The sequence below is a fragment of the Taudactylus pleione genome, unplaced genomic scaffold, assembly GCF_031769625.1.
Source record: "Taudactylus pleione unplaced genomic scaffold, aTauple2 ptg000110l, whole genome shotgun sequence".
Taxonomy (NCBI): Eukaryota; Metazoa; Chordata; class Amphibia; order Anura; family Myobatrachidae; genus Taudactylus; species Taudactylus pleione.
In genome coordinates, this window is record NW_028284512.1 from 6,589,421 (window position 1) to 6,643,784 (window position 54,364).

Below are 54,364 nucleotides of genomic sequence, written 5' to 3' on the forward strand. Positions count from 1 at the left end.
TATTTTGTGCATAGGAGACAGGGGGGGGGGGAGAAAAGGGGGAGAGGGCTGAGAGAGAGAATAGGAGGAGAGGTGAAAGAGAATATGGGAAGATGGGGGTGGAACAGAGAGAGAGAATATGAGGAGACGGGGAGAGAGAGAATAGGGAGAGAGGCCTAAGAGAGAGAGAGAATAGATGAAAGAGACTATGGGAAGATGGGGGGGTGGAACAGAGAGAGAGAATAGGAGGAGACAGCCGGGGGAGAGAGAATAGGGGGAGAGGCCTAAGAGAGAGAATAGGAGGAGAGATGAAAGAATATGGGAAGATGGGGGTGGAACAGAGGGTCTGATTCAGAGCCGGACGCTATTAGCGCTCGCTCGTTCAGAAAAAGGGGGTGGCTATTTAAATGAACCGTTCGCTCTTTGCGGTCTGTTCACACCTTTATGTCTGAACGAGCGAACAAAACATGCGGTCGTATTTTGGAAAAAGACGCCCCCTGGCCGCTCGCATCATACGTCATGTCCACTATTTAATAGATTAATCGAGTACATCGAACAGCCTATGAACTGCTCGCTATTCTTGTGGTTGGTTTTTCCTACCGCAATCATGCGAGCAGTTCTGACTATAAAACAACCAAGTGACGTGGTCAATGACGCTGCTGTATTAATTATGCACACCCATAAAACGCCCGCTTTGACCTTTAAGCACGCCTGCGTTCTAATCTCCACTCCCCGTTTTCAAGCATCTTCCCCTGTTACCACCCACATACGCCTCATTCTGTCACTCAAAATAGCAGGCATTCGCTATTTAGCGAGCACACGATTTTCGGCCGCACTGACTGGTTCGCGCATGCGTATTACAATCCGTACGCATGCGAAGATGTGCGAACATCGCTCGGAACGAACGAGCGGCCGCTTACGAGCGGCTCTGAATGGAGCCCAGAGAGAGCATAATGGGAGATAAAGCATAGGAGGAGACAGAGGAGTATATTTACTAAAGTGAGAGTTTTTAGAAATGGAGAGGTTGCCCATAGCAGCCAATCAGATTCTAGCTATTATCTTCTAGAAGGTGCTAGTTTAATTTTAAGTAAAATCTGATTGGTTGCTATAGGCAACCTCTCCACTTCTAAAAACACTCACTTTAGTAAATATACCCCAGAGAGAGAGAGAATAGGGCTGGAGTGGAGCATGCTGGGAGGAATAAGGGGAGGCATATGGTTAGGTGGGGGAAGAAAGAGGAAATAAAAACCCTGCGACACTGGACATATTGTTAGCGACCCAACGAATGACGGGTCCAAAATACTAGTTTATATGATCATAATATAAGTGTAATTTACAGAAGATCATTCATTTATAACAGATTAGGGATGGACATTGAGGGCCTGATTCAGATACGGATACTATTGCAGATGCGACTTTTTGCAGTAATATGCAAATACTAGTTTCGTCCTTCCCCTTGTGTTCTAGCATACGCTGGACAGTGCAAGCCCTGAGACACTAACTTTCAATTACCCTGCTGGTGATACTGAACACTCCACCATTGGCGCTCACCGCGTTCACTGACACGTCCGTGACACTCCCATGAGATAGCCTTTTTTGTGTTCACTTCAGGTCACCTCCTACGAATGCGCATGGTCTTGCGCCGCCAGTTCTAATGCCAGCGATACCATTTGCAACAGAGCATCTCTGCGTACTCGGGAACTCAGGCGCTATTGGAGTTTTCAGGACTTTTTACGCATACAGGGTAGCAAATAATCAATCAACTGCGCAAACATCGGCATTGCACACACCTCTGAATCAGGCCCTAAATTGGTAACCATCGATATCACTATCGATAATAGGAAACTATCGACAGAAAACCAACGATACTTGGGTATTGCAAGTGGGCTCGAATTATAGTGGCGGGCTAATCAGAGGAAGAGGGTGGAGAAAAACAAAACAGTTGTGTCACCATCAATTGTAGCAAACCATTGATGTTTGGTATTCATTGATGTTCATTGTCCATCCCTATAACAGACTGAGGGCCTGATTCTGACCTGCTCGCGAGCGCTGTACGCTCGCAAGCGGGTCGATGGTGCCCAAGTGCGCATGCGCACGAAGGAGGGAGCTTACATTTTATTTACAAACTACAACAATATCACTGATATAATTAAATGAATTTTTATTTTCTATGAATTTTTTTTTTCCATTTTCATTAAATGACCTTCAATTGTTCCGTTATTAGCCAGTTTTTTTTTCTACAATTTTAGTAGCTCTTCAGGTTTCATTTTTCTAAAGTAGCTCACACCTCAGTTACCGTAGGACACCACTGCATTAGACGATGTACAGCATGTACAGTATTGTATGATTGCCAATTTCACCAAATCGTCCAGTGTGTACCCACCATAGCTCTCCCGCGAGCCGTTCGTTGCATCTTCAGGTGCGAATCTCAGGAATCAAGGAATGACAGCTCGCTTCTGGATGCGGCTGGGAAACGATATAATGGGCGGTCATACACCAGATCGTGCACTGTTTACAGACCACCCGATATATCGTCCCGATATATCGTTGCATCTGCCGTCGCTGGGTACACACATGGTCTAGTCACTGTGTACCCAGCTTATGTTCAGTCCAGTCTTGGCTTGTTTACTGCTTTCCAAGTACAGTACAGAACTGACTGAAGCAATGGCAGCAGGATATATACACAAATTGATCACATATATGCATCACTTACAGTAAATGCATAGGTAGAGGAGTGATAGGGAATGACAATCTGAGGCTATGTATGTAGGTATATATGTACAGTATGTATGAATGTATATATGTACAGTATGGATGTATGTATGTACATACACCCATGTGGTCTGTGTAAAGGCCATGACCCCGGCTCAGCAGCTCTCACACATCACACAGGTTCCTCCTCCTCCCATCTCAGTCAGTGACGCTCTGGCTGCTCCCCTCCTCCGCTGCTGCTGCTGCTGCTGTGACACAGACAGTCTCTCTCTCTCTCCCCTCCCTGACACTCTCTGTGCCTGTCTCTCACAATCAGCAGCTGTCATCTCCCTCCTCCTGACATTCATGCGTCTCGTCCTGCGCTGAGCGTGATCGCGTCCCTCTCTGCTGTCTCTCCCTGTGTACACTCACTGTGTGTGATCTCTCCTCCTTCCTTCTGCAGCTGTCTCTTCCCCCTCAGCGACCCTGCTCGCAGCTGTCTCTCTCCCTCCCTTCTGTCCCTCTGCCCCCCTGTCTCTCCTCTCTCATTATGTCTCCTCTCCTCCCCATTGCCTCTCCAACTCTGTCATGAGCTCCAAGAAAGGTGAGCACCCCAAAACATCACCTGTCCCCTGGAAGGGGTGGGAGGGGGAAACAAACAGTTGATCCCCTAAAAACACCTGGGACTTTTTTTTTGTAGGGGTATTTACAGTCTATAAACCTATCTCTGCCTGGAAGCTAATAATGAGTTATATAATATAGAGCTACATCCTGTATACTGTCTACACTGTATATAGTCTATGTGGCTGAGGACTTACATGTCATCCTGCAGTAACTGGGCTGATCGCTATATGACTGTACGCAGAGGATATATTCATTATACAAACATTTGGAACATGTATGTAATGTATAGTTATTTTCACCCCTGATATGTATATTTTTAGAGCTAACCATTTGTTGCAGTATGTGCCAGCCTACAGAATGGTACATTCACTTTGCATAGTTTAGACTAAATTCTGAAAACAGTTTTAATTCTGTCCTAGAAATACATCTGAAGGAAATTTGTGTGTAATTTGATCAATATCTTGCATTTGGGTTTTCTATTTAATGTACACCAGGATATTTAGGTCTATTTTAAGTACCGAGATTGTTGACAGTGTCTGATTACAAGTGATAGAATTATAAATATATATGTAAAATATGTGTATATATATATATATATATATATATAAATGACACATTGATCGGTGGCACTCCAAGGATTTCAGAAACATATTCACTCCAACACGTGTGTTGTGAATATGTTTCTGAAATCCTCTCAGTGCCACCGATCAATGTGTCTACTATAAGGAAGTTGTGTCCCCAGGAGGGCACCCAGGTACATATATATATTATATATATATATATATATATATATGCAGAGTGCCAGTCACAAGGAGTGTATATATATATATATATATATATATATATATGCAGAGTGCCAGTCACAAGGAGTGTATATATATGTATATGTGACCGAAATGTTGGACAAGTATTGACACAGTCTGTCGGAGTGATTCTTCGCTAAAAACACCTGTGAGTGCCGCCATTATATTTGGACTTAAATTTGTTTGAGGTTATTGACTAACCTGCAGGAGGGAACCTGGGCACTTTGTATTTTTACTAGTGGAGTGTCGGTATCTTGACTATATATATATATATATATATATATATATATATATATATATATATAACATTTTTATTCAGTGTTTTATGCTGCCAAACTTTTACAATAACCTACATAGAGTTCATGACTGCACAGTGCTGCTACTTGTGCCCTGTGTCTCTGAGGGCCTGATCCAGCAAGGCGCGGTATTCTGCTTGTACGCACGCATCTGCGTTGCTAATTCAGCAGTGCTATTTAAATGTTTGCTTTCGCATTGCGGACGCAAACTAACATAAGAACGCCCACTTCCCCTTACTCACATCCGTACACTTGCCCAACATAGCGAAACAATCGGTAACATCGGACCCAGACGCAGAGTTAAGGAAGCCCAGACCTCACCCAGGTACTGCTAACTTCTGCGCCCGCGAGGAGTACTCAGGAGGCGTCTGGTAGCGTAGTGGATAATTTCTGCACGCCCATGCACCGGCGTTGAAAAGCGCACAGTATATAGGCCAAATGGCTGGTTTCATTTGGGCTCGTTCCCACCAATTATTTTAGGGTTGTAGGGTGAAGCATGGCCAGTTTCTCAGGGGGTAATTAGAACTACAAAGTAAAATAGATTGTATCGGTAGTACATAAAGATGCACGTGGAAAATGAATGAAATAAAAGCGTGGCTAAAAGGCGTGTACATAACTTTTCTGGCTTTTTTGCCTATTTTCCCAGCGCATATGTGTGTTCTGGTCATTTCTCCTATATGCTCGTTTACCTATGCCTCTCCTAGTTTCAGGTAACAGCCAAGGGAAGAAGAGTAAAAAGAAGCAAAGAAGGCAGAAAAAGGCTGCTGACCGAGAGATAGCTGGGGTCCCTGAGCCTCGCAGCCCCAGTTTAGATAGCCAGCCTGGGTAAGTCCCTGGGACCAGTTACTTGGCACATTCCTTATCTGTTGTTGTGTGAGAGCTGATACTCCCAGCAGCTTGCTGATCTCATCCCAATTGAATTCACATGGACATGTATGACGGAAATGTAAAGGGATTATTTTTTCAATATGTTAATCATAGTACAATAGGATATGGGAGCTTACCGGCTATGTCACAAAGTATTTAGTAAATATATAGAATTATACTGGAGCTATGTACTGCACAATTGTGTGGTATACGCTATGTGGCAATATATATTTAGGTATACATGTATTTTGTACTTGGGTAATGCAATAAAGGTAATTATTAACAGTTATTCATATAGCGCACATATTACGCAGCGCTTTACAGAGAGTATTTAGCCATAAACATCAGTCCCTGCCCCAGTGGAGTTTACAATCTATATTCCCTATTACACGGACACACATACACACTAGGGTTAATTTTTTTGTCAGTGACCAGTTATCCTACCAGTATGTTTTGATGTATGGATTGTGGCGGGAAACCGGAATACTGGTGGAAACCCACGCAAATACGGGGAGAACATACAAACCAAACCCAGATAAAGTTTGGGATTGAATCCACCGCGCTGCCCATAATCTCATTATCACTCAGAAAATCTGAGCCAAATATTTATGGATAGGGACAATTATTTTACACTTAAGCGATTTAAAATTCTAACCCCTTATGTCCTAATTATTGTTTTGCAGAAGCCAAAAGTAAATTATGGCTAATTACATTCCCCACTTCTTATACTACTGGTTACACAGTTGCCTTGATATGGTCTAATTGCAGCCAAGAATGGGAATCTGCCCAGATAGTGCTGTTATCCCATTACGGATTATGCCCATGACTGCACGTGCTTGATTGAAGTGTTCACCCTACTTGGTGCCCAAAAAGTGGTTGCCGGTGATCGAGGGACTGCTCACTGGAGCTCTGCGCTGTTTCCCAACCCCCCACAGGCCGGCAGCTGCTGTGTATTTATAACCCTGGTGCTGCTGCCAGTCTATCTGTGAGTTGTGAATCACAGACCCATTCAAAGCCAGAGGACCAGGAAACATATTGCGGTTCCAGTAGTGTATATATGTATATGTCGTACCACTGTATGCTACAGGATCATGTGCAAGTAATGGGAGCACTGTGGTTATTTAAAGCATGCAGCTGGGGGATTGTTCATGTTCTGTAGAGGAGGCTGGTGGTATTGTGTTTGTCATTTATGAACGTCTGTTACCTGCTGTTGCTAATCGCTGAGTTTAGAATCAGGAGTGGGCAATAGGCGGTCCCCCAGGTGTTGTAGAACTACACATCCCAGGATGCCCTGCCACAGTTTTTGCTATATGACCATGTTAAAACTGTTGCAAGGCATGCTGGGATGTGTAGTTCAACAACACCTGGAGGCCCGTTTATTTCCCACCCTTAGCTGATCACACAGTAGGGTTTGTTTATGCAGGATTTGCTTAAACTACATCATTAGTGTATAAGCAGACACTGGTAATGGTGTATGGATTTGTACTGCTGAGGAAAGTGGCACAAGAGGGTAGGGTGGTGATGTAGAGCATTGAGGAGAGTGACACAAGAGGGTAGGTTGGTAATATATAGCATTGAGGAGAGTGACACAAGAGGGTAGGTTGGTAATATATAGCATTGGACAGTGACACAAGATGGTAGGTTGGTAATATATAGCATTGGACAGTGACACAAGAGGGTAGGTTGGTATTATAAAGCATTGAGGAGAGTGACACAAGATGGTAGGTTGGTAATATATAGCATTGGACAGTCACACAAGATGGTAGGTTGGTAATATAAAGCATTGAGGAGAGTGACACAAGATGGTAGGTTGGTAATATAAAGCATTGAGGAGAGTGACACAAGATGGTAGGTTGGTAATATATAGCATTGGACAGTGACACAAGAGGGTAGGTTGGTAATATAAAGCATTGAGGAGAGTGACACAAGATGGTAGGTTGGTAATATATAGCATTGGACAGTCACACAAGATGGTAGGTTGGTAATATAAAGCATTGAGGAGAGTGACACAAGATGGTAGGTTGGTAATATATAGCATTGGACAAGAGGGTAGGTTGGTAATATAAAGCATTGAGGAGAGTGACACAAGATGGTAGGTTGGTAATATAAAGCATTGAGGAGAGTGACACAAGATGGTAGGTTGGTAATATATAGCATTGGACAGTGACACAAGAGGATAGGTTGGTAATATAAAGCATTGAGGAGAGTGACACAAGATGGTAGGTTGGTAATATATAGCATTGGACAAGAGGGTAGGTTGGTAATATAAAGCATTGAGGAGAGTGACACAAGATGGTAGGTTGGTAATATAAAGCATTGAGGAGAGTAACACAAGATGGTAGGTTGGTAATATATAGCATTGGACAGTGACACAAGAGGGTAGGTTGGTAATATAAACCATTGAGGAGAGTGACACAAGATATTAGGTTGGTAATATAAAGCATTGAGGAGAGTGACACAAGATGGTAGGTTGGTAATATAGAGCATTGAGGAAAGTGACACAAGATGGTAGGTTGGTAATATATAGCATTGGACAAGAGGGTAGGTTGGTAATAGAAAGCATTGAGGAGAGTGACACAAGATGGTAGGTTGGTAATATATAGCATTGGACAGTGACACAAGATGGTAGGTTGGTAATATAAAGCATTGAGGAGAGTGACACAAGATGGTAGGTTGGTAATATAAAGCATTGAGGAGAGTGACACAAGATGGTAGGTTGGTAATATAAAGCATCGAGGAGAGTGGCACAAGTGGTAGGCTGGTAATATAAAGCATTGAGGAGAGTGGCACAAGTGGTAGGCTGGTAATGTAAAGCATTGGAGAGTGGCATTGGTAGGTTGGTGATGTCAAGTACTGAGGAAAGTTGCACAAGAGGATAGATTGGTAATGTAAAGCATTGAGGAAAGTGGCACAATGGGATAAGTTAGTGATGAAAAGCATTGCGGAAAGTTGCAGAAGATGATAGGCTGGTAATCTAAAGCATTGAGGAGAGTGGCACAAGGGTGTAGGTTGGTAATGTAAAGCATTGAGGAGAGTGGCACATGTGGGTAGATTGTTAATATAAAGCAGTCACGAAATTGGCACAAGAGGGGTAGGTTGATTATAAAAAGCTTTGAGGAGAGTGGCATGGCAGGGTTGCTTGGTGATGTAAAGCAGTTTTTCTACTTCAGGGTCCATAGGGGGTCCACAGGGTTGACCTTGGGGTATAGCTGGATCTGGATCCACGGGCACCACGCAGTTAAAGCTTTGCTGCTCCCAGGATGCACTTGGGTTCGTCCTCCTCTATACCCCGGCCACAGGCACCTCAGTTTTAGTTGGTGCCCGGCCGGAGTCGGGTCACCCTGCGCAGTGGGGCTGCATAAGCAGCCCCTAAGCTTTATTTATTTAAAAAAATAAAAAAAAGAAAATAGAAGATTTATTATTTTATTTTTTACTCTTCAGAGCGGCAGCAAGGGACTGTCCATCTGGACGTCCACGCTGCCGCTCCACCAAGCCCCGCTGGCGCTGCGACGCCGGTACTAATCCGGGGATCGCAGCGGGACCCCGGAGTCAGTACTAGCGTGGCTCCGGGACCTCCCAAGGACTGCTGCCGGACTGAAGGGGCCAGGTAAGCCGCGTGCAGTGCTTTGCGCTGTGCGAGGGGATTATGCAGTCTTGTAGCCGCCGGTCTCTGGGGACAGACCGGCGGCGCTAGTAGTGGCGGCGGGCTCCCCCCTCTGTGGAATACCCCGCGTGTCTGCTGACCTCCAGGGTGTAAGACCGGCGGGGAACCGGCTTCCCTGGGGGTTTCATACTAGCAAGGGGAGGCAGCCTTCCCTGCTTCAGCGCCCCTCCCCTCAGCCCAGCGCGCCTTCTCTCAAGCGTGCTGGCGTCGCTGGGCTGTCCTGGCCACTCCTCCTCAGAGCTCTCCGGCGGCCATCTTCAGGCAGCATCGCAGAGCTCCCAGGCAGGCTTACAGTGGACCAGTCCCCCTGCGTACCTCTCCCCTGAACAGGACAGTGTTCGCAGCGCTATAGCCCTCCCAGACACTGAATCTGGGAGGTTGATTGTAGCGGAAGGTGCAGTGAGTATATCTTCCTGCATGGTATGTGACTATTGCTAGTGCTGCTGTCTGTGCTTATTTCTACTTACTGTCAGCTTTTTACCTATCCCTTTCCTTCTCCTACGGCCCGCAGGTGCGTGGGGGAGGGGTGTTCTTTCTGTGTAACCTCACTTATATAAATCTACGTATTTGTGAGGTCCGTCACATACTGCGGTGTGCTCCTCAGTACCATATTGTGGGCTGTTTGGGTTGCATACTTGGGAGTGCGTGAGTGTTATACGCCTTACCTCGTTTCGGTGATACGCTTTTATTGCAAAAAGTTTGTGTTATGTCTGATGAGGAGAATGTGCGCTCCGAGGCTCCTGTTCTTTTTTCCTGCCGACGCTGTTCGGCAGGGGTTGACGGGGCAGATTTGTCTCAAGACGGTCTGTGCGGGCGGTGCCAGCTGGTACCTGGTCCCTCTAAACCCCCGGTGGCGCAGGATCCTCCGTGGGCGATGTTTACGCAAGTCCTGGCGTCGATCGCGGACCGACTTGCGGTCCCGGCTGCAGCCCCTTCTAGGGCGTTGCCCCAGCCTACCATCCCCCGTTCCCCGGGTGTGACGCATCTGGTGCAGTCTCCTCCCGGGTCTCAGACTGTGGGTCCTTATGCGGGTTTGCCTGTATACGTGCAATCCCCTACGGTGCCGCAGCAGTCGATGGTACCTTTTCAGGGGTATCCTCAGGCGGCACCCCCTCCTTGGGTGGATGTTCTCTCCAGCTCCGTTCAGAGCCTGGCGGCTTCGTCATCGGCCTTTCAATCTATGTTGCACAGTGATTTGCCACCACGGGCGTCCAAGCGACCCGTTCCGGCTTCACTGGCGACTCAGTTCACGGACATGGACGTGTCTTCGGATGACGGGGAGATCCATGAAGACTCTGACTCGGATGCCGGGGCCCAGGAGGTGGAGGCTAAGTCCTCCATCAATGTGCCGGCGTTGGTTCGGGCAGTGCGGGCCATCCTTCATATTGAGGAGGATGTGCCGGCTCCCAGGTCGAAATACCCTAACTTTAAAAAGGCCAAGGTGACTTTGACGGTTTTTCCCCTGTCTGACCAGTTAACGGATCATATGGCAGGGGCCTGGCAGTTGCCCAGCAAGAGGTTCCAACCGCAGAAGCGGTTGGCTTCGAACTATCCGTTTCCGGAGGCTTATTGCAGGAAGTGGGAAACTCCGCCTGCGGCGGATTCCCACGTTACCCGCTTGATTAAAAGCGCTACTCTGCCTTTGCCGTCGATCTCCTCCCTGAAAGATCCCACGGACAGGAAAGTGGAGACTTGTTTAAAGTCTATCTACTCTCTCTCGGGGGCAGTGGCCCGTCCATCCATGGCCATCTCTTGGGTGGCTAAGGCCATCGAGAGCTGGGCCAATGCTTTGGAGGATACCTTTCCGGAGGATTCTCCGGAGATCCAGAGAGCGTTGATAGGCCAAATGAGGGATACGGCTTCCTACATTGGAGAAGCATCGTTAGATGCAAGCCTGCTGACCTCTCGGGTGTCGGCTGCAGCGGTGTCGGCACGTCGGTCCTTGTGGCTGAGATCTTGGAGAGCTGACGCTGATTCCAAGAAGGGACTGGAGGCCTTACCTTTTAATGGGGAGTTGCTTTTTGGTCCAGATTTGGACAAAATTGTAGACACTCTGGCTAAGTCTAAGTCAGCCTTTCTCCCTTCGGCTTCTGCATCTACCAAGGTACGGAGCTCTGCCTTTCGGTCCTTTCGGGTTCAGGGCAAGGCCAAAGGTCAGTCCTTCCCGAGGCAGTCGACGTCCAAGGCCGCTTCTAAGCCCAAGAAGCAGGCCTGGAGTGCCAGGCGTCCTTCTTCCAAACAGGAGGATAAACCTTCTGCCTGATGGGACGGGCCTCCCTCTGGGGGACCCCAGAGTGGGAGGCCGACTTCTATTTGCCCAGTGCTGGCACAATACCACCACGGATGCCTGGGTTCGAGAAGTGGTCTCCCAGGGGTACGCCCTGTCTTTTCGGCACAGACCGCCCCACCAGTTTTTCTGCACGAGTCCTTCTCAGGATAAGACCAAGTCTTTACAGATTCAGGAAGCTATGCAGTCCTTGCTGACAGCAGGGGTCATTGTTCCCGTTCCTCAATTACAACGAGGGACGGGGTACTATTCTTCTCTGTTTCTGGTGCGGAAACCCAATGGTTCTCATCGCCCTATCCTCAACTTGAAGTCTCTGAACAAATTCCTCAGGGTTCCCAAGTTCAGGATGGAAACGTTACGTTCCATCATTCTGGCGATGGAACCGGGGGATTACATGGTGTCCCTGGATATCCAGGACGCCTACCTCCATGTCCCGATAGCACCTTCGCACCAGCGGTATCTGAGGTTCGCTATCCTTCAACACCATTACCAGTTCCGGGCGCTACCCTTTGGTCTCTCCACGGCACCGAGGGTGTTCACGAAGATTATGGCGGTCATGGCCGCACATCTTCGGAACCAGAATGTACGGCTACTACCGTATCTGGACGACCTCCTGTTGCTGGCGAGTTCCCCGGAGGTACTGCTTCAACATCTCCACTTGACGGTCGCTTGCCTGCAAGCGCACGGGTGGCTGATAAATTGGAAAAAGTCCTCCCTGATTCCATCTCAGCGGATGATTCATTTGGGAGCCCTGCTGGATTCTCGTCAGCAAAGGATCTTCCTGACCCCGGAGAAGGTCTCCTCCCTGCAGCTGAGGATACACAGTTGCCTGAGCAGTTGCCGCTTGTCGGTCCATTCGGCTATGAGGGTTTTGGGCTCCATGGTGTCATCATTCGACATGGTGGAATTTGCCCAGTTCCATTCCCGGCCCCTGCAGGGGCTGATTCTATCGGAATGGAACGGGTTAACTCACCGGATCCGCTCTCAGTTGCTGGTGTTGTCCCCGGAGGTTCGGCAGTCTTTGGCTTGGTGGCTTCAGACAGCTCATCTGGTCGAGGGGCGCCCCTTTTGGATCCCGGACTGGGTCCTGCTCATGACGGATGCCAGTCTTTGGGGTTGGGGGGCAGTGACCGGCTCATTGTCACTTCAGGGTCGTTGGTCTGCGGAAGAAGCTCTTCTTCCCATCAACATTCTGGAACTGCGGTCGGTTTATCGGGCCCTGCAGTCGTCCGGTCCCGCTCTTCACGGAAGGGCGGTTCAGGTGCAGTCCGACAACGCCACCACGGTGGCGTATATCAACCACCAAGGAGGAACTCGAAGTTGGGCAGCGATGTCGGAGGTGTCTCGCATCCTTGCTTGGGCGGAGTGTCACATTCCAGCGATCTCGGCAGTCTTCATTCCCGGAGTCCTCAATTGGGAGGCGGACTTCCTCAGCCGTCACGACGTGCATCCCGGGGAATGGTCGCTTCACCCAGAGGTGTTTCAGCTACTCGTGGACAGGTGGGGGCTGCCGGAGCTGGACTTGATGGCCTCCCGTCACAATCATAAGTTGCCCGTTTACGGGTCAAGGACAAGAGACGCAGGCGCCAGTCTGGTAGACGCGTTGTCGGTGAAATGGACGTTTCACCTGGCGTATCTGTTTCCTCCGATATCCTTATTTCTGCGGAAATTCAAGCAGGACGGCGGCACGCTCGTGCTGGTAGCTCCGGCGTGGCCCAGACGTCCTTGGTACTCCAATCTGAGGTGTCTCTCCATCGACGCTCCGTACCTTCTTCCTCAGCGTCGGGACCTGTTGTCTCAAGGGCCCTGCCTTTACCCGGATCTGGGTCGGCTGTCTTTGACGGCGTGGCTCTTGAGACAGCCGTCTTGAGGTCTAGGGGTTTCTCCGGTTCGGTCATTGGTACCATGCTCAGGGCACGCAAGCCTGCCTCCGCACGGATTTACCACAGGGTGTGGCGCACTTACTTTCAGTGGTGTGAATCCAGAAACTATGATCCTCAGGTGTTCCAGGTTTCCAGAATCTTGGAGTTCCTTCAATCAGGTTTGGACCTCGGCTTACGCCTGGCCTCTCTGAAGGTTCATGTGTCTGCTTTGTCCGTGTGGTTTCAGCGACGGATTGCTAGACTACCGGATGTTCACACCTTTTTCCAGGGTGTTCTCAGGATCCAGCCTCCCTTCGTGCCTCCTGTGGCTCCTTGGGACTTGGCGGTGGTGCTACGGGTCTTGCAGGGTCCTCCTCTTTTAGCCTCTTGAGGTGGTGGACCTCAAGTGGCTGACGTTCAAGACCGTTTTTCTCCTAGCAATTGCTTCTGCCAGGAGGGTGTCAGAGTTGGGGACGCTTTCCTGTCGCCCCCCTTTTCTGATTTTTTATCAGGACAGAGCGGTGCTCCGCACTCGTCCTGAGTTTTTGCCCAAAGTGGTCTCAAAGTTCCACATTAATCAGGAACTTGTTGTGCCAGCTTTTCAGTCGCCTGATCTTTCAGCTGGTGAGGCTTCCTTAGATGTAGTCCGGGCACTTAGAATCTATGTGGATCGGACTGCTTCGGTTAGGAAGTCGGATTCTTTGTTTGTCCTCTTCGGTTTTCACAAGAGGGGTTGGCCTGCCAACAAGCAAACGTTAGCCCGTTGGCTTCTTTCCGTTATTTGTGAGGCTTATGCACAGGAGGGTTTACCTGTGCCAGCCTCTGTTAAGGCTCATTCCACTCGTTCTGTGGGTCCCTCTTGGGCTGCTAGATGTGGCGCCTCCGCTGTTCAGCTGTGTAAGGCGGCCACTTGGTCTTCAATTCAAACGTTTTTGAGGTTCTATGCGTTTGACACCTTCGCCTCTCAGGATGCATCCTTTGGGCGCTGGGTACTCCTTTCAGCACAGGAGCGTCCCCGCCCTTAGTTGAACTGCTTTGGGACATCCCCAAGGTCAACCCTGTGGACCCCCTATGGACCCTGAAGTAGAAAACAAGAGATATGGTAAGAACTTACCTTTGTTATCTCTGTTTCTACGAAGTCCATAGGGTCCACAGGGCGCCCGCCCTGACGCACCTGGCTTCAAATGGGCTGTGTGGCTGGTCACCGGTTTTCCGTCTCCCATTTCTGTGAGTATGGTTTCTTGTGTGTTCCAGTCTTCCTTCTCTCTGTTTAGTCTCCTCCTCCGGCCTTAGCTGCTTACCAACTGAGGTGCCTGTGGCCGGGGGCGGGGTATAGAGGAGGACGGACCCAAGTGCATCCTGGGAGCAGCAAAGCTTTAACTGCGTGGAGCCCGTGGATCCAGATCCAGCTATACCCCAAGGTCAACCCTGTGGACCCTATGGACTTCGTAGAAACAGAGATAACAAAGGTAAGTTCTTACCATATCTCTTGTTATTGCTCTACCGTTCCATCCTGCCTATAAAGACAGAAGGGAAATGTAACACCCTGTAAGATGGAGTATCGGGGGAGATTCCGGTGAGTCTGACCGATGTTTTAAAGCGGAAATTATTTAATAAGCAAAATCTGATTGGTTTTGCCTTGTAAACTATTCCCGCTTTAAAAAATCTGTCGGACTCTCTGGAATTGAGCCGATGCCTGCACCTCGCAGGGTGTTACATTTCCCCCAGAGAGCTGGTTGGTGATGCTCACTTTTGGAGCCTCCTGTTATTACCAATACAGTTGGTTGTAAAGGAAGCGCACAAGCCATTCGTTCTGCTGTAAATGTAAATATGGGTGGCGCCAAGAAGGAATCTTCTCTCTGCAGCCTAAAGCTCGGCATACACTAGACGATGACGGCAGATGCAACGGCACAATATATCGGGCGGTTCGTACACACTGCACAACTTGGTGTACGTCCTCCCGATATATTGTTTCCCTGCTGCATCCAGAACCATGGCGTCTGCTGCCGGGTCATCAGATCTGCCTGCACTGCAGGCCGACCTGAAGATGCGACAAACGACGCACGGGAGCACACAATAATGCGTACACACTGGATGATGTGGACAATTTCTCTTTCTGATTCGCGTCAAAACGACAAATCGCCCAGTATATCATCTAGTGTGTACCCAGCTTGAGGAGAGATGGGGGTTTCCCATATGAACCCCAGGCTATAAAGCTAACAGAAGGTATAACCGGTGATGAAAGGAGAATGGTATAAGAGTGTCAATGGCACCATAGGATGTGACCAAACAATCCCTTAAGGCCCCCATACACTGTGCAATTTTTTTTTTTACACGATTTGGCCATTTTCGATCAATTGGAACGACCAATCGTGTAAAAAGTGCCATGTGTGGGGATGATCACGATGCCGATGCGCGTCCCCGCCGTCGTACATTGTCGTCGCTGATCAGTTGAACCTGCAGAAAGATTTTGACCTATCGTTCACGATTTGACACACATCGTTCCGTGTGTGTGCAGGATGGACGATGCGTTGGACTATGGACGATTTGTCGTCACTGATCCTGGCCACTCTCCTCTCTATTTTTAAATATTCCAGCAGATGCATCGTGAGGTTGCTGCAAACGATATATCGTTAACGATCTGCAGTCGTTAACGACCCATCTGTATCATTTGGTCGTTTGTACAATCGTTCCGTGTGTGGGCACAATATCATTTGACCGTGAGAGATTGGATCGTTTGCAAATCGTACCGTGTATGGGGGGCCTTTACTCCTCATGTAAAAGAGAAAGTTTCCCTCTAACTATCACAACCTCATACACAATAGGCCGGATTCAGAGGTGGGCGCCCACATGCAGAGGTGCAAATCCGTCTCGGTGCACCTTGGGACGCACCATCAAACCTTGCACCAGCCCTATGGCAGGCGCAGTTTTCCCGTCTGAACATGGCCTCCTGTGTGAGCGGTTCTAGGTGTTTAGATACAGCCGCCGTCAGCATCACGCCGGCGTTTGACTAGCCTCCCCCATGTTACCTTCCAGGAATGCCCCCCCCTGAAATCCACAGCTTTTGCGTCCATATTCAGGATGCATGTGCCATTCGCTGACCTCAGACATCGGCCTGAAGGTGGCGTTACCCATTGGGACGAAGCGTGCTTTGTACATATGGGGAATGCAGTAAAACCCCCGAAAACTGCATTTTCAGAGGGTTTACCGCATTTTCCTATTTAGCACATCTCGACCTATGTGGAAAGGAAATGACGATAAAAGTAATAATATATGTTTTTGCCCCAGGGTTTGTAAATTTACTAATTAAATAATTCAGTTGGTTTTGGGGTCAGATTTGTCAAGGGACAAAAAAGCTGGGGGGGTGTCACTCTCTGTTCTGGTGCTTCTAGCACACTCTGGTCTGTATCTCAGCAGCTTGTTACATCAGCTGAGTGTGCTAGAAGGACCAGAGCAGAGAGTGACACCCCAGGCAGGAAAGAGGAACTGCACAGGTTGTGACGTGCAGGGTTCTGGATTGAACATGAATATATAAATATATAAAATAAATTATATATATATATATCCAGTCAAAACAGGATGCGCCACAAGTCCCAAGAAGCAGGTTTATCACAAAATATTCACCGTTTTCCGATATCCAAAACTTGATGCTTATGCAGTCACCTCCACAGAGCACCAACCACGGGCCGATAAATCGGATAAATGAAAGAGAAAACGGAAGGCGCACCTTGTGAATGTATTTTCAAAAAACATCTTTTACTGCACATCAAGGTAACATGATTGGCCTCACGATCCCTCTTCGATGTCTCTGGACAGCACCGGGCTAAGATCATGCTGGTTCCAATGTAGCTCAATGCGGCACAGACACATCGTGGTCTCCGGCTAGCTGGAACCCGACATGTGACGATGGCACGTCTGCGTCCTCCAAACAACCTACCAACGCATTTCGTCACCACAGACTTTGTCAGAGGAACTGAAGAAGAAAAATTTGGCTGCGCTTATCAATAACCGCTAGAAAATGTAATATAAATTACAGTATATGTAAAAACATATGAACAATAAAATAATTTTCAAAGGTATAAGGAAATAAACACACAAATAATGTACACTTGCATGTGATACAATCAGATGGAAAAATAAATGTTCATTGTGATAAATGTAGGTAAAAATGTCAATTGGTTTTGGTATGCGAATATCAACAGAACAAGTTGGATAGGTATTGTATATTCAGAAAGGATGGCTCAGAGCAACTGTGCTTATTGGCATTGTAAAAGGAACCAAACAGCTGACGGAGGATTCTTACTTTATGCCAGCTTGAATTGAAAAATTGTATCAGGCCCCCACTGATGGTCCCCCACTGCGTATGCGGACGCCGGAGCCGGCTCCGGCGTACGCATGTGCGAGACTCGGCCAGCGACGGGCGCTCCGTCGCTACGGGTCTTGCACCAAAGCGGGGCAGGTGTCGATTGTGATTGACAGCTTGCCCCGTTTTGGAGGTGGGCAGGGGGGGTGGCTGGCCAAACGGAGGCGTTCCCGAAGGAACGCCTGCCATTTGCGGGCGGCCACACTGACATCACGAATGATGTCAGTGGGTGAGCTTCCGCCTCTATTAGAGCCGAAAGCTCACTGGGGCTTGCGGGAACGAGACCCTACCACAAGGGTCTCGACGCAAGCCCCGATGGTTGCGATGGTCGTGACCATCGCGACCATCACCTGGCCGCTCGCTAAAGCTGTGGGTGGTCACCCACAGCTTAGCGAGCGGCCAGGAGGCCATCTTTAAAAAAAAAAAACAGGGACGCCCTGATTCAGAACGAACGCTCTCAAAGAGCGTCCGGCTCTGAATCAGGCCCTCTATTTTCACTTTGACATCACACCTTTGCTCTATCACATGAGATGTTAAGAGTCTGCAAGCATGTGCCTTTGATAAGAAACTGATTGTTTCTGGTAGCCATACTAGTTTTCCCTCCGGAGAGACTTTGAAAAGGAGATCAGGATTTGTAGCAGGATGGTTAAAAAAATGTATGTCTGATGCATGTTTAGAAGATACTTAGGTTTCTTTCTGTACATAAAACAGCAAAGGGTATCCTCCAGCACTCTGAATGATATCTGCAATAAGATTTGAAAAACTACATGGTGGTAGATAAATCGGAGATCTCAGTTGCATATATTTGCAAAAATATGGCTAAGCCTCCAGGCCACGTCATGGCTTCTCTGATTACTGGAGGTCCCTAATACTTAGTCAAAGTTGGGGCGCGGAACCCCAAAAAGCCGGCAAAGGCCAGAGACCCCAGGGCAGCACACATATGAGAGGCTAAGGTGTTAGCTTTTGATTTATTATTATTAACACTTACTATGTGTTGAAAGGTGCAATTAAAATGCTAAATAAAGTAGTATTAGTAGAAAAATTATTTTAAAGTGTTAAAAAAGTGCTAAATAAAGTGTTATAGTGTGCCACCCCAAAGCATTCCAGCCACACCAACCCAGGGGGCACTGCACCACCAACTCATCCCTAAAACTATTAACATCCAATCTGGGTCATATAATTGCCCAGTATAAGGCCACACGTTAATGGCACATACACAAACATATCTAAAATGAGAGCCAGCTCACCTTGGAGTTACCCCTAGGTCCTCCTAATGGCACTACAGGAACCAGTATGCCCTCCAAATGCTTTTAGGGATGAGTTGGTGGCGCGGTGCCTCCTGGGTTGGTATGGCTGGAATGCTTTGGGGTGGCACACTATAACACTTTATTTAGCACTTTCTTAACACTGTCAAATAATTTTTCTACTAATACTACTTTATTTAGCATTTTAGTTACACCTTTCACCTGTGCATCACCTTTTAATACATAGCTTTCGATTTATCATTATTAAACACCAGTATATTGTACACATTGTGTAGTGTGTACGGCCGATCCGTCGTTCCCGGCCGTCGTAATGATACTAATGTTCACTCTAGCTCCGGCGGCAGGCAAGGCGCCGGAGCTAGAGAGAGCACTTCCGGCCGCGCGCCCAAAAAGGGGCGTGGCCATTGAAAAGGGGCGTGTCTATAAGACGCGTCCCCTTTTCATCACTCTTGCGGGCGTGCCCGGCACTTATGGTCACGCCAGGCAGCCCCCAAGCGCTGCCGACAGGGAGAATAGATGCCGGGCGCATGCGTGCGGCGTCTATTCTCTGGCGGTGACCGGGTCACCGCACATTTCCCCACCCGCGGGACTCTGCGACCCGCGGGTGAAGACGGCACCCGCAGGCTGTGAGGGCAGGGTGCTTTTTGCCCTCCAGAAGGAGGGCAGGGCACCACGCCCCGCTAAAACAGCCTAGCAGGAACGCTAGATACATTGCGGATCATGCAGAGTGTACAGCGCGAGCTATCTATCATTACATTGCTCTCCGCATGGCTGGATCGCACTGTCGAATGGAATGTTCCCAGTTTTAACTCTCAGTCTGGCTTCCCACTTACCTACATTCCCCTCCTCACACCACAGCACTACATGTGCAATATGCAGTCACTAATTACATGAGTGGTCAGGTCGCTGTCTTCCAGAAGATCAGCACAGTGATCTCCAAAGATACTATATGCTGCTGGGAACATTATTATTATTATTAGATTGATTCCGAGTTATTCTATCCCTGTCTACTTTAATGCTTTTAACATGCAAACTAGCAAGTGATGAAGAATATTTACAAGCAGGTGCTGTTACTCTCAAAAGCTTGTTAAAAATGAAAATTAACAACTGATTGCTATAGGTTATATTACAGCGCATTCGTGTATGTTGTGCATGTTAGTGAATCCGCCCCACAATGTTTTTTTTTTTATAGGCAATTACTCAGAATTAGGTGTTAAGAAAAAAAAAATGTACCTGACGGTTTATCCGTTGAAGTGGGCCTAGTGTTAAAGAACGTACAATGACATTCGCTGCCTGTTATCTCTCTGTGTTGTTATGAAAGCTATTTTAGACTTCGGTATATCTAAATATGCACCACAGACAACAAAGAACCATTTAAAGCAAAACCAAATCCAGGGGCCTATGTTAAAGTGCAAGAGGCACCTGATTCATACATGCTGGGGACATTTATAGCGCAAGCCTGCAAACTGATTTGTATGCAGAGACGGTGATTGTACGTGTGGAACATTCCTAATACGTGGGATAATGACGCTCGGTCTGGGCTGTTCACTGCTATATATTGACATCAAAGAAAATTATTTGATTACCTAAACACCTTTCTTATAAGCTTTTTAATTTATGTGTAAAATGGTAAAGGAGATAAAATATAAACAGAAAGATACTTAGAATTACTGCAGAATAGATGAGTTCATTTGTAAATCCAAGATGAATAGTGGCAAAGGATGGAGACTTACAGATATATGGTAATGTTTGGTGGGCAACTGTACAAAGAAGAATAGTTACAGTACTCAGTAAGACAGTAACATTTACCCTCCAGTACAACATCGTTACATGCATCATCTTGCTCTATGAAAACTGTTGTAACTATTATGATATACATATATTATTATTATTATTATTATGTTACTTATATAGCACCAGCATATTCCGTTGCGTTTTACAGTTGAGAACAAATGGTAATAAAACAAGATGGGAAATAGCCATAGAGGTAAAAGGGCCCTGCTCGCATGCTTACAATCTATGGATATAACTGACAGTTTAATATTTGATTACATAAGTATTTACCCCCTTTGTTTGAATACTTGCTGGAAGTACTTGTAACTTTGGTTACGTGTGGCTGTGCGCATTTCTGGGTATTAAGGTAAAACCTTGCTTACTTTTTGCTCACATCTCTGTATGACACAAGCAAGGATTAGCAAGGCTTCCTACCCTAATATTCAGACTAGTGTTAAGCGAGCAAGGTTCCAAAGTAACCCACAAATAAATTGAATCTCCCCCTATATTAGGTAATTCTCTACCAGCAGGGCCTATATATACATGGCAAGTTTTGGAGCATCAGGCTGGTTGAAGGCTGGAGATAAACAGAAAATATGTGTGTGTGTCCGGAGCTGGGCAGGCTGCCGGGCCGTAGAAAGGGCGCTGTCATGCGCACCTGAAAAGGGGGCGTGGCCATGAGAAAGACGTATCCTTAAGACACACCCTTTTTTGTCACTCTTGGGGGCGTGCCCATCACTTACGGATTTGCTGGGCTGCCCCCAAGATCTGCCCTTACTGTGAGCGCTGCACCGCAAATTCCTCCCCCCCCTTTCCCCGTGGGACACTGCGGCCTGCAGGTGGTAACGGCACCTGGCAGGCTGTTTCAGCAGGATGCCGGCCGGTAGGGCAGGGCGCATGTTACCGGTTTAAAATCTGGCAGGGCGCAGCACCCTGCTAAATCAGCCTAGCGGTAAGAGGATGGCAAGGGGAAAGGTTAGGCAGCAGGGAGTGAGGTTTAGGGGTAGGGAGAGTGGGAGGGTTGGAATACTGACCAACAGGTGTCTGTATCCTAAAACTGCTGAGATGCCAAACACTGTATTTACAAAAGGAAGTACAATGCTTAGTAGCGGAATTGATATAAATAAAAAGGGTTACAGATTACATAGACCAGGGGTCTTCAAACTTGGCCCTCCAGATGCTGTGGAACTACACATCCCAGCATGCACTGCACATAGTTTTAGCATGCTGTTATATCAAAAAGGTGGCAGTGCATGCTGGGATGTGTAGTTCCACAGCAGCTGGAGGGCCAAGTTTGAAGACCCCTGACATAGACAAACACGTGTGGCAATTTCAAAATGCAATGAAAAACTTACACAGAATTACACTTGGCTTATTCTGGGCTGGGGGCACAGCAGGAAAATATGCTCCCCTTCCTTTCATCAATTGTTCCTCCCCCCATAATGATATCATAACCAAGTCCCTGATGACTGCCTGGCTTGTTAATTAATGAAGGGAACATACCAGGATTGCCCATGCAACATTTAACCGAAGTACAATTAACTGTACATAATTTCCCCTCTGTAGTAGCCACAAAAAAATACATTTTCCATATTGATCTCTTAAGCTATAAAATGATGAGTGTAATCAGGACTGCTCTTGGATGTGTGTTTGTTAAATACCTAATTTTTCCTGATCCATATGCCCTAGGTGTCCTCAAATCGTATCAGCCTAGTGTACAGATTTCAGCTATATTTCTATGATTTTGGGAACTCCTAGCTGTAGTAGAAATATAATTTTTTACTTAAGAACAGATAACATATGGTGAGGCCTTTGATCTCTGCCTATGTTCAGTCGCACCTGGTGAGCAGACTACTGTTTGAATACCCCTGTGATTCTTGGTGCCAGCTACACATCCTCAAGTAATCTATATGCAGACATAGACAAAAGGCCTTGATTACCAATCTCTTCTCCAGGTAATTGCCATTTCTGCTCACAGGACACAACAACATAATGTACATACATACTAATGAAACTACACCAGTCCCTATCTCAGGCTTAATCTCAGTGATGTACATACTGAAAAACCTTCCATGTGCTCTACATTCAGTAAACTTTGAAATTCCTAAGACTCGCTTATGTGCCGCAGGACGCCCTGCCCTCAATGACCTTACATCATCGCCACCCCACGTCCCTTGCTTCTGACTAGCAGGGTGCCTGGAACAGCACCCTGCAGCCAGGATCACTTGTGCAGTGATGTCCAGAGCGTTTTCTGGAGGCTCCACATGGGAACTCCGCAGTTTGTGCAGCCGACCAGGCGTCCTCAGGAGGCATTGGACCTTACAACTGTAACTTTCATTTTGGAAAATAAAAATCCTTTGTTTATTCACATTGGTGGGTATTTTCTTTTAAGGATATAATGCAGGTAGTTTGTGGCCTCATTTAGGCGTCTATTTACTAAGCAGTGTTAGGTGAAGTGAAGAGTGAAAAGTGATAAGGTGCCAGCCAATCAGCTCCCAACTGTCATTTTTCAAACACAGCCTGTGAGATGGCAGTTAGGAGCTGATTGGCTGGCACCTTATCACTTTTCACTTCTACTAACACTGCTTAGTAAATAGACCCCTTAAAGTTTTTGGCAATATACAAATTACAGATTGCTAGGAATATTGCTTGCATGCATAGTTTATTTTAATTTTAGATTTTAATTCTGGTATTTGCTGTTACTGGAGTAGCCATTCTGTCCTCTTCTACAAAGCAGGGTGATTATGTGCTGTTCTCCTTCTGCAGCCTTCCAGACCCTAATCTACAGGATGTGCCTGTATCTCCAGGGCCTCCACCTACGCCCCCCACACCAGTGTTACCTCCACCTGGGCCATTGGGTTCTGACAACGAGGAGCAGGAAGATCCCGGGGATTATTGCAGAGGTAGGAATATTCACTTAAGGGTATATTTACTATAGTGCAGGTTTTTTTTAGAAGTGGAGATGTTGCCCATAGCAACCAATCAGATTCTAGCTATTATCTTCTAGAATGTGCTAGTTAAATGTTAAGTAGAACCTGATTGGTTGTTAGGGGCAAAATCTCCACTTCTAAAAACCTGCACTTTAGTAAATCTACCCCTTAGGATACACTTTTTTTGTTGTTGTGTTTTTTAATCTTTTTTTTTATTATATCGTTGATTCATTCATTAATCATCTGAATACTCCATGTTCCATTCTATATACATCCTCCCGAGTAAGTTTATTGAAGCTGTAGCAATAACTTTCATTACTGTAAGGTACTGGATGCTAACATAGCATTAAATTGAGGCAGCGTGAAAAGCATCTTGTGGCATTTGCAAATGTTACTATATCCTCTCCCATGCAGGAGTTAGGGTATGTGACTGTGGACAGTAGATCGGCCGGTGGTGCTTTGCCCTAAGCTTGAATGCAGCACTACCAGATCTTGCAGTATTTATCAGCAGATCGCTATGAGACCCAAATTGTCTGTCCTTATGAACAAAGTGCAGGTTGAGTCTCCCATATCCAAATATTCCGAAATACGGAATATTTTTTAGCATGGCTGAGACAGTGAGACCTTTTGCTTTCTGATGCTTCAATGTACACAAACTTTGTTTAAAGCACAAAATTATTAAAATACAGTATAAAATAACCTTCAGGCTGTGTGTATAAGGTGTATATGAAACATAAATGAATTTCATGTATGTACACAAACTTTTTTTGATGCACAAAATTATAAAAAATATTGTATATAATGACCTGCAGGCTGTGTGTATAAGGTGTATATAACACATAAATGCATTCTGTGTTTAGATTTGGGTCCCATTCCCAAGACATTTCATTATGGTATGCAAATATTCCAAACCACGGGAAATTCCGATATCCAAAATACCCCTGGTCCCAAGCATTTTGGATATGGGAGACTCCACCTGTACTGATGATATTGACTGTTGTTCCTTGATAGGGATCTGTCAATCCCTATTTAGAGGTTTGCAGACATTCCAGTGAGTGCGGCACAGGGCAACACACCCCTGGCAGCTGTGAGTATGTACTGTAGTGCTAATTACAATGAAATCAGCATATTAGCCTGATATTGATTAGTGCGTTGCCTCTGAACGATCGCCATGCCTGAGAATATGATTGGCTGATGACTGCTGTCAGATTAGTGTGCTTGCCTGCACAGAAGGATTCCTTGTTTTAATACTGATGCCTCACACTCCATCATGCCCATCTTATCCAAATAATAGTAAGATTTGAATTATGATTTTCATATTATTGGTATTATATTAAGAAACATGCATTATGGAAGAATAAAGATCTTTCCGTTTTTCAAATAGACATGTATGTATTCACATTGGCAGATATGTTATTTAGGATTCCCTGGAATGCATTCAGTTGCTACTTTCTTTGTGTCTTCCAGGGGGGTATTACCCAGTCAAAATCGGGGACCTCTTTAATGGTAGATACCATGTAGTACGAAAACTGGGCTGGGGCCACTTCTCCACAGTCTGGCTTTGCTGGGACCTTCAGTAAGTGATATTATTATTTCTAATAATGGAATTTGTTAAATACATCCCACTAAACGGTTACATAAAAGCAAGAAGCCCCTTTTGCTCTTGCCCAGTTTTGTTGCTTTAACACGGCAGGCACTGGCAGCGAGGGCCATTTTGGAGTATAAAGTTGTACAAAGAGTCTTGTGGCCACAAGAGGTATTTAGTGTGCATTGGGCTGGAGATTCCCCGTTATCGGCACACTACGTGGCTGGACATATTATTTATACATTGCTACAAATTCCAGCAGAAGCCAGTGTGTATATTCCACATTTATTAAGGCATGTTACACTACTAACTCCACCAGAACCTCATGATTAGCCAACATCACCCTCACTAGGAGAGATGCCAATGTCCTCCAAGGTTTGGGAGAACAACCTCTTACCAGCACTGAGATGCTTCTTGTCCCTGCATTAGAGGGTCAGTGTGCATAACGCTGCGTCTGTTATCTAAGACGTGTTTCTCCACTAGGAACTAAAGCAAATTGGGGGTGAGTTATTCCAAATTTGGAGAGGAAATTGATTGGCTCCAAAATGAGGTTATGAATAGAGGAGTCCTTGCATTTGGGCATTAGTTTTAATGCAGAAGTGATGTTAATATAAATATAAACTCCTGTAAAAACCATCTGCGCTCCTGTAAAAATAAAAACATGTATAGTGCCGGTTTAAGAAGTGGAGGTGTTGCCTATAGCATCCAATCAGATTCTACTTATCATCTATCTAGCACCTTCTAGAAGATAATAGCTAGAATCTGATTGGTTGCTGTGTGAAACATCTCCACTTCTATAAACCGGTACTTTAGTAAATATACCCTCTCTCTGACCAGGTGTGCTGATGGAGGGAGGAGGGGGGGGGGGGGGGGGAATGGTTCTTTACCCGTGTCTAGGCTTGTTAGCGGGGCCTCGAGTTAGTTGCTAAGGGGGACATGGCACATCATTGGGCAGGGAGAGAGAGGAGACTGACACTTCCCTGGAGCATGCTGCTGAGCAGCAGTCTCTTCTCTCTCCCTGATAATGATATGCTGCTGCACTGCTATTTAGCGACCAGCGGTAGTGGGCAGGTAAGAAGTATTACAGGGGGAGGTGGTGATGGCACTGAGGGCCTGATTCAGTCCCGTTCGCAAGCGCTATGCGCTCGCAAGCGGGTCAATGGCCGGCAGTGTGCACGCGAGCCCCGGAGCGAGCGAGATTTCACTCGCTCCGGGGCTTGCAACAAAACGAGGCGGCTGTCGATGTTGATCGACAGCTCGCCTCGTTTTGTAGGCGGGGAGGGGGGGTGGCTGGCCAAACGGAGGCGTTCCCGAAGGGACGCTTGCCGTTTGAGGGCGGCCCTACTGACATCACTATTAGAGCAGGAAGCTCACTGGGGCTTGTGGGAACGTCGCAAGCTCGATGGTCGCGACCATCACCTGGCCGCTCGCAAAAGCTGTGGGTGGTCACCCACAGCTTAGCGAGCGGCCAGGAGGCCGGCTCAAAAAAAAAAAACCCTAATTCAGAGCGAGCGCTCTAAAAGAGCGTCTGGCTCTGAATCGGGGCCTGATTCCACACGCCCACAACACACAAACACACACACACCTGTATCAATCCATCTTTGTAGCTCACGGCGCCTCACGTAATACTTTATAACACTTTTTGTGTGTCGTGGCCACGCCCCCCAATTTGACCACGCCCCCTCCAATACATGGGCCCATGGCCGCTCTCGACGGCCCTGCCTGTAATTACAGCTTAATGCTTTCATATGGTCTAATTGGTCACATAACTCCTCTGTGATGTCTGGTATCCATTTTTTTAACAGTAAGTAGTGTCCCAAATATATTGCTTATTTATTCATTAATATACCGCACATGGACAGTAGTGAATGCGCACATCTATGGGCGGTTCTGAGACTTGGCCATTTCTCTCAGTCTGAGAAGTTGGCATTTCAGGGTGGCAACTGGGCGGCAAGAATGCCGACGCACACAATACCCTCTTGTGGGTGGGCTGTACTATTCTGAGTAATGCGTATGTCAAGGGGGCGACTGTTTGAGATGGATCTCTCGCACTCAGCATGGGGTAGGTGTAGGCGCTGACACTAATGATGATGGCTGAGGACAGAAGGGCAGTAGGTGACTATACGCATAATGACGTGCGCATAGCCCTATATTCCAAATCTGGTAGCAGTGACCATCCGGATCTGCGGCCTCTAGGTCCTGCATGAGGAATTAATATAGCCCCTACTCCCATCAGCAATGCATTAGCAATCGGCCAATAAACTTGACGGTGCTGGAGTCCATTATTGACATCATGTATTTGTACTGTCCTCCATGTGCTCATCTCTGCTTCATGTAAATCTGCAGACGCTCGTATGCCTGCAGCCGACGTTTGGTCACGTGCAGAACCAAGCTACCTACTCTGCCCTCAGCATCTGACCCGATGTGTTCAACAAAGACACGAAATGTAATGTGTGTTTGTTTCTTTGAATGTCCTTTTTTTATCCTTCGTATTAGGTTGATGTGTTTGATCCTCGGTGACGCTTGTACTTTATTCATATTGCGGTGTTTTGTTGAGTTTAGGAGGAAGCGTTTCGGAGCACTGAAAGTTGTGAAGAGTGCTGTGCATTACACGGAAACAGCCATAGATGAGATTAAATTGCTGAAATGTGTAAGTCCCAGTGATATCAGGCTTCATTTACTGTAGATGACTGTGTTAGTGATACACTGCTGTCCTGCTATGCCCTCTTCTCGCTCAGTCCTGACTGGCAGAATGCAGTTTCATTTCTCACCTCATAACACCACAGCCTCTCACTGTGTCACCTCCTCTCCTCAGGTTAGAGACAGTGACCCGAGCGACCCCAAACGGGAGATGATCGTGCAACTTATAGATGACTTCAAGATATCTGGTGTGAATGGTGTACGTATCCTTTACAGAAGACAGCCAAGCTGAGCAAGGGGGCCGAAATGAGGCATTTATTAGGTGGGGGTGACCTAAAGGGGCTGCATAGATATTTGTGGTATTAGTAATACAATAAACTGGGGTGTGGTACTCTGCATGTGTTGTTTCTTTAACTGCCATAGATATTTGCATGGTGTTGGAGGTGCTCGGACACCAGTTACTCAAGTGGATCATTAAATCCAATTATGAGGGACTTCCTCTCCTGTGTGTCAAGGCCATATTACGTCAGGTAAGTCTTATAGTACGTTGTGTGGGCGGGTTGGTGTGCGTGTGTTCAGGGGTGAGTGGGGTGGGCGGGTACAGATTACCTAGGCTAGGCCCAAGAGTGTAGGGGAGATGTAACTACACCCCCACTGCAATACCTCAGTTATGCCAGGCAAGGAGGGCACCCGGACACGCTCAAAGTCTCAGACGGGGCCTTGTGTGAGTGTATGTATATTAGGAGTACAGACATGTATATGAAATATTTCTCATCTAGAATTTCTAGTATGTCAGCATTATCAGTGCATTATTTATCTCCTCCGGGCACCTTTAAGTCATTGTAGATAATAATCCCAATCGTCATCACTATCCTAATATTGGGGTTGATGCAGGGTTGAATGCATGTGGGCTGTTATTGCTTTGGCATAGTTTGCACAGAACTGAGGCCCTGATTCAGAGCCGCTCGCTAGAAGCGGTTGCTCGATCCAGCGTATGCAAATTCAGCGCACGCCCAGCAAGGCAGGCGATCGTACGCCAAGGCATTGGCACGTCCATTATGTCTTGTCGTGCAATCATTTTGTGTATACAGACGCCCACCAGCCAGTCTTAAGACGCCTACTTGCGCACGTCATCTCCTGGAAGTGCATGAAAACATTGGTACATCGAGCACCATCGGATGTGCTTGCAGCACTTGAGGTTGACTATACCTTGCTGCAAGCACTGCTAGCACTTCAATGTGAAATACAACCAGGTGACGTACTATGACGCTGCCTTTTAATTATTCATGCCTCTGATACAGCGTTAAGATTCTCAGGCACGGCTGCGTTCACATCTTCACTACCCCGTTTCCAGTGGCCAGCCCCTGTTACCACCCACAAACTGTTTCTCCTGTCACTCAGGGCCTGATTCTGACCCGCTCGCGAGCGCTGAGCGCTCGCAAGCGGGTCGATGTTGGGCCAGTGCGCATGCGCACGACGGACCCGGCTCCGTCGTGCGCATGCGCGAGACCCGGATAGCGACGGGCAAGCCGTCGCTGTGGGTCTCGCTACAAAGGGGGCGTGCTGTCGATGGTGAGTGACAGCATGCCCCCTTTGGTGGGCGTGCCGGGGGCGTGGCTGGCCAGACGGAGGCGTTCCCATGGGAACGCCTACCGTCTGGGGCCGGCCCCACTGACATCACAAGTAATGTCAGTGGGAGTGCTTTTGGCTCTGATAGAGCCAAAAGCACTCCAGGGGGGCACTACCACAAGGGTCTCGTCGCAAGCCCGATGGTCGCAACCATCTTTTTGGCCGCTCGCTATAGCTGTGGGTGTTCACCCACAGCTATGCGAGCGGCCAGGAGGCCGCTCTAAAAAAAGAGAGGGAGGGCACTGATTCAGAGCGAGCGCTCTCAAAGAACGTCCGGCTCTGAATCAGGCCCTCATTCCACTGGGCTGTCTTTGCTGGGCAAGCGAGCGCTTCCCTATCGCTCGGACTAGTTCGCACATGCGCACTAAGATGCATACGCAATTGCATAACATCGGCCAGGAACGAGCGACCAGCGGCTTGCGAGGGGGTCTGAATCAGGCCCTAAATGCGTATTTCCTGCGGTATGCTGAGTTGTGCGCATTACAGTTAGGCCATTAACTCTACTTTACCTAAACTCTTGAACTTGCCCCACATTTACTAGAAAATAAATCACACTGATAATACAGTGAGAATATATTTACTTTACCGTATGCAATAATTCTGCGTTATTGTGACATTGCAGCAGTTTTAATTGATGGCAGGACATGTGTATAACTGTGTCTGCTTCCGGGGTAATAAAGAGTTTCCCCACGTTCCATTTTTTTAAATTTTTTTTAGAGTAACCGTCCCCCTTCCTCATATCAACCTTTGCTGCATGGTGTAAACAGGGATGAAACTAGGAGTTTAATCAAACGGGCAAGGCAGTAATTTAGCACACCCCCCCCAACTGCGGCAGCCTATGTCTCTCCCCTATATATCTGCAGCAGCCTGTGTCTCTCCCCTATATATCTGCAGCAGCCTGTGTCTCTCCCCTATATATCTGCAGCAGCCTGTGTCTCTCCCCTATATATCTGCAGCAGCCTGTGTCTCTCCCCTATATATCTGCGGCAGCCTGTGTCTCTCCCCTATATATCTGCGGCAGCCTGTATCTCTCCCCTATATATCTGCGGCAGCCTGTGTCTCTCCCCTATATATCTGCGGCAGCCTGTGTCTCTCCCCTATATATCTGCAGCAGTCTGTGTATGTGTTACCCCTCCCCCAGCACTTACCTGGATTTTTTCCTTGATCCTCCTTAAGGCAGCGGCGGCGACAGACTCCTTAAATACTGTTCTTCAGCGCGCGTGATGTCACCTGCTTCAGCCAGCTCCTATCACCTGCCTCAGCCAGCCCCTATCACCTGCCTCAGCCAGCCCCTATCACCTGCCTCAGCCAGCCCCTGTCACCTTCCTCAGCCAGCCCCCATCACCTTCCTCAGCCAACCCCCATCACCTGCCTCAGCCAGCCCCCATCACCTGCCTCAGCCAGCCCCCATCACCTGCCTCAGCCAGCCCCCATCACCTGCCTCAGCCAGCCCCCCATCACCTGCCTCAGCCAGCCCCCATCACCTGCCTCAGCCAGCAGCCAGCCCCCACTACCTTCCTCAGCCAGCCCCCATGACCTTCCTCAGCCAGCAGCCAGCCCCCATGACCTTCCTCAGCCAGCAGCCAGCTCCCACGACCTTCCTCAGCCAGCAGCCAGCCCCCATGACCTTCCTCAGCCAGCAGCCAGCCCCCATGACCTTTCTCAGCCAGCCCCCATCACCTTTCTCAGCCAGCCCCCATCACCTTCCTTAGCCAGCCCCATCACCTTCCTCTGCCAGCTCCATCCTATGTAACTTGCAAAGAACATGGGTAAATACATATATCTACTTATGGGGTGGGTGGCGGTTGTACAAATACAGCACAGGGTAGACCTCACCACCGCAGCAAGCCTCAGCATGGGCGGGAATAATATGCGGCTACATGACCGTCTGTGTGACCTATGTCGTCATGTCACAGATTGCTCGAGCCGCGAGAGCCCAGTGCAGTGTGGATGCATTACATGCAGAGGGAGCAAAGGGAGGAGGGGTGATGGGCTGATGGGTCTGCGGCGCCCCTTCAAATCTGGCTCCTCCCCCCCAGTTGCAACCCTGGTGTAAATATCAAAAGTGTCATTAGAAAGCCCAATCTATGAGCATCGTAGGACCTCTCCCGCATTTTAACCCTTCTAGTAGGTTTTTTTTTTTTATTCTTTCAATAGCTTCATTTCCAGTATATATTAAATTAGACGATTGTGCTTCTGGACGCTCTTTATTACATAATGTACGATTGAATATAAGGTGTTCCATTTGTGGAAATATTTGAATGTTTGTGAATGAGTCAGATTATGATCACAGTCACAATAATCACACCTCTAATTTTCTTTTATAACATTCTGATCTCCCTCAGGTATTACAGGGACTGGATTATCTCCACACCAAATGCAAAATCATCCATACAGATATTAAACCAGAGAACATACTAATGTGTGTGGGGGAGGGGTACATCCGACGCCTGGCTGCAGAGGCAACTATGTGGCAGCAGTCAGGAGAGCCCCCTCCCTCTGGATCTGCTGGTAAGTATCACACTCTATGGTATTCCTTTACCTCAGGCACATACATCTGACTGCACTTGAGCTTAGCTCCTAATTCACTCTATGGCAGAGGTTCTCAAACTCGGTCCTCAGGACCCCACACAGGTCACGTTTTCCAGGTCCCCCAGCAGGTGCACAGGTGTACTCATCACTCACTGACACATTTTAAAAGATACACAGGTGGAGCCAATTATTTAACTTGTGATTCTGTGAGGAGACCTGGAAAACATGCACTTTGGGTTCCTGAGGACTGAGTTTGAGAACCTGTGCTCTCTGGTGTTCCATGACTTCAATCACATAGCATAGCTCCTAATGCCGTCTTAGTACTAATCACATAGCAGAGCCATGCCAGCCTATCTCGATCTCACTGTACATCAGCCTCTGCTATACTAGCACTGACTCACAGCCTCTGCATTCTCTCCAATACCAGGATAAACAGTAATGTGTTGTCATCTCCAAGACTGTGGGCTAAGGGTGTGTTTCTTTGTGTTTTCCTAAATCTTGCTCCTCTCTGCTCTCCTCTTGCTGGGTAATATCAGTCAGCTCTGCACCCCCTTCACACCACAACTTGGTAAGTGCACAGTCTGAGCCTGCTCAATGGTTCTTTTAGTTTCACACAAAATGGACTGCCTCTTTATGGACCAATAGCTGCCCTATTGCTATAAATGCTAACACTACTATTAATATATATATATATATATAGACATGAATTATCTCATTCCCGATCACAGTGGCTAGTTCACGCTCTGCGATGCATACGCATTAGCAGATTGCGGAAATCAGCCGACTACGTAGGTCTTAGGACTTGCGATCCTTGCTGAATCAGGCCCGCAGATTCAGGCTTCTGTTGTACAATTAATTGCCCCATTGCCCAAATAATTTGATATTCATTTTGTTTCATTTGCCCCAGGGATCAGTGTATGGTTCCCCTCACTCGTCTATTACACTGCTAGTACTAAGGAACTTATGAAATGAAGGGGACGACTGACCACTGCTGTCTCTAAGGCTAGCAATCTGCAAACTGTGTTCGGTCAACTGGTTGACACTCAGAAGGTCGACGCCAGAAGGTTGACACATTCTGAATGTCAACAAGTCAGATAGACGACATGGTCGCTAGGTCGACCACCAATATGTAAATATGTATTTAGGTCGAAATGGTTCAATTCAAAAGTTGAAATTTAATGCGTCAACACAAAAATGTCGACCCCCTGCAAACATTACACGTTAATACAAAAGGACATTTCTTAGAATTCGTTTAGCAGGGTTGCATTGACCGCCATCATCTACCTACTATAGCTGCTCTACTGGCTTACACATAATGGCCTAAAAACAAGAATGGCATAAAAAACAAGAACAATATCTTTAACTCTACTGTATGAGCTCAATCCAATTAAGTGTGAAGGGGACACAGATACTATACGCCTGCAATGGCACCTCTCGCGGCCCAATCTCAAACAGGACTCGCACGTTTTTCTTTGCAGCCCTGTGGGGCTGCAAACATAAATCTGCAAGTCCGCCAGTACCGTAAGAGCGGCATACAGCCGCACTAACTCACGCCGCGAGTAAGTCCTACCTAATTGGATGGAGCGCTATGTGGTCATTCTCCTTGGAGGCACGTGGTCAGGGTGTCTTTAGATGGTAATAGGCATACAGGTTACACTTTTATATCTAATGGCCCAGCTTGTTTATGGTGACTCAAACACTGAACACACCATTACAGCACCTGTGCCTCAGAGACTTTCATGTACATCACACAACTATTACACAGAATTAGCAACAAATTTTAAGTTGAAGTAAAATTTTGGTCCACAAAGAGGTCGCTCAGTTTGTAAAAACCGTAGTGTATTGTGTGTGTGTATTGTGTGTGTGTATTGTGTGTGTGATCCCTTTCTTATCGATGACTTTGCTTTTGTGTGTATGTGTATAGATATATAAATATAGATAGAATATATATTCTAATGGGTTGGGTATGAAATCCCGGCTGTCGGGATGCCGCTGTTCAGAATACCGACAGCCTGAATGCCGATACCCATAGGAAGGCACGTAAGTATTTTCTTTACCCTAACCCTCCCTCCCCGGTGCCTAACCCTAACCCCCCCCTTCCTAGTGCCTAAACCTAACCTTCCCTTTCCCGCACCCTAAACCTAAGCCCCCCTCCCCGGTGCCTAAACCTAAACTCCCCCCTATAGTGCCTAAACCTAAGACCCCCTCCCCGATGCCTAAACCTAAACTCCCCCCCCCCATAGTGCCTAAACCTAAACTCCCCGTACCCTAATCCTAACACTCCCTCCCCGGTGCCTAACCCTCCCCCTAATGCCTAACCCTAACCCCGCTAGCTAACGCTAACCTCCCCCTAACACCCCGATACTTACCTTCGGGATGCCGACGGTCGTGATACTGGTGCCGGTATTGGGACCGCCGGCATCCCGCACACCTGGATGCCGACTACATCCCATTCTAATGCTTGTGCATAATTCTTGTAGTGTGTTTATCTCACACTTTATACAGTATGTATGTGCCCTGTCTAGAAGACAGTTCGTACTCTTTACTATATCTTGTGAGTTTTGTTTAAATAACGCCCTTTACTTCATTCTTTTACTAATTCTGCTGTGTGCCTGTTATTTCTCATTGATAGTTAGTAGCCGATTGTGAAAACTTCTCCACGTGTGTAAAAGGTGATATTTCTTAAAGCAACCAATTGGACATTTGCTTTCATTTTCAAAGTTACAATGGATAAATAATAGCGAGAATCTGATTGGTTGCTATAGGCACCATTAACATACAAACCTGTGGAACAGTTTTCAGACCACAATTATTCCTGCTAAAGACTTAACATCGCTCACCCATTTCCCATAGAACGAGAAAGTTTCTAAAAATAAGAAGAAAAAGTTAAAAAGGCAACAAAAGCGACAACAGAAGCTGCTAGAAGAGCGACTGAGGGACATTCACAACATGGAGGAACTGGGAAGTAGCAATGACTGTGGCGGAAGCCCCATCCCAGACCAGTCCCACCAGAGGCAACAGGAGCAGTCCTGGAGGTGTCAGACCAACCACGAAACTGCTGGCAATACAGAGAGTAAGTATTTGTCACTGTACTGTCCTGTAGGTGATTGTAACAGTCTGATATCTTATTAAAGGGATGCGGTTAACATCCCAACAAATGGGAGGTCGTCTGCTGGAACCCCGGCATCGGAATCCTGATCGCCGAGACAACACCGGCACCGGAATCCCAACCTGACTTGGGATGCCGATCCCGATTGTAAGGACACCGATGAAAGGGTTAGGGTTAAGCACTAAGGGGAGAGGGTCAGATTTAGGCATTTACCGTTAGAGTCAGGGTGCGGGGTAGGGAGGGTAAGTATAAGCGTGCAGGAGAGGAGGGTTAGGAGGTAAATAGGACATGGCAACATTACTTAGTGTTTCCCTGTCGGGATTTGAACCATCGGGATGCCTCTGTCAGTGTACTGACAGCCGGAATCCCGTCCATCGGTATTTCATACTGATTCCCTTCTTACAGATTTAGGGAGATTTCCCAAACCTCCTAATGAGGACAGGTAGAGGTGTTTCTACTTCAGGGTCCATAGGGGGTCCACAGGGTTGACCTTGGGGTATAGCTGGATCTGGATCCATGGGCACCACGCAGTTAAAGCTTTAGCTGCTCCCAGGATGCACTTGGGTCCGTCCTCCTCTATACCCCGCCCCCGGCCACAGCACCTCAGTTTGAGTTGGTGCCCGGCCGGAGTCGGGTCACCTGCGCAGGGGGGCTGCAGGAGCAGCCCCCAAAAGCTTTCTATTTTTATTTAAAAAAAAAAAAAGCCTGTTAGATTTTTATTTTAAAACAGAGGCTCTAGTGTGGCAGCGACGGGCTGTCTATGCAGACGCCCACGCTGCCGCTCTCCTTCCCCGCTGGCGCCGCGACGCCAGTACTGCGCTGGGGATCGCGGCGGGAGGCCAGAGTCCGTACTAGCCGGACTCTGGGTCCCTCCCTGGACTGCTGCCGGAGTCGCCGGGGACAAGGTAAGCCGCGAGTCGCCGATTAGCGGCGGCTCGCGGGTTTTGCCTGCAGATGCAGTCCTTTGCCCCCGGTCCTAGGGGACAGACCGGGGGCCGCTAGCGGTGGCGGCGGGCTCCCCCTCTGAGGAGGAATAACCCGTGGGACCACTAGACCACCAGGGATATATGGCAAGCGGGATGCCGGCAAGCCCTGGGGTTAATATGCTAGCCAGGGGAGGAAGCCTTCCCTGTCAGCGGCTCCTCCCCTCAGCTCAGCACGCCTTTCAGCACGGAGTCTGGCGTCGCTGAGCTGCAGTTACACGGCCACTCCTCCTCTGAGGTCTCCAGCAGCCATTTTCTCACAGTGGCAGCGCAGATCTTCAGGGAGCACGCGGACCGGTCCCCCTGTGTACCTCTCCCCTGATTAAGGACAGCGTACACAGCACTATAGCCCTCCCAGACACTGAATCTGGGCAGGTTGATTGTAGTGTAAAGGTGCAGTGAGTATATCTTCCTGCATGGTATGTGACTTTTGCTAGTGCTGCCTGTCTGTGCTTATTTTCTACTTACTGTCAGCTTATACCTATCCCTTTACTTCTCCTACAAGCCCTACAGGTGTGTGAGGGAGGGGCGTTTCTACTGACCTCACTTATATAGATCACGTATTTGTGAGGTCCGTCACATACAGTTGTGTGCTACTCAGTGCCATATTGTGGGCTGTTGTTCAGCACACCGGCGAGTGTGTTTTACTTCTACCCTGGTGCCAGATATATAATATATTCTGTCATGTCAGACGAGGAGGTTGAGCGCTCAGTGGCTCCGGTGTTGGCCTCCTGCGGACGCTGTTCTGCAGGAGTAGATAGGGAGGATTTGTCACAGGATGGCCTGTGTAGTCGATGCCAGGTGGCTCCTGGCCCATCCAGACCTTCTCTGGCGCAGGAACCACCGTGGGCGATGTTTTCTCAAGTGCTGGTGTCTATTGCGGACCGTCTGTCGGTCCCGACTGCTCTCCCTACTAGGTCGTTGTCCCAGCCGACCATCCCCCATTCCCCGGGTGTCCCGCAGTTATTGCGGAGTCCTCCTGGGTCTCAGTCGGTGGGTCCCTATGCGGGGTTGCCTTTGTATATACAGGCTTCCCCTGTGCCGCAGCAGCCTGTGGTACCTTTTCAGGCCCCTATGGTGACTCCTCCACCCTGGGTGGATGTGCTCTCCAACTCCGTGCAAAATTTGGCGGCCGCTTCCTCGGCATTTCAGTCAATGTTGCAGACTGACATGCCTTCTAGGATTTCAAAACGCCCACTCATGACACGGGCTGCTCAGGTATCGGACTCAGAGGGTTCCTCAGATGATGGGGAGGTCCCTGATGACACTGACTCGGACGCCTCGGTCCAGGAAATGGATACCAAGTCGTCCATTAATGTGCGAGCACTAGTTAGGGCGGTGCGAGCTATTCTTCTTATAGAGGATGAGGCACCGGTTCCTAAGTCGAAGTTTCCTAGTTTCAAAAAAACTAAGGTGGCTTCTGCGGTGTTTCCCCTGTCGGATCAGTTGACGGATCATATGGCGGTAGCTTGGCAGGCGCCCAGTAAGAGATTCCTTCCTCAGAAGCGGTTGGCTTCTAATTACCCCTTCCCTGAGGCACATTGTAAAAAATGGGAAACTCCACCGGCGGTGGATTCCCATGTCACCCGTTTAACTCGGGGCGCCACCTTACCATTACCGTCGATATCCTCGCTGAAGGATCCCACGGACAGGAAAGTTGAGACTTGCTTAAAGTCTATTTACTCCCTCTCCGGGGCGGTGGCCCGACCGTCCATGGCCATCTCCTGGGTGGCCAAGGCCATTGAGGGGTGGGCCAATGCATTGGAAGATACCTTCCCGGACGACGCTCCGGATGTCCAGCGGGCGTTGTTGGGACAAATGAGGGACGCTGCTTCTTACATTGGAGAAGCTTCTTTAGATGCTAGTCTGCTGACCTCGAGGGTATCGGCTGCAGCGGTGTCTGCCCGCCGATCCTTATGGTTGCGGTCCTGGAGAGCGGACTCTGATTCAAAGAAAGGTCTGGAGGCCTTACCTTTCAATGGGGAATTACTATTTGGTCCGGACTTGGACAAAATAGTGGACACCCTGGCTAAATCCAAGTCGGCCTTCCTCCCTTCGGCGGCACTGCCTGCTAAGGTTCGGAGTTCGGCTTTTCGTTCCTTTCGGGTTCAGGGTAAGGCAAAAGGTCAGTCCTTCCCGAGACAGTCTGCGAGTAAGACGGCCTCTAAACCCAAGAAGCAAGCCTGGAGTGCTCGGCGCCCTTCTTCCAAGCAGGAAGATAAACCTGCGGCCTGATGGGGCGGGCCTCCCTCTGGGGGACCTCAGAGTGGGAGGCCGACTTCTTCTATTTGCCCAGTGCTGGCACAATACCACCACGGATGCCTGGGTTCGAGAAGTGGTCTCCCAGGGGTATGCCCTGTCTTTTCGGCACAGACCACCCCACCAGTTTTTCTGCACAAGTCCTTCTCAGGACAAGACCAAGGCGTTACAGGTTCAGGAGGCTATAGAGTCCTTGCTGAAAGCAGGGGTCATTGTTCCCGTTCCTCTATCACAACGAGGGACGGGGTATTATTCGTCTCTGTTTCTGGTGCAGAAACCCAATGGTTCTCATCGCCCTATCCTCAACTTGAAGTCTCTGAACAAATTCCTCAGGGTTCCCAAGTTCAGGATGGAAACGTTACGTTCCATTATTCTGGCGATGGAACCGGGGGAGTACATGGTGTCCCTGGACATCCAGGACGCCTACCTCCATGTTCCGATAGCATCTTCACACCAGCGGTATCTGAGGTTCGCTATCCTTCAACACCACTATCAGTTCCGGGCGCTACTCTTTGGTCTCTCCACGGCACCGAGGGTGTTCACGAAGATTATGGCGGTCATGGCCGCACATCTTCGGAACCAGAATGTACGGCTGCTGCCGTACCTGGACGACCTCCTGTTGCTGGCGAGCTCTCCGGAGGTACTGCTTCAACATCTCCACCTGACGATCGCTTGCCTGCAAGCACACGGGTGGTTGATAAATTGGAAAAAGTCCTCCCTGATTCCATCACAGCGGATGGTTCATTTGGGAGCCCTGCTGGATTCGCGTCAGCAAAGGATCTTCCTGACTCCGGAGAAGGTCGCCTCCCTACAGCTGCGGATACGCAGTTGCCTGAGCCGTTGCCGCCTGTCGGTCCATTCAGCTATGAGAGTTCTGGGGTCCATGGTGTCGACATTCGACATGGTGGAATTTGCCCAGTTCCATTCCCGGCCCCTGCAGGGGCTGATTCTATCAGAATGGAACGGGTTACCTCACCGGATCCGCTCTCAGGTGCTGGTGTTGGCTGGTGTTGGCTATCTTTGGCTTGGTGGCTTCAGACAGCTCATCTGGTCGAGGGGCGCCCATTTTGGATCCCGGACTGGGTCCTGCTCACGACGGATGCCAGTCTCCGGGGTTGGGGGGCAGTGACCGGCTCTTTGTCGCTTCAGGGTCGTTGGTCAGCGGAAGAAGCACTTCTCCCCATCAACATCCTGGAACTGCGGGCAGTATACAGGGCCTTGCAGTCGTCCGGCCCCGCTCTTCACGGAAGGGCGGTACAAGTGCAGTCCGACAACGCCACCACGGTGGCGTATATCAATCACCAAGGCGGAACTCGCAGTCAGGCAGCGATGTCGGAGGTGTCTCGTATCCTGACTTGGGCGGAGGGTCACATTCCAGCGATCTCGGCGGTCTTCATCCCCGGAGTCCTCAATTGGGAGGCGGACTTCCTCAGCCGTCACGACGTGCATCCCGGGGAATGGTCGCTTCACCCAGAGGTGTTTCAGCTACTCGTGGACAGGTGGGGACTGCCGGAGCTGGACTTGATGGCCTCCCGTCACAATCACAAGTTGCCCGTTTACGGGTCAAGGACAAGAGACGCAGGTGCAAGTCTGGTGGACGCGCTGTCGGTGAAATAGACGTTTCACCTGGCGTATCTGTTTCCTCCGATATCCCTGCTTCCTCGGGTTCTGCGGAAATTCAAGCAGGACGGCGGCATGCTCGTGCTGGTAGCTCCGGCGTGGCCCAGACGTCCTTGGTACTCCGATCTCAGGAGCCTCTCCATCGACGCTCCGTACCTTCTTCCTCAGCGTCGGGACCTGTTGTCTCAGGGGCCCTGCCTTTACCCGGATCTGGGTCGGCTGTCTTTGACGGCGTGGCTCTTGAGACAGCCGTCTTGAGGTCTCGGGGCTTCTCCAGTTCGGTTATTGGTACCATGCTCAGGGCACGCAAGCCTGCTTCAGCACGGATTTATCACAGAGTGTGGCACACTTACTTTCAGTGGTGTGAGTCCAGACATTATGATCCTCAGGTGTTCCGAGTTTCTAGGATCTTGGAATTTCTTCAGTCAGGATTGGATCTCGGCTTACGCCTTGCATCTCTGAAGGTTCATGTGTCCGCCTTGTCCGTGTGGTTTCAACGGCGGATTGCAATACTACCAGACGTTCACACCTTTTTCCAGGGTGTTCTCAGGATCCAGCCTCCCTTTGTGCCTCCTGTGGCTCCTTGGGACTTGGCAGTGGTGCTACGGGTCCTGCAGGGTCCTCCGTTTGAGCCTCTTGAGGCGGTGGAGCTCAAGTGGCTGACATTTAAGACGGTTTTTCTCCTGGCAATTGCTTCGGCCAGGAGGGTGTCTGAATTGGGGGCGCTTTCCTGTCGCCCTCCTTTCCTGATTTTTCACCAGGACAGAGCGGTGCTCCGCACTCGTCCTGAGTTTTTGCCCAAAGTGGTCTCGAAGTTCCATATTAATCAGGAACTTGTTGTGCCAGCTTTTCAGTCCCCTGATCTTTCAGCTGGTGAGACTTCCTTAGATGTGGTCCGGGCGCTTAGAATTTATGTAGACCGGACGGCTTCGGTTAGGAAGTCTGATTCCTTGTTTATCCTCTTTGGTTTTCACAAGAGGGGTTGGCCTGCCAACAAACAAACGTTAGCCCGTTGGCTTCGTTCCGTTATTTGTGAGGCTTATGCACAGGAGGGATTACCTGTGCCAGCCTCTGTTAAGGCTCATTCCACTCGTTCTGTGGGTCCCTCTTGGGCTGCTAGACGTGGCGCTTCTGCTGTTCAGCTGTGTAAGGCGGCCACTTGGTCTTCAATTCAAACGTTTTTGAGGTTCTATGCGTTTGACACCTTTGCCTCTCAGGATGCATCCTTTGGGCGCCGGGTACTCCTTTCAGCACAGGAGCGTCCCCGCCCTTAGTTGTACTGCTTTGGGACATCCCCAAGGTCAACCCTGTGGACCCCCTATGGACCCTGAAGTAGAAAACAAGAGATATGGTAAGAACTTACCTTTGTTATCTCTGTTTCTACGAAGTCCATAGGGTCCACAGGGCGCCCGCCCTGACGCACCTGGCTTCAAATGGGCTGTGTGGCTGGTCACCGGTTTTCCGTCTCCCATTTCTGTGAGTATGGTTTCTTGTGTGTTCCAGTCTTCCTTCTCTCTGTTTAGTCTCCTCCTCCGGCCTTGGCTGCTTACCAACTGAGGTGCTGTGGCCGGGGGCGGGGTATAGAGGAGGACGGACCCAAGTGCATCCTGGGAGCAGCTAAAGCTTTAACTGCGTGGTGCCCATGGATCCAGATCCAGCTATACCCCAAGGTCAACCCTGTGGACCCTATGGACTTCGTAGAAACAGAGATAACAAAGGTAAGTTCTTACCATATCTCTTGTTTTTCTTAGCAACCAGTCAGATAGTAGTTATTATTTTATAGATTGTACACAATAAATGATAGCAATAATCTGATTGGTTGTTATAGGCAATACCCCCACTAGTCCTCTTTAGAAGGTTTGCTATAGCTCCCCCATAATTAGATGTGTCTGTGTGGAGATATCTTGGTTGTGTTTTATATACATATAAATTTACATTTTTACTACAGTTACTTCACTACTACAGGAAAATGTGGCCTAGTTTATTTATACTTTATGTACAAATACTCAATAAATTGTACAGACATAAATCATTCTGCAGATAAGCCAAGCATTCTCTATTTATAGCCCACAAAATGGGGAATAATTCATCTTCCTAAGCACGTTTCACATTGTGCTACTTTAGATCCTGACGGAAACGGCCTTAAGTAGGATATTTTGGCACCAGATCCACAAAGAATTGTGTAAGATGTCAAATCAAAAGAAATACTCCAAAGCCTTTCATCATAGTAGTCAAAATGAAAATCCGTAAAGATTCAATTTTGAAAAGTACCGATGTGTCCACATACACCTTACTTCCATGCGCGTTAAACAGCCCTTCTAGTCGCGCCATTCCCGTGGTGTGGCTCTGAAGCGCCGAGTGTCTTTTCATGCGACTTTTTACCTTGGAATGTGTGCAAATGCGGCTGTATCTGCATGCAAAATGCTACGTTACAATGTCCCAGCCTCTGACTCTGTAACGTAGCATTTCGCATGCAGATACAGCCGCAGTCGCACACAGAATATAGGCATGCCGTATATCTTTTTAATTAGCAGAAGCTGGCTGTGTGTCCTGTTCCCATCGCTTTGCGAATAAGACGGATTTGAAGGTAAAAAGTCGCACAAAAATACACTTAGCGCTACTGAGTCACACAGCGCTCATGTCATGTTCAATGCAATTTGTAGCGCACAGAGGGAAGAAGAATGTGGACATATCTGTCATTTTACGTGATTGGAAGCTGAAATATGCACAGGTGCAATAATATTAGCTCCTATTTACCCAGTGTGTCCATCGCCTCCACGTTTGTAAGAAATAAGTGTACCCTCTGGTGCATAACTTAATAAATACTCTGTGAGGAGGGGACTTTAAAAAAAAAAAAAAGATTAAAAACAAAGATGTCAAACAAGACGAGCAAGTTACAGATCTGATTATAGAGAGGCGCAGATTTGGGGAAGGGTATATGACCACTGTGTAGGCACAGGCGATCTCTCGGAACGCAGTGCAGTCTATTGTACGTACTAAGAAAGGAGTCTCTTGCTACAGACACACAGCACTTTATCAGGCTGCTCCCCACCCCCCTCACATTAGATGCAGGACAAGAAGGGGCACTTGTCAGCGCAGCCACTGCAAGGCCATCTGTGACCTTGAACAAGCTGTAGACTTCAGTGGCTGCTTGGGAAGATGAAGTACAAGGCGTTCCACAGAGAGGGCCATTATGGTCTATCTGATGAGACTGAATTGGATGCTTTTGGTCTGAATACTGAGCAGCCTGTATGGTGCAGACGAGACCCTACCCACTAGCTCTGTAATGCCATGCTCACATGAAGTATGACATTGTAACATCATGGTAGTCTACTGCGGCAAGAACTCATCAGTATTGATGGGAAGATGAATAGTATATATATATAGTCCTGGATAGAACCTGCTATCCTCTGGCACAATGCTCACACAGGGGTGGAAGTTTGCATTAAAGCAGTGATATAAAGCACCCTGCAAGAGTAACACAGGAGTGGCTTAAAGAGAATAAAGTATGCCCCTTGGAGAGGCCCAGCAGTTAGGGTGCTGACCTTAATCCCATCAGACTCAGTGGAAACACCTACAACTTGCTGTCCATCACCACTACCCAACTAACCTCATTCAGTTTCTGCAGTACTGCAAGGAATCATGGGTAATCATTACTGCGTCCAATTGTTCAAAGTCCACAGAGACTTGTAAGAGCTGCTATAGCTCATTCAGCTAAGTGTGGACCAAGTGAAATGAGTCTTCTTAGCACTGGTTTATGGGCTGCATAATGGGGCTTCATGGCTCCACGTGTCTGTATAATATGCACTGTGCAGTATTTTGTTTTTACTTTGCAGTGCCCATGGAATATAGAATTTATTTGACATACAAGGGGGTATATTTACAAAGTGGCGGTTTTGCCTGTGGGATATAAAACGGCAATAATATTACATGCAAAACATGTCTTGTTTGGCGATGTGTGAGGTTGATTTGTGTTTGACTTTACTATTCTGTGACTGTCGCATCCACAGTGATTAATATATGCAAAATATATCATAATAAACGCTAATACAATCCCTTCAAATCATTGATGATCAAATGTATTTTTTTTATTGTTTATTGCCATATGAATATTGTAATAACATTTGCTTTATGTACATACATTTTATTTATTTTATTTACAATTGTCAGTGCTGTCCTAATGCACAGAGCTGTGAGCTGGGAATAAGTAAAGTCGTTCCAATAAATGAACTGTACTGAATTGTAAGCAAGGAGACAGGGAGACAAAGTGGAGATCAGAGATTACAAAGAGGTGGAGGGGGGGAGGTAAAGGGTCTTATCTAATAGGAATAGAGTTTATTGGTTGCTTAAACGATTAGGGAATTGACTTGTCTCTCCCATAATTACTAAACCTATGAGAAGACATGCCTTAATAATATGATTACATACTGTACTTCTTTCTTAATAACTCCTTTAGATGTTATTAGGAAGTGTAAATAAATCCCGGTAGAGGTAGAGGACATGCTATTAAAGTGTCTGCATACAGTGGAGGACGACATTTTGTGTGTTCACTGTGTATGATAAAGTAGATTATCAATTCGCTAAGCACCAGTGCCTCATGAATACTGGGCATGAGGTTCCTTAGCAATTAAAGTGTGTGAGACCATAGCCAATGTTTGTTCTCCTTGGCATGGTTATAACACCTGAATACCCCAGTGGTGGCGAACCCTGGCACTCCAGCTGCTATGGGACTACATATCCCAGCATGCCCTGCCACAGTTTTAGCATTCCCTAATAGCAAAACTGGCAGTGCATGCTGGGATATGTAGTCCCACCGCAGCTGGAGTGCCAGGGTTCGCCACCATTGCCCCAGACTAAACTGCCAGAGGCCCTGCTTCAGTATAAAGATGGCAGCACATCTTGGCCCTCATATAAGAGAGTACACTTCATTAGAAGCACCTGGTGGAAGTTATTTTTATTGATTTGAAAACCGTCGTTAGATTTGTCAAATGTTAGTACTTGATGAGGACTAGATGATTGTCCTCACAGTTAAAAACAATATGACTGTAGGGGTCGGGTACGGGATGCCGGCGGTCAGAATCCCGGCGCCGGCATCCCGACCGGGTTAGGATACCAACACCTGTCGGTAAGCATCCTAACCCCCCTCCCCGCAGCCTAAACCTAACCCTTCTTCCCTACTGCTTAAACCTGACCTCACCACCCCCCCTGCTGCCTAAATCTAACCTCACCGCCCCCTCCCTGCTGCCTAAACCTGACCTCACCGCCCCCCCTGCTGCCTAAACCTAACCTCACCGCCCCCTCCCTGCTGCCTAAACCTCACCTCACCGCCCCCTCCCTGCTGCCTAAACCTCACTTCACCTCCCCCCCCTGCTGCCTAAACCTAACCTCACCGCCCCCTCCCTGCTGCCTAAACCTAACCTCACCGCTCCCTCCCTGCTGCCTAAACCTAACCTCACCGCCCCCTCCCTGCTGCCTAAACCTCACCTCACCGCCCCCTCCCTGCTGCCTAAACCTCACCTCACCGCCCCCTCCCTGCTGCCTAAACCTCACCTCACCGCCCCCTCCCTGCTGCCTAAACCTAACCTCACCGCCCCCTCCCTGCTGCCTAAACCTAACCTCACCGTCCCCTCCCTGCTGCCTACACCTAACCTCACCGCCCCCTCCCTGCTGCCTAAACCTCACCTCACCGCCCCCTCCCTGCTGCCTAAACCTAACCCAACCCCCCTCCCCTGCTGCCTAAACCTAACCTCGGGGCCGGGATTCTATTCCGGCACCAGGAATGTGATCACCGGCATCCTGAGAGTCGGGATAGAAACTACATTCCGACTGTAGAACCCTTAAATTTTTCCAATACAAATCATTTCTTTTTTTTCTAGTAGTATCACTATACAGCCCACCCATGTATTGCTCTTTGAGCGTAGTGATATGTATCTGTGCATTAGCTGCTTACTGCTGATTTTGTTTGATGGCTTTAGAAATGCTGAATTATAAAATCCTATTTATAACCTTTTCCATACCATCAGATCCTATCCCATCCATCCCTGGGGACAGTGAGGGTGCGGACTCCTCCTTAGGAAGTGGGGGAACCACCTGTCTTGCCCAGAGCCCTCAGTCCTCCAGCATGTATGAGAACTGCAATGGTTTTGGTGCCGGTCCTCGCTGTGTCAGTCCGGACACTCACACCTCTGGCTTCTCCAGTTCGGCCTTCTCAGTCACCTCGGGCTCTGCCATGTCTGAGTACTCCGGAGGACGGGAGAGGGGAGGAGTTCTGTCTCTGGACTGTACGTATAGCACAGATATGTATATGTGTCCTGTATGTGATTATAAGGGGTATATTTACTAAAAAGAGAGTTTTGAGATGTTGCCCATAGCAACCAGATTGTACTTAACATTTAACTAGCACCTAGAATCTGATTGGTTGCTATGGGCAACATCTCCACTTCTAAAAACGCTCTCTTTAGTAAATTTACTCCTAAGTCTGTTTTATAAACGCTTCTAATTAGATACTGAAGCAGAAAGATATCTCCCCTTCCCCTTCAGTGTCATTCAAAGCAGCAGATTTCCTGGTTAACCCACTGGATCCACAAAATGCTGACAAAATTGAGGTGAAGCTTGCAGATTTGGGGAATGCATGCTGGGTGGTGAGTATCCCGGGGGAAGGATATAAATGTTGCACAATAAATGTCTCAATGAACAATAAATGTGACCAATCGGAGAGCATATAAGTAACTAACAAGCTCTGTGGTTCTGTCTGTCCTCAGCACAAACATTTCACCGATGACATTCAGACACGGCAATACCGTGCCTTGGAGGTTCTGGTTGGTGGTGGTTACGGAACACCTGCTGATATTTGGAGCACTGCTTGTATGGTAAGTTACATTAGGTGTATGGGGCGTATGCTCTGCAGAGCGAATACTGGCAAGGTACTGTAGTTCTGCTGCAGAGCTTCCAAGTAAGTGGGAAGTCAATAGGATAACCTTGTGATACAGACCTAAATCTGCTTCTCCCAAAGGCTTTTGAGCTGGCGACAGGAGATTACCTGTTCGAACCTCACTCAGGGGAAGATTACACACGTGATGAAGGTATGTCTGTAGCAAGAACAGTATGCATGCCTTGTGTAAAGGTTTGGTACAATTGTACGTTACAAATGTTTAAAAATATGCTTAATGAAATAAAATGGAATGAAAAGCAAGTACAGTATACACCTAACAACATAGCAAAAATGGATGAAATAAACATACATCTATATCATCTTGCAATGTCTTCTCACTACTAATGATCTCACAATGGCATAAGAATATAGTGTAATACAACTTAAAGGATAGGCCCCCTTCACCATTGACTTTGGTGGTGAGTGGGTGCCCTGTGCTGCCACCGCCAGTATGTGCTGCAGTACTGACCATGCACCAGGGGGGGGGGGGGGGGGGAGAGTGCATACCGCTACACAGCTGAAATTCAGACTAAAGAGACTCTGCCAGTAGCTCCGGCTCTCTTCCGTGTCCCTAGCTGCTGGGAGGCACTCTAACTGGGGTGGGATTGCATTGTTTGCGCACACTCTCTTTTCTAAGTGACCGATGATTGCTATTTGTTGCAGATCACATTGCACACATCATTGAGCTTCTTGGAGATATCCCTCCACATTTTGCACTGTCAGGACGTTACTCCCGAGAGTACTTCACAAGAAGAGGCAAGTGCCGTGATAAACCTGTGTTACAGCACAGCCAAGGATCCATAGATCATTTGTTATTTATAAATAACACTTCTCTATTTCCTGTTTTATAGGGGAACTTCGGCACATACAAAACCTGAAGCACTGGGGGCTGTTTGAGGTCCTTGTTGAGAAGTACGAATGGTCACTGGAAGAAGCCACCCGGTTTTCTGACTTTCTAATGCCCATGTTGGAGTTTATTCCAGAGAAGAGGGCCACAGCCGCTCAGTGCCTGCAGCACCCCTGGCTCAACTCATAACCACTGCTGGGCATATCTTCTGTGTGGGCGGCTTTGGCGAGTGGACATTTATCATATAAAGGACCTGAATCTACAGATGACAAATACTGTATTAATAATTTGGATGAGACCCCTGGTTAGAGGGTGAAGGTCAAACCGTATGCACCTACACAAAGAAATCTGCCACCTATCCACCATCTTGGACAGCAACAATAGGACTGAATGGAGGTGTAAGTGATGAAGAAAAGTTGGGCAATACTAGTACTGATGTATGAAGAAGGGAAGGGTCTTTATTATTTCCAATAGTGCTTCCAACCTTGTCATGAAAGACGCAAGTTCCGGGTTTTTTTACATTACGTTTATATTATGTGCAGCTCCGTAATTAATTTTAGAGTCTATCTATTGCCTTCACATGGTGGAGGCAGCCATTTTGTCAGCTATACCAATATTCATGAGATTATGGGGGATATATACTAAGCCGTGGAGAGAGATTAAGTGCCAACCGTTCAGCTCCTAACTGTCCTTTTTCAAACACATGCCTGTAAACTGACAGTTAGGAGCTGATTGGTTTGTACTTGATCACTTTCCACAGCTTAGTGCAAGTCCCCTATAGCCTTATCCAGTGGGAACAGGTGACATCACTAACGGACAATGCACTTTGTACCAATGAGTCTACACTGTACGCAGACTAAATGTATAGGCTGTAAAAGACTTTACAGTGGACCTGTCACCTACACACTGTGAAATAATCACTTTAATTTTTTACACTAATATTGATGCAAATGTAGCCTAGCCATTCACTCAAAACCAGTACCTCATGCCGTGCCTCAGCAATGGCCCTGGTTAATACAAGTCAACAGATACTGTGTGGAGCTGACCGGTTTATATTGCAGTACTTCTGACAACCTGTAGGTGTGCTGTCTAGTCAGCGGTCGGTGTAATGCACTTGCTTACAATGCCTATAGTCAACCCTCAATAGTCACTGTTGATTCTATGAAGTACTAGCCAACCGTACCCCTAGACAATGGCATCTCCATAAAGGGAAAACCAGTTGCAAAGCCCAGATATAACTGACATAATACTTCCCTGTATGAATATAAATATAATTCTTAAAATAACTGAGCCAAGGGTTATTCCACTTGTGTTCATTCAGTGATATCTGTTTCACCTGATACTATTGTATCATACAGAACATGGCTTAGGGAAGACTGCTATTGTTCTTCCAGCTCCCATAGTGGTAGGAACGTTGGATGAAAGTTTATTACAGATTATCTAATTTTATGTTGTGACATTATTTTTTTTATTTATTTTTTGTTAACATGACAGAAGTTTAAATTGCTTTCTGTAGGTGAACAAGTTGACTGTTACCGAGCTCCTGTCCACAAGCTGGACCTGTCCCCAACACATAGTGGAAACAGCCATATTGTGGCCTAAATTATTCAGGGCATCAATTCACAGGAATGAATAGTGATGTCATTAGTTCCTAGTGAATTGATTGGCTCATGATTGTTGGTTCAGCCCACAAAATGGCGGTTGCCAATGAGCGCAGCAGGCAGGTACACTTAAGTCACAGAAGTAGCCGATGCATCTGTACTCTGGGCAGGTATTGCAGACTGAAGTTGGGAAAGTGAGAAACATTAAGGAAGACTTGTGATGTTTGATGTAGGGACACTTAGCATCTATACTCTGGGCAGGTATTGCAGACTGAAGTTGGGAAAGTGAGAAATATTAAGGAAGACTCGTGATGTTTGATGCAGGGACTGGAAGAAGCCGGGTTTTTGTTACGGAGGATCAAATTCACCTTAATGCATTATATGTAACCATATCCAGTAATTAATTTTCACATCTGATGTCAGCGGCAAGAGCCACATTAGTCATGTGTCAGCAATTAGCAATGACCCATTGCCTTGGCCCGACACATTACCCTGAACAAGTTCTATTACATAGACCGATCACTATGCTGTAAGTGATAGGCAAATATGAACATGGATATATTTAATACAGGAGCCAAAGCATCTGTCTGACGCACAATATAAAATTCTGCACCCAAACTCTTACCAGGTCAGATTCTGCTCAGCACAAAGTTTGGACTTATCACACAATAAGCAAAACAATGTATATTTAGAATGTGTGAGTGCTGTACCAAAAAGTGGTTACTGGTGTGGACAATGGCATCTATAGGGGTCTTGGACAAACTATGCTCTTTACATACTCTTCCAATGTATTAAATTGGGGCGGTGCCATCCCCCTAACCTCTCATATTAAGCTGTATAGAATGGGACTGCATGGGTAGTGCCACTCGCATGTCAGTTGCCTTGACGGATCTGTTGTGGTTTGGTATCGGATCATTATCCAAATGTGGACAGTGAACCCCTGTAAGTAATTCTGAGTAATGACAAAAATACACAGAGAAGTTTTCAAAAATGACAAAAAAGTTAAATATTGGGAACTGTTTATTATCCACTACCAAATACTAATGTACCAAAAGTAAAGATTAATAAAAAATTTTAAAACACAACTATCCAAACATTGTACAACAACCTTATCATATTAGTTTCAGGGTACTCAGTTTGTCATACATATAGTATTATATCATAATGCAACAAGTTTGTGTTGGTGTCCTTGATGTTACGCTGTAACCCACCTAATACTATACAGTTTCATATTAGAACAACATTTATTGGGTTCAGTTGGACTAACAGGGATCTTTACTATCTTCCCACATTGATTATCAGTTGGCATTTTGATGTTACATACCTTCTGCAGTCAGAGGTTTGGAGACTGTCATTGACCCGCAACTTTGCCTGGAGGGGAGGTCTACAGAGTCATAGGCTTGGAGACTGAAGCTAGGTACACATTATGCAGTAATCGGGTGATCGGCCTGTTTTATCGTGCAATGATTGGGCATGAGCGTTTTGGCAATAAAACGGTGTAAAGAAAAAATAACCTCCACAAACACTGTCCTGCGATTATCGAATCGCCCAGACTTGCCAGATTATATCAGCTAAAAGGTCCCAATATTGTGTATTGTGTGAGCATTCACATTAATCGGACCATATTTTCTAATCACCTCATCCTCCTTGTCAGTAGACATATGCAAATTACCAATCCATGAGCCTGAAAATCGGCAGCTTGTTAATTGAAATTGTATAGTGTGTACTGCCGATATTGGGGCCTTCCTCTGGCAGAAAAATCGTGCCACCAAAAAAATACTGCATAGTGTGTAGAAGACTTGCACCTATGGCTGGGGGGGAAGGTTGTGCCCCTTCTTACTCTGCTATTGGCCAAGAAGCTGCGAAATTCACTTTTGCAAATTATACCTCAATTTCTGTGAATGCCAACGCTGTCTGACAAAAACTGACACACTGAATTTATCAATTAAGACCCAAGTTCTTATTATAAGGAATAGATTTCATCACAGTTACCACCGATTGTTGAGCAATATTTGGTTCTATACTGCCAGCTTGGTTGGCTAACCCTTTTACTATCTATGTTTTGTGTATAGTTTGTTTGGGTAAATGGGTAGTAATAAAATGTTACTTTGAATATCCTGACATCTTTGAATAATTTACCAATTACAAATTCAGGTTGTGCAATATTCCGGTATATGGTCGTGGATAAGGCGGAGCCCCTTATTTTCTCATTCCTACTTAGTGATTGAGTAGACTTTGGTGCTGCATTCCTGTAATAACACTAAGTTTAGGTTCAGATAGTTCAGTTTGCAGACATTTAGACAGAATAGTTTAAAAGACAATATATTTTTTAAAACTCAGGTTTCCGAGAGGTATTCAGCAAACCGTGCCTCCCCCCCCATCTGCAAACATGGATCATATTATAGACCAAGGGTAGACAACCTGTGGCATCCCAGCATGCCTTATCACAGATTAAGAATGCCCTAACAGCAAAACGGTGGCAAGGCATGCTGGAATATATAGTTCCACGGCATCTGGAGTGCCACAGGTTGCCTATCTCTGTTATAGACACACACACAGTATACCACCTGTATTTTACACTCCTCATAGGCATGGTACAGGTCATCCTATACACTCTTGCATACCACCACTGTCTTACACAAAGGTATATACTAGTTCACTCCTTTCACTTTCTATTGCTTCTATATCCCACTGAATTTGTCTATACTGCATGGGGGGACATTTACAGTATACCATGTGGTGCTGATCTGCCTACGGATTGGCTTTGTTCACCCTGCTGCATCTTTGTGATGTAATATCAGCGGTCAGCTGAACTACTATAAGGAAGGGAGTATAGGTGATGACAGTCTCCTAAGGACCTACCAGATAGCTGGGAAACCCTGCAGAGTACATAGACATCACTTCCCTAATGCTTTGGATGCAAGGCAATGTAATGGTAAAGCATGTAAGTAACCCACAATAATGTGAAGACCCGAGTCTCTATCAAGATCACCTCGCCTACCGTCACCACACCACATGGCACCTATGCCCAAGCAATTCGACCAGGGCATTTGGTGATGGACATTGTGTAGCAATTACATGTCATTGTAGGCTTAGGTAGATTGATTAGGATTCAGTACTGTACATGGTACTTTAAGCAGTCCAGCCTTACACACAGATAACTGCCTCATGGACACAGTACACTCTCATTGGTCAGTCACACACCAGTGTTAGCCCTGTTCCCCTGTATGTCTGGACAGTTACTGATCAATCATTTTCTTTCAGGGTGGTTGCATTGTGTTTGAGTGTTTGGTTCAGAAATCTGTTTAGAAATATATGCCTCTGGAGTTGAGTTATTTTAAGTGTGTATGTTGTTATTAAATTGATATATAAAAAAAAATGTTTATTATGTGTAATCATTTCCATGTGGGATTACCTTGTAATTTAAGGAACAAAAAGGCAGATTATAGATCAGATAGCAAAACATGTTGTGTGCCAAAGCTATTGTTTATCAGCCGCAAAACTCGCCTTAATAAAAGACATCTAGCTTAATTGCGGAAACCCTGCCATTAGTGACATCTACCCGCGTAACAGAAATGCTTGTGTTAGGAATAGTACATACTGTATGGACGCTTTTTAACTGTACCTACCAGTGGCACGTTCGCTTGCAGTTGGCAAAAGCAGCTTAACCAGCAGTGTATGCTGTATAAGACTCATTGGACCCTATGAAGGAGGTCTTTAGCGTAAATGTTGGACAGACCATAGATGCAGGAAAATAGAATAGGCTGCCCCCATGTCTGCCCATTGCTCCCTGAACGTTTGTGTGTACAGTTGGCACTTTCTTCATAGTGTTCCATGAACCCTATTTGAGTTGTGGGTTAAAGGGCAATTAAACCCTAGATTGGAAAATTTCTGATGTGACCCATGAATGCAAAACACATTGGTTCTATGTTAACCTGACGTCACATTTTTAGGACAGTGTGACAATGTATGTATCAGCCAATCCAAGCAACGCATTTCTGTACAGAAAATCTGTTACGTTATCAGTCTGTTTATTTAGTAAGAGAAGCAGCTTCTTGCTAACATGGCAAATGGTTGGAGGGGAGTAATAGAAAGCAGTGTTCACTCTAGCACCCTGCACAACCTGTGCAGTTCCTCTTTCCTGCCTTGGATGTCACTCTCTGGTGCTTCTAGCACACTCAGCTGATGCAACAAACTGATGAGATACAGGCCAGGAGTGTGCTAGAAGCACCAGAGCAGAGAGCGACACCCCAGACAGTAAAGAGGAACTGCACGGGATGTGACAGGTGCAGGGTGCTAGAATGAACGTTACAAAGCATGTCCTGGATAAAAATATTGGCCTCTTGCAGTTTTTTTTTTTCTAATAACACACAATTTCCTTTAAATATAAATTAGCAATGGTATCTGGTCTAAACTAATTTTTTGCTTAATATTACAGATCCTTTATAATCAGTGTGATACTATATAACCTTTTAAAATCAGAAAATGAAAAGAATTTGCATTGATAAAATGCTCGTTGCCCTAGAGTTTTAGCACAACCCTTGGTCAAAGATCAATTTTACAATAGCCATAGATAATTCCAACCTTCACGGGCAGTAGGTTCCACACCAGTTCTCCCAGGTGTGAAGGCTATTACAGTGTTCTATAAGATTTACATTTGGACTCATTGCTGGCCACTTCATCAGAGTCCAGTGTCTAGTCTTCGACCTTTCCTGGTTTATTGTGAAGTGTATTTGGAATCCCTGTCCTGCTGGTAGTCACATGAGCTTTGACAGAGCTTTCTGACACTGGGTTGAACATTGCACTCAAAAATGGCCTAGTAATGTACACATTCCATGATGCAATGCATGAATTCAAGACACCCAGGGGTGTGAGTTACAGCCGATGCAGGAACAACTCTTGCGAGTCTTCCTAGTCTGGTTTTGATTTTAAAAAGATTGCCGCTTTAAAATCCGGGAAGACTTGCCTCGCTCCCGCAGTGGCTGCAGATCGCACCCTGTTAAAAAAGCTCACCCCCCCCTCCCCTGTGCTAAATGCAGCAACCCAAAACATTACCCTACTATAAATCCTTTTCTAGCAATATGGTCCAGGCTCTGATGCCTGGAGAGAGTACTCTGTGGGTTTGACATAAAACCGCTGTGGGTAGGAATATCCTATCCTGTTATCACCCCGTCTCCATACCATGATAGCTTTGGTTTAATAAAAACATGTATACCATTGTAAG

At 47.2% G+C, this 54,364-nt stretch overlaps 1 protein-coding gene across 2 annotated transcripts; it reads left to right on the top strand.

Moving 5' to 3' along the window:
* Nucleotides 1–2,919: 2,919 nt before the first annotated feature.
* SRPK3 (SRSF protein kinase 3) lies at nucleotides 2,920–51,253 on the top strand. 2 transcript variants are annotated; one of them, XM_088471125.1, is made up of 16 exons: nucleotides 2,920–3,274; nucleotides 5,098–5,218; nucleotides 23,241–23,377; nucleotides 24,872–24,980; nucleotides 27,552–27,639; nucleotides 27,805–27,892; nucleotides 28,053–28,159; nucleotides 31,604–31,769; nucleotides 32,327–32,358; nucleotides 34,644–34,863; nucleotides 45,785–46,042; nucleotides 46,302–46,402; nucleotides 46,523–46,630; nucleotides 46,774–46,843; nucleotides 47,356–47,448; nucleotides 47,544–51,253. In XM_088471125.1, exons 1-16 carry the CDS (start codon nucleotides 3,259–3,261, stop codon nucleotides 47,726–47,728), a joined length of 1,899 nt encoding a protein of 632 aa, XP_088327251.1. In that variant the 5' UTR covers nucleotides 2,920–3,258; the 3' UTR covers nucleotides 47,729–51,253. The 2 variants fall into 2 exon arrangements, with proteins under 2 accessions (XP_088327251.1, XP_088327252.1); XM_088471126.1 differs by having other exon boundaries at nucleotides 5,104–5,218.
* The last annotated feature ends 3,111 nt before the right edge of the window (nucleotides 51,254–54,364 follow it).

What these genes read in the sequence shown, in the direction of transcription:
- SRPK3 (XM_088471125.1), top strand. An exon ending in AGTTTAGATAGCCAGCCTGG is followed by an intron (nt 5,219 to 23,240) that starts GTAAGTCCCTGG and finishes CTCCTTCTGCAG; the next exon opens with CCTTCCAGACCCTAATCTAC. An exon ending in CCCTCCCTCTGGATCTGCTG is followed by an intron (nt 31,770 to 32,326) that starts GTAAGTATCACA and finishes GGGTAATATCAG; the next exon opens with TCAGCTCTGCACCCCCTTCA.